At 32.4% G+C, this 72,089-nt stretch overlaps 7 non-coding genes across 7 annotated transcripts; 4 read left to right on the top strand and 3 right to left on the bottom strand.

The window, feature by feature from the left end:
* Window positions 1–28,848: 28,848 nt before the first annotated feature.
* LOC149418364 (5S ribosomal RNA) lies at window positions 28,849–28,967 on the bottom strand. The gene has a single exon (XR_016303067.1). It is a non-coding gene; the product is annotated as a 5S ribosomal RNA (ribosomal RNA).
* A 323-nt stretch (window positions 28,968–29,290) lies between these two features.
* On the bottom strand, window positions 29,291–29,409 carry LOC149418363 (5S ribosomal RNA). Its single transcript, XR_016303066.1, has one exon. It is a non-coding gene; the product is annotated as a 5S ribosomal RNA (ribosomal RNA).
* Window positions 29,410–29,733: 324 nt separating this feature from the next.
* On the bottom strand, window positions 29,734–29,852 carry LOC149418362 (5S ribosomal RNA). Its single transcript, XR_016303065.1, has one exon. It is a non-coding gene; the product is annotated as a 5S ribosomal RNA (ribosomal RNA).
* Window positions 29,853–33,247: 3,395 nt separating this feature from the next.
* Window positions 33,248–33,366, top strand: LOC149418361 (5S ribosomal RNA). The gene has a single exon (XR_016303064.1). It is a non-coding gene; the product is annotated as a 5S ribosomal RNA (ribosomal RNA).
* A 320-nt stretch (window positions 33,367–33,686) lies between these two features.
* Window positions 33,687–33,805, top strand: LOC149418360 (5S ribosomal RNA). Its single transcript, XR_016303063.1, has one exon. It is a non-coding gene; the product is annotated as a 5S ribosomal RNA (ribosomal RNA).
* A 323-nt stretch (window positions 33,806–34,128) lies between these two features.
* Window positions 34,129–34,247, top strand: LOC149418359 (5S ribosomal RNA). Its single transcript, XR_016303062.1, has one exon. It is a non-coding gene; the product is annotated as a 5S ribosomal RNA (ribosomal RNA).
* A 36,838-nt stretch (window positions 34,248–71,085) lies between these two features.
* Window positions 71,086–71,159, top strand: TRNAY-GUA (transfer RNA tyrosine (anticodon GUA)). Its single transcript has one exon. It is a non-coding gene; the product is annotated as a tRNA-Tyr (tRNA).
* The last annotated feature ends 930 nt before the right edge of the window (window positions 71,160–72,089 follow it).

Raw genomic sequence — 72,089 nt, 5'->3', positions numbered from 1 at the left:
ACAAATTACAGACTTTATTTTGAGTAACTAACAAACCATTACACCGTTTCTCCGCAGGGATAGGCAGAGAGGATGGACCGCCAAACAACTCTTGGTAAAAACGCCTTGCCTCATTCACATTCATACATCGTCTCATACACACTCTGTAGCAGTGCTTACTCTGGGCGGCGTAGTTCCTACCCCATTAGAATAATCATTGGTTAATTTTCTCCGGTTGGCACTACTGGTTCGAGTTCATGTTGCGGAGCGGACTTCGTTGGAGTCAGTTGCTGGCCGGACTCGGGAGACTGTGGTGTGTTTCGTGCGACACTGGAACATGGGGGTCTATTTTGCAAGTCACGAAAGGTCTTTTTCTATTTTAACTTTTATTTTAAATATGTAACTTTACATTCAATATGGATTACTGATTTAACTTCATGCATAGTTAATTTATACTATGCTGGCGCCCACTCAGACATTCTTTACAAGATTCTTAAAGTTTTAAATTAATAATGTTACCTGCTCTTTGGTCATATTTTTATCAAGATGTCGTTTTATTACGTGCATTCTTGACACGCCCGGAGATAAGATGTTTTTAGAGTCTCATGTCTATTTTTATTGATCAAATATTTAATAATTAATATCTTAATAAATTAGCTTCTGTTGATAATTATAACTTTCTATTATTTAACTTCCTTCTCAGATCTCAATCGCTACCTACATACACTGTTGTCAGTGCGCGTGGTTGAGATGACTAGATTATTGTATTTGGTAATTACCAATTAATGTCACAATCTTTAGATCCATCATTAATTTATTACAATAATCTTTTCATCACCCATCCATTGGCAATAGTGTTACAACTCTTCTATTATTCTGACTCTTGACGTGGCCCTACTCAAGTAACTGGCTTTATTTTTCCAGATAACGTAATTATGAATATATTTTACAGCATAAAAATAATTATGTCAACAAATTTCCACCACAGCTTTTCATTACAAATAAACATTTTTCATCGCGATGCCATTTTTAGAATAAATCATAAAAATAAAAAAATATTTTTACAATAACTTAAGTATATTTTATTATAACAAATTAATTATAATATTTAATCATCGTAAACAATATAAGTGGCTCTCAAACTATTTCAATAAATACATATTATATGTCGCACATTAATATAAAAATGGATAGATTTATAAAAGACACTACCTGGATTGCATTTCGTCCGGGAACAATCTTGCAAGCATACATAAAGCAGCCGAAGAAAATCAAGATGATATTGGTAATTCATATTCGATGTATGACAAAGTTAAAAATGACCGAAGGGAATAGGGTGGGATTAACTCAGTGGTAGAGTAAAGCCCCATATATAACCATTGGATTCATATATTAACTAATATTATTTTTATCATTAACCAGTTGACTGTGGTGATGTACGTGACCATCAGGAAAAATGACACACCAAAAAATTGTAGATAATTTATTCCAAAACGTCTGAGAAGCTACATACATCAAATAAAAATAATTTTCTAGAGCAATACTTATCGCAAGCGATTATAAACTTGTTCTTCATACAGTTTCTTTGTACATAAGGGTTAAAACCGCTTTAAAAAGATTTTTGTATGGAGGACACAGGTGTCCCATTAACAGTAAAAAAAAATGTTATAAATTTTCAAAAAAATTTTATAAATATAAATTATCATTTTTCGTTTAAAATGCCTACCAACAACATCAAACAATTCACTACATGCTATTTTCTGTTTATTATCCACTATTGTGCAAAGAAAACCAGCGGAGCAGTTAATAGAATGCTAGAATGTAACTGGATTAAATTAGTTTGCATACAACACGTCACGTTCACCGCGCAAAAGAGGCATATGGATCTATGTAAAGTAATCATTTCCCATGACGAAAAATCTCCACCGCCTTCTTTTTCTTCATCTAACTGCAGCTTATTATACGATGCAGTTTCTGCACATAATTTCATGCAATTATTAATGTAAAAGCGGTTGGATTAAATTTTATCTGCCTATTTGACGTACATCTTGAATCTTGAGTAATATACAATTAGATGAATGTCATTTCATATCGAGAATTTTCCTGAGATTGCAAAAATTATACAATTACTATATATGGGTAAGTATAGTCATAATATACGGCCATCGACGCTAAAAACTTTTCTCCAAGTTGATGTACTAACACAGATCTGTGAAAAATCACGAGATAATATAATTGCAGATTATGAAACTAATAGTGTTTATAAACAAATATTTGCCTCAGGATCATTGCATTTGCCTTGATTGCAAACGATCGAGCGAAGAACGTAATTAAACATAAATTACGATATCTGTCAAAAATTTTAACAACTATATAAATTAATTAATTTAATCAATAATTTTAACCACTTTCTCTATTCTGAATGGTTCCCACAATCAGTTACAATTTTGAAAGTAAAATGTATATTCAAAGCAAATCTTGGTTCTAGAGTTCAATGTATCGGAGTAACATACAGAATCACAACCGAAATTAGTATTTTAATGTAATTTTATTTGCCGTTCAGTAGATAAGTTATTTTGCTTGAGGCATGGTAGAGGTCACCTGTTCAAATGCGCAGATACCTTTATTAAATATACAGGTGGTCTTAGTATCACTTTGGTGAAACGAATATGTTTTTGTGACATCTCAAGACATGAAACCTCTTTATTAGTAAGTTAATGTGGCACAAAATTTTGAACTTCTCAGAGTCAAAGCAGTCAAATTGTTTGTTAAATATTTTTATTTGACAAAAAGATTTTTTTTATAAAATTTAATTGAAGTCTAACCGAAACTAAGTAGTAATTACATCAATTTTAGTGTATTTCGTTAAAAAAAACTGAGGCTTTGACGACAAAACTTTATAGAGAAGTCTCCAAGATACCAATAGAAGACAAATAAATGTATTGATTCAGCCATAACTTGCTAGATTCACAATCCTGTTACATAAGTGTATCGAAGCGCGAAGAAGAACAAATAATCTACTTTCCCAATAAGCTGGCCAAATCAGTAGATATATTATGATAAAACATAAAAAGTTGAACACGAACAAGATGTTAGGGGAAGCGAAAAGGATCCGGTGCCACAATGAAAAAGTTGTGTAATCTCCTAAGAAGTCCGAAGAAGATTTTGTATCCGACATATCATATCAGGGCTAGGGAAGAGGGCCCGAATTTATTCCCTTCCCTTCACACAAAGGCCTAATCCTGACCCGACCTCTCATTGAAAGGGACTGTTTCTTTGCCCTTCTTCAATGTTTACGAGATCGTAAATCTCTAGATTTATTTGAAAAGAAGCGCGCGAGTTGAAGAGAATATATTTAAAGCTCCTTTACGCTTGTAAATCTTCCGCGAAATTGAGACTTTGCCGGGAGGTGTGTGTTCTGTGAACAATATTGGAAACAATGTACATATAATGTATTGTGCATACATACTCTTATCTTGTTTAAGAATTATTTTGAGACCTAAATAAAATCTGAACACTTATAGTCACGTGGGGTAACAGTACGAAAAGAAATATTTTTGTTAATAAATATGATTGAATAGTAAGGTATCTAAAAAAAGACACAAAAACTCGTTCATACAGTTCATAAGTCAAAAAGTTGTATTAAAAAGTTGCAAATCGATTGCGTTCACTGGACCCGTTGGCGGGGTAATTAAACGCATACTGTAGTGTAAGTATTCAGTCTAATAATATAAAAAAATAATATTTATAAAATAAGAATAGAAAAAAAATTCGATAATACAACATCAAGCAAGTTGTAATGTAAGGTTTGGTATAGTAATTTTATATTGTTGTGAAGAAGTGACATAAAGTTTTATTTTATTTTATTTTTTATTTATATATTCTTTTTTAATTTTTATAAATACAATAACAAAAAGTTATACTAAAAATATTAATTTTGTAGTTAAGGTAATTCTTTGATGAAAAATGAAACATGAAGGTTTTCTAAGAATTTATATGTGCAGTGAACATTTTTTTTAATCTGCTCTTGGGTGCAAAATGACCTGTCCATCATCATATTCACCATACACCAAATAAGGGATGCCATAATCCCACTGGGTTCCAGACGGTTAGGGCTCTTATGCGGTATTCACACTACAATATAATTACAATTCTGTTTACGTAAACTCATTAAATGATAACTATGTCTAAAAAATATGAAAGTTATCTTGCAAACATTTACATTTCCTTGCTTATCATCTAAAAAGTCCTAGGAGTACATAAGCCTTTGAAGGCTACACTAGTTTAAAACGTCACGTACTGTGTTACAACTCTACCTCGGTAATAATTTATGAAGACTGCTCGTGTATGAAGGATCTAGGTGCTCGTGTATAAAGGAAGGTTAAATTATTTTTATCATATATTATAATAAAACAAATAAAAAACTTTATTCCACTTAATTTTATTTTGACCGTAACCGGTTTCAGCTCGTCAAAGCCATCTTCAGACTGGTACACAAAATTCTTAGTCTACGGTTTATATACACAACATATGGGGGAGGGGGGAGAGGGGTAGTTCATAGGGTTATAATCAATTTTATTTGTTACTAAGTCGTTTAAGATTGTGGTATTTCTAAATATTTGGTAATTCCAGTAAGCTAATTACCTTGGGTTTGTAGCTCATTTCAATATTTATAAGGGGAAAAAACCTCACAGGTAATATGCATTATTAATGACCTAATTTCATTGTCAAATCATTATTTATGATGGGATTATATTTGCTTTTTGAAAAGATACATGTTTACATTTGAGAAATTATTATAGGAATTAAGAAAGTAGGGACTTAGCAACTGATACTAATAGCTTATTAATTACAAAGTTACTTATTGAAGGGGTACATGTTTACATTGAAGTAGGGATGGTCTAACCTAATTACATATTTTAATGTCGAAATTATTATGAAAATTACAATGGATACAAGAGCGGAGACTTGGCAAATGATTCTAATTGTTTATTCATTACAAAGTTAGGGTCTATTTTATTAATTAAGCGAGTAATTTCTAAAGATTCTAGTCTATCAAGCTTGTGGCCTTTATTGCAAGTATGGAGGACTTTAACATCTCTGTCTTTATCAAACGAGTGTTTGTTTTCTAATAAATGTGATGCTACATTTGACAATTCGCCTTTATTATTTACCCAATTTGTAAAATGTTCTTTAATACGGGTTTTGAAAGATCTCCCTGTTTGACCAACGTAATATGCAGGGCAGTTAGCTCAGTTCACTTGGTAAACGCCCGAGTTCTCGAGTTTTTCTCTTTTATCTTTGTTGTTAATTAAAATTCTACCTAGAGAGTTCTACTCTCTAGGTAGAATTTAAATTAACTAGGTAGAATTCTTCTATTCTTAAAACATCCGTTGTTCATGTCGGAAATAGTTGAAAAAAATCCGCACATGATAATTGAGCTATAATTATAGAGCTAACCACCTGTGAGGATTTATTGTTTCAGACCTAAAGATTTCTGATTGTCTGATAAAAAAATATTGTTTCTCCTGCTCTTCTTTGAAAAGAGAGCAGTTTTTAGAATCATTGCTCTCCATTGAGAATAATCTGTTGCAGCTTGTTCTCAGATAAAACAATCTAACTGCTGTTAGCTGTAAGTGCAGCGTTCTATCTTCAAATCTTGAGGAATATCTAGTAAATAACACCTGCAACGATATGCAGACTCACGATAGTTATAGTCCTCATCAGTTACAATCATTTTCCCGCTAGACTTTCATTTCGCTGGCGCTAAGATAAATAATATCACTCGTTAAGCGAAAATCAGCCATTGAATTGGATATGCAAGATTAACCCCGTATTTATTTTTATAACAATACTAACTGAACCCTGCCATGCATTGCTGTGGCTCAGTCTTTCGATGCAGACATAGAAAAAATGGCGCGTATTGATTTTAGGTACAGAAGGCGCTGTTTGAAAAAAAAACATTTTTTACCTGTCACAGGTGACATCTTTATAATATAAGAATATAAAAAGCACACGCGTACTTGAATATAACGTTATGTGAAAATTTCAAAGCAATCATTGAAAAACTTTCGGAGATTTAAGATTTTGAACAAACGGACATTTACGTCTTTATTTATGCAGATAGATAATATCATTTGAATTTTTTCAGTGCTTGTTTTTATAAGAAAGAAAAACACCGATTCAAATTATCTAGTTTAGTCTATTTTCGTTTTATTTATGATATTTGAATAATACAGAACGAAAAATATATTGGCGTGTAATCAAATTTTAATGTTGATTTCATATTTATGGCTTCGTGAATCAAAATCTAAATGACGTTTTGAGCAGAAAAATTCTTCGTTTTACAAAACATTCGGGCTGTAGCACAAAAGCTGTCAAATTGATTATAATTTTCAAATAAAGCACAGATAGTTATGTAGGTGCCAATTAAATATAGATTGATGAACATATTATTAAGTTTTTGGGGATCTGGTTAGGTGGGACCAAATGAAAGGCGGTCGTGAAGGTCACAGTGTTTATTTGTGAGTCAGGTAGCCGTGATGAAAGTTGACGTAGGATAGATGTTGTATTCTCCGGATGCAGGCGGTTATGTGCTGGTCAAGCGCGGGTCAGTGAGTCGACGCCGGACGCTGGTGACCGGACTCGATGACGGTCAGGCACTGGCGAAGAACGTGGGTGTTCAGGTACTCCAGTGCTGACGGGAAGGCCGAAGATACGTTAGACCGGGAGGTGCGTAGACCAATGAGGATGCTGCGTGTCTTCGTGATGGTCATGGTGCATGGATGTAGCGCTGGTCAGATGCACTGGAACCAGGGCGCTGAGATCCGAAGTAGCGCTGGCCAAGGACGGCGGCCGGGGCCAAGGCTCTATGATGATGTCTCGATGGAGTCCATGAGCAGATCCGGGAATATTATCCCTCGCGCGATGAAGGCGCGCGGATGATCACTCTTTCAGCCTTGTTAACTGACGGCTGATTGGTGAATGACTGACTGCTCGCTGCGTCGGGCTTATTTATACGGTACAGCCTACGGCGACAGTACTGGAACTTTTGTTAGCGCTGCTATTACGCATAGGCGATAGGCTAGAACCTTCTAGCAAGTTGGCGTAATGTGCCAGACCAACTCGCAACGTATTGTCGTAGGTAGAAAAAAGGTAAAAGGTAAATAAAAAAAGGCCGCATTTTAGTAAGAAAGTTCCTATTAAATTTTTTTTTATTTTTTTTTTTATAGTGAATACCTCACAAGAGTCCCAACTGCTCCCGTCTGGAGCCAGTGAGACTATGGCATCCCCAATTGGGGGATGTTGTGAGGCTGAAGGTAAGTGGGGAAGGGAAAGAGGAAGGTGGGGAAGTACCTGGCTATTCAGATCTAGTCACTAAACACGGCTAAAGCCATTTGGAGCAACGTTTCAATTCTGAATGGTGGTCTTACACCAGGGCGATACTGGTAGTATCTTCCACTCTGGAACGTGCCGCAAATATACTATATATTATTTTAATTAATTAATTGTGAAATAACACAAATTAATCAAATAAAATTTATTTGCGCACGCCGGGTTCGAACCCGCGACCTTCGGAATGGCAGTCCAATGTGTTACCACTGGACTATGCCGGCCGTCTACGTGTATTAAACAGTATTTTATCAGATCGGTGTTTACTGCAATATTTTTTCCATGAAAACTTATTTTAAATGCCCATACCCTGGACGTGTTTTTATTTTTATTTTAAGGAAATCAACAGTTACAATATGGTTGGTTTATACATGTGCAATTTAATAAACTGAGAAAACTATTACAGATTTCCTCAATGTACTTGTAAGCTATATCAAACGTTTTATAAACTGCGGGCATGTTAACAATGCAGTGTTATTTATTTGTCAAAATCCTACCTAGAAAATTTTCTATCAATGCTGTCCGCAGACAAAACTTGCTCTGCGAATTAATCACTCGTATGAAAACTTTCTTCATGGTCCAGAGATGCTGTTTCTCTCAAATATTGGCGTGATCAACGCAACACCTGTTCGGGAGTGCATCTCATTAGAGCCCCTCGGGCCATTAGATATTGCATTAGACATTCTCTTTCCTCTGCTCGCTCGCTGACAATTAAAATAAGTAATTTTGTGCGAGCGGAGCTCCCTTCTGCGATAGTGGATGCGCTTTTGTGAGATACGCCTCGTTAGAAAATATAGTTTGTTATAAAGATGTACTTAAATTTGATGTAAATTAATGATAGTTATTTATCCACAAGTGGCTACAAGACTATCATAATTACGAATATATTAGTAAAATTAATTATATGTATTATATATATATATATATATATATATATATATATATATATATATATATATATATATATATAATTAATTATATACCCACAAGAAGACGTGAGGAAAATATTTTGCCTCAGGACTTGACATCTTTTGGGACGCTGTATGCAGGGACTTTTTAAAGGAAATGAAGGAGAAGGAGTTTTTGGAAGGTAAAAGGTATGAGGGTTGGGTAGGAATCTAGGGATCACTGTGTCCAGGAGTGAGTGACACATATCCTTCGCACTGCGGCGCAAGGCGATGGGTTGAGAGACCAGATGGAGAGGTCAAATGGTTTCCCCAATCCAGCCTCTCCTGATCTGGCACGCCACGCAGCTGGTGGGTAGGCGCATCCTGAACACACCTCATTCCATAAACCCGGGCACCCTTGCTAAATCACCAAACGTAGCGAAACACTTGGGGTGACCTATGGCAAGAGTGTTGGTTATCTAATAAATGGTTCCCGGGGCAGCAGTACCCAAACCCACCTCCCAAATTGCAGCCAGTAATTGACTTTAATCTTGAAAAAGTGCTCTCACTTTAGAAGGTTATGGTTTTGAAATAAGCTTACATATTTCATAGTACCTACTTTCACACAAGTGTAAACATGAACTTAAGGGTGCACAACTTACACCCGTGCTGTGCAATCGGGTTATATTATCAATTAATCGATGAGATCCTTCAAGTAACTAGCGTCATCGATCCCTTCGGCACTAGTGCATAGTTGGGAAACGCGCAAAACGCGCACCTACAATATATGTACATAATAAATGCTGCTCAGCTGTGGAATGATTTGGTGGCCTCTGTGTTTCCTCCCTCCTACAATATGAGTATCTTCCAAACCCATATTCACACCTTCATCTCCTCAAAAAGACTCTTCACACATATACGCATAGATAACATAACATCAAGCATCTTGTGTGGAGTTGTAAAATCAGAGAGAATGTAAAAAATCATTAATCGTGCCTCTTTTTCTTTTTGATTTTTGTCTTATTTTTCACTCAGAATATTTCATGAAGATTGCAAAAGAACATGCACACTAAATTCTAACGCGATTCGCCAATAAAAGCATATTTCTTTCCATTAAAAAACAACGATAAATTTACCTCGGGAAGTACAATGAGGCCATTATTCATCAATAGATAATAAATAATGGTAACTGTATTTTCCTTCCCAAGAAAACAATCTAGAAGGAGACAAATGGACAGCACCATGCAATACAAGTGCATATTGTTAGATACAGGTAGGCACCTAGAGATATATGGAATAAGCCAGACTAAGGAAAATACTCGTAAATCTCTCGGAACAAACAAATTGTCAACAACTGAACCCGCTTGAAATGACGCAAAGTATTTATCACTCTTTTGACAGAACACAAATATTTTTAAAATTTAAAATATATTTATGACGAGCTGTTTCACAGAATTTGAACAATACAACGAATTTCGATGCTAATTTTCAATTTATTATTTATTTTTATTATTTGTACCCATATTTTATTTATCTCTAAATAGTAAAAAACAAAGTCACTGTCTGCTATCTCTCTTTGTGTGCTTAGTTTTTCTAAACTATACAAAGGAGTTTGATAGGGTTTTCACTATCATTTAGAGAATTTATTCCGGAAGGTTTATATTTATATTTAATACATGGATTTTTACTTATTGAAAGTAAAGAAAACACGTCAGCAAGTAAAAAAATAATATAAGATTTCACATTATATTAATATATAAATATTTTTTCCTAATTATTCTACCACTCCATATGGTGTACTCCAAGAACTCGTGTTTATGGGAGGAATAAGTATACACACAAAGGAAATAATGCTTAAAAGGCTGTGTGTAAGCAATATTCAAAGACTTCTTGAATAATTTCAAAATGAATTCAACATGCAAATGAACATAATTCAATATTTAAAAGAACTAGAAAACATAATTCAACATACACAATTTTAGAGAAATAGTATTATAACAATAACCAAAGCTTTTTAAATTTTATTTTAAACTAGCTGACATATACCCGGTGTTGCTTGACTTTTCTAAATTTTCAATAAACATCAATCCGGAAGGTATATCTATAATAATCTATGTATTACAGATACAAACCTTTCAGAAAAAAATCTCTAAGTGATAGTGAAAAACATCAAACTTCTTTGCATAGTTTAAAAGAAGTAAACGCACCAACAGACAGACGCAGATAGTGACTTTATTTTATACTATTTAGAGATACTGGATACTGTACATTAATTTCTTCTTAACTCTATTCAAGTTCTGTTATTATTTCAGTTTCAAGAAGCAACTGGCTCATAGTGATTTAAAAACGGAATTTGAAAATTCACTTTGATATTTGATGAATTGTTAAAATTTAGTCAAACAACCATCCTCAAAAAATATTAAGCTCACTTGGCATATAAACACATACTAATTTCGGTTGTGGGTTTGTCTGCTATGGTGAATCTGGTTCAATGAACTTGGATTAGTTTTGAATTTAGGTGACATCAGTACCTTCGTAAACTATAATATTTTAACAGAAAATTATTTTGTTTGTTATATTTCAAAATTCTAAGTACCAATCTAATTTTTTTTTTTCTAGAAAATTATTTTAATTCCGGTTTCAAAGTGTGTATTTATTTAACTTAAGTTTCAGAACTAATGTCAGATTTTATGATTTTTCAAGAGCCTGTGATTTTTTCGATAGTCAATTTTTAAAATTTACTAAATTGGTTATTTTGGTGATTATACTAGGCTCATGCCCGTATTATGGTAGTAGTACATGATTTACGTAAGTATAACAACAATAAAACATAAGGGAAAAGGATATTTTTATGGCTAAACGAAAATTTAAAGAATGCTTATTATCATAGAAACCATATTATAAATAAAAATAAAGATAAAAAAGATTGATTTAAAGATATATTAAAGAATATAAAAATAAAAATATTAATTAAGTTAGAAGTTCTACCGAGCCGAACCCTCTGATATGAAAATATCTGGAGTCGGTGAATTATTTTAACACTCGATCTCTGGTGAGTTGACGTGTTGTTCATGTATTGTTTTGTATTTATTAAGCTTATATACACTTGCATAATGTGGATTGACTAGATGATCATTTGTTGAAGGGTTTAGTTTTCCTGTTGGGAAGATTTAACCCGGACATAAAGTCGAAAAAAAGATTAAATTACATTCAAAATAATATATTTATTGTTTTTGTGTTTGGTCCGTAGAACTCCATTTAATTTTTTCAAAAATTTAATTAAAATCAAATTTAATAATATAATTATTAAGTTCTGCAAGTATTTTTTGGTTTTTGTTATTGTTACAGCTGTTTCGGCTTTCAAGGCCATTTTCAAACTGTTGTTTAGCCACGTTTAGACGACTTATTAATATGATTCTATTTTACCCCCTCCCAATTTAAAATGATTTATTACCAGTTAAACCAATTTACTGATAAAAATAATTGTGACAATAGATTTTATATTCTGTGGGGGTGTTTTAAAGTCTGTTTTCCCCACATTAATATTATTTTAATTGTTTAATAATGATGTAGCAGTTATTAATTTATTTAAATGTGTCATATTTTTTAGGTTTTGTGAACATACTTAGAAGCGGGGAATAAATAGTTTTCCTTACGTTATTAATTAATGTTATATTAGGGTCATTGGTTCTTTTATTGATTTCTAATTGTTCAAGTAAATTTAATCTAAGGCCCTTTCTTTCTATGTGCAAGGGTTTAAGTTCATTTTTGTCAAGCGGGACGTGATTATTTACTAAGAGATGTTCTGCGAATTTTGAAAAGGTGCTTTTATTATTATAACATCTTATATGTTCTTTGAATCTAGTTGAGAAAGCCCTTCCCGTCTATCCTATATAAGTAGCGTTGCAGTCGGCGTGGTCACATTTTAATTCATATAGGTATGCCACTATCATTAAGTTTATGATTTCTACTTTTAGAGTTTTTAAGGTTTATTCCATGTTATTATTGGTTTTGAAAGCTATATTTAGACTACATTTTTTATTTCTTTTGCTATTTTTATGGATATTGGACATTATGGATATTGGACATTATGGATATTGGACATTATGGATATTGGACATTATGGATATTGGACATAATTAACATTAATGTGGGGAAAACAGACTTCAAAATACCGCCACAGAATATGAAATCTTTTGTCACAATTATTTTTATCGGTAAATTGGTTAAACCGGTAGTAAATCATTTTAAATTGGGAGGGGGTAAAATAGAATCATACTAATAGTCGTCTAAACGTGACTAAACCACAGCCGAAACAGCTGTAACAAAAACCAAAAAATACTTGCAGAACTTTATAATTGTATTATTAAATTTGATTAAAATTAAATAAAAAAAAAATGCAAAATAATACCAAATTATTTTTTACCAATTTTTTTTTTTCTATAAAACTAATAAAATATTTTGGTAAACTTGTAAAATTCCGCTACACGCAAATGATCTTTCAAAAAACAATACTTGATTTCATCTTAAATGGAGACAAGTCGGGTGTTTAAGTAAACATGCACAAAATAGGTTTTTAGGTTGTTAGTTCGGATTTTAATAATTTATGTGTATTTTCTAAACTTCAGACATAAATTTTATTTTGATAAAATGGAACTTAAATGCATCTTTTACCATTTCACACGACTTTAATAGTTGTTTTTTTGTAATAATTTAGTTGAAACCAGGTGATGAAAAATCAGTAGCTTTTCTTTTGTTCTAAGCACCCTTTAAAATATCGAGTCAGTAATTATCGCATTCTATGGATACGTATACTTAATGATAAAGTACGGAATAGTTTTTTGGGGAAACTCAGTAAATGCCAAAGATGTTTTTATCATCCAAAATAGGTGCCTACGAAAAATTACACACTCTGATCACCGGGATTCATATAGACCAATTTTTGAAAATCTCAATCTTCTGACAGTGACGGACATATATATAATGGAGTTATGCCTGTTAGTTCATCCCTAGAAAAGTTACCACAAAAAAAAAACTCAACACATAAACACGCTACAAGGTACACAGAAAACTTATTAATCCCAAAAGCAAACAAAACTATATTTCAAAAAGGACAACACTACATGGCCATTAAAGTATAAAACAACCTTCCATGTAGCATCAAACAAATAACTGACAAACTTAAATTTAAATCATCACTAAAAACATTTCTTTTAAACAAATGCCACTACACTTTAAATGAATACCTTACATAAATTAAATACCTCTGTTTTTTTATTTTTTATTAAAACACATTTGTTAAAATGTAATTGTTGGTTTATGTAATATAATGTGTGTTTGTTGGGTTAGCTGGAAGAAATAGGATGTTTGTACTCTGTATTTTTGTGCAGTAAATATTTTTTTGAATTTTTAATTTTGAATTTGAATTTGATATTTATAATGTTTTTGTCTATAAAGCATGCAGTGGAATTCTAAAAGTTTATCGATAGTTATTTATCGTTAAATTTAAAAACGAATTGTGCATTATTTATTCTTTTAAAGTGACACTAAATAATTCTCGCATAAGCCCCATTCGCATAGGATTAAAATGTTTGGCGCCGAGACATTAATGGCGTGGGAATTGGCGCTCGACCATTCGCACCGAGCGTTGTCGCTACTGGGCGCTTTTTACTATAAGCTAGCTGTCAGTTTGACGTTTACACGTTGGAATATATTAATAAATATCTTCGAAATATTACACTTTTCGAGCAGAAAATGTTTTGGAGTAAGCTAATAGAATTTCGTATTCATGATTTTATTATATTTAAAATTTTACACGATTATAAAAAAGTTATATATTTATATTCTCGTGATAAATAAATGTGTTGTAATTTCAGAAATGTTTTCTATTCATTAATTAAAATATATTTTTAAAAAAGACAAAATATTGAATTTTTTTTTTTGTAAGTATCGCTGAGTCCCACATACCCTATCAGGCATAACTAGTGGTATAAATTCACCAGGCGTGTGGAGGGTTAAAAATGTGAATCAAATTTTCTGTCAATCTTTTATTGTAATTATGAAGTCGTCGCTATTGATGGTGTGACGGTAGTACAATTTCGAAATTCTTTCCATTATCTCATTTCCAGTGAATATACAAACCGATACGTAAGGTAAAATTACTCTTACTTTTTTTCTTAGTTTTTTTTTTTTTTTTTGTGAAACCGTACAAGAGTCTCAACAGCTCCCAACCGTCTAGTGCCAGTGAGACTATGGCAACCACAATCGGGGTATATTATGAGGCTGAAGATAGCGGGGAAGGGAAGTAACTGGGGGAGAGGAAGGTGAGGATGTACCTGGCTATTCAGATCTGGTCACCAAATGCTTCAAGCAATGCGTCAATTCTGAATGGTGGTCTTACGCCAGGGCGATACTGAGAGTATCTTTCAATCTGGAACGTTCCACAAATATAGTAAATATATATGTTACCGAAAATGTATGATATCTAGGAATTGTATACAACTACTAGGAAAAGTATTCAATTCCGAAGCTATTTAGGAAATGTATAAAATATTGTTTTAAAAATTATTTAATACATACACATCCTGGGAAATGAATAAATTTCCTAGGAATTATACATAATTCCAATATCGTATTAGGAAATGCATAAAAAGAATGCTTTCTGTAACTAAACACGTTGTTTTATTTGTTATATTCTTATAAAGTTAAACTTTCATTTGATAAGTAATCAGTCTGTTATTTAAGTAATTACAAATGTCATACTATTAAAGTGAAAGTCTTTTGGATTGGGTTGGGTTAGGTTAGGTTAGGTTAGGTATGGTTGGGTTAGGTTAGATTGGGTTAGGTTAAGTTAGGTTGGACGTGCGTAATAATGTAATAATACATTACACTAACTGTTTACGCAGCCAGACGATGCAATACCCTCCCCTTTCCCCGCTATCCCCGCGTAACCATTGATATCTTAAATGTTTTACATTTCCGATTGCTATTTAGGAAATGTATAGATTTCTTAGGAAATGTGTATAATTTTTTTCACACATTTCCGGGCGATTTTAGGAACTAAATACATTTCCTAGGAAGTGAATACAATGATGGATTACATACATTTCCGTTAACTTATACATAACACAACGTGTTGTAACACAAATTACTCTTACAAACTAGTATATATGATTTATTTGTGTTGCAACACAAATTAATCGAATATAATTTATTTGCGCACGCTGGGATTGAACCCGCGACCTCCAGCCTACCAATCAAAAGTGGAAGTCAAAAGGCTTTTTAATTTGTAGTGACTGAATTCATTTATCTTTAAATCGACATAAGCCGTTTCTTGCTTGATTAACATTTATTCACATAATATTGTGATGCTTTGGGGAGTTGTGTTTCTAGTATAAAGGGCAGATAAACAGAAACAAGCACGATGTATATCACTTAGATCCACTCATCCCGAAAGTCTGTAATAATAATATGCCATTCTGATATAATTTGGAGTTGATTAATCACGGAAGTTAAACTGCATCCATTATTCATGGAAATGAAGCTGACAGTTGACTGGGGTGTGTTCGTAGAGGGTTGTTAGAGTAGGCACGGAAGGGTAGGATTTACTCCACTACCGCTACCACCCCTCAAGACGCCGATGCTATGGCTTTATTTAATAATATAATATCGACATTTTTCAATCAGTTTCATTTCGTTTTTTGATCCGCTTCTATTGAAGTTGATAAATCGACCGTTTAATTTTGTATCGATTGAATCATACAAGAGTTATGTTTTTATTGTTTGAAGTTTCTTCCCGTTAAACCACAAATAAGCAGTTTGTCAACAGGATGTACATGTAAAATTACAATGTAAATATGTATACATAATATTATTATTAATTATAAATATATATTGTTGCTACTTTTAGATTTTCAGATTATTATTGTTGGCAAACAGTATAAAATAACAAATAATTATAAGCAATAATTAGTCATCCAAAATACTAGTACAAATTGAAAATATCTCTAGAATAAAAATAAATATTATTTAAATAGTATTTCGGATGACTTTTGCTTATAATTATTTGTTATCCTTTATGCTATGTATAAAACCTTGTCTTATAAACGTTAGTTTATCATAAAAAAATAATAGTATAAAATAACACTAAATCTACATGCATATATATATATATATATATATATATATATATATAACAACTAATGATTGATTGATTGACAATTTTTTATGTTACTTTGCAACATGATAAACATTTTGGGCACGTTATACGAGTATTCTAGGATTCGCTGTCCGTTTTTATTGTTGTATTTCGGAAAAAACAGGACTTCATTCTTTGTGAACCTAGTTTCGTGTTCATGTTCCAATTTATTTTTTATTAAGACAGAAATATGCTGAATCAATATGTTGTCCATAGTAAGGCCTGCACAGGCAAGATATTTAAGTTTCAATACAACAATGAAATGTTACTTCTTCAAAGAATATTTTTTGAAACTAGTAATTTTACCATAGAATTTTGAACTAACTAGTTTGAATACATTTTGATAGCCTGCGTGGTAGTGATGTAAAGCTCCCAACTACAAATCCGGAGATCGCGGACTCAAATTCCGGTATACACAAGTAAATTTTATTTAAATAGCTTTTATTTTATTTCAAAAGTAATGTAATCAAAATAATAAATACTATATTTGCGACACGTTCTAGAGTGGTTCATAGACAGAGTTGTTTCAATCAATCCTCTCTGCCTAACACTACGGGAAAACGGCGTTATCAATAGTTAGTTTAGTATCAACTTATTTTGTTACCTTCTTAGACATAAGAAATTTATTTTTTGACTTGACTATTTTTCTGAGAAACACTTATTATTTTTCTTAATGTATTGGTCGATTATTAAAATACATCAACTACAAGTAAAGAAGGAGTGTTATTATTTTATACGAATTTTAATATTTTGTGTGATATTAATAGAAAAAGTTTTAAAAAATTAAGGCATGTAGCCAATTGGCTCGGTATAATATCTTCTTCCTTCCCATAAACAATGCATATAAATATACTAGCCACAGCGAGAGGTCATTGTTATAGTGTCTTCTTTCTTTTTCGTTTTCATGTAAAACGTGCGAGAAGGAAGAGGACGGTACCTATGTACCTACAGGCCCTCGTTGGGACTTGTTTTACACCTAACAGAAAGAGGAAAAGCGCAGAACTAAAAAATAAACGTGATAACACATTAGGCGCACGTTCCCATGCCAACGTGCACACTTGCCCTATACTCGCAACTACACAAGATGCGCTGCGTACATAGCGTACGTGGATCGAGTGTGTTCTTACTTTAAATGTATGGAAGTCAACGTAAACAGATGTACTTCTGGATATTTCATATTATAACTTTTTTTTAAATAATCTTTATAGTAATAATATTTTCATTTGAAAAGCGAGTTGACTAAAATCTGCTCTCGGGAATAATAAAAAATTTTATTTACAGTGCGTCCTCTTATATATTTTGTTTTAGTTTTAATGTTCTTGTTTTGTCTTATCCTATGATAGCACTGATATTTTTATTCTTTATTTTGTCCTCGCTTTGTATAAACTGTAAATTTAGTAGTATATTATTACAATCGGGTAAGGAGCACTGTAGGAATAGTTTTAAGAATATTACCATTTTTAAGTTAAATATATTATTTCTTCCGATTTTATGTCCTGGTTAAACCTTCCCCACAGGAAAAACTAAACCCTTCCACACACTTTTCCACAAATGATCATCTTGTCAATCCACATTATGCAAGCGCATTATATAAATATAATAAATTCAAAACAATACAAGAACAACACGTCAACTCACCAGAGATAAAATGGGAAAATAATTCACCGACTCCAGGTATTTTCATATCAGAGGGTTCGGCTCGGTAGAACTCGGCATGGGCCTATAAATCCTACTGATCCCTCAACATAAATATTTAAAAAATCTTTCGTAATCATACATGTATTTAAAATGAATGATTTTTGCATTTTTATAGATAAATTTTTTGATAGATCTAATACGCCTAAATTTTTAATGAGAGAGCTAGGTATAATGCCAGTAGCAGAAATAAAAAATGGTAATATTTTTATAGTCTGAAAATGCCAAATCCATTTTATCTTATTTCCTTAATCTGTGTATTTTTTTATTAACAGATTTTTGAATATTACAGAAATTTGACATAAGTTATTTTTTAAATTTTGTCATGTAAAACTATATCGGGTCTATTATGACTAATCTTTCGGTTTGTTAGTATAGTTTATCATAATATATTTTATAAAATTCGTTTTCTTAAAATGAATTTGGTTCGTATTCATAATATGGTTTTATATTACGGCAGTCAATCAAGTAACGTTTAATTACCAAACTTTGGTGAATTATTTTTAAAACTTTGATTGTGCCTAAATGTATACTCGGACGGTGCTAATACAGAACAACCCGATATAATATGTTCTATAGTTTTCGGAAAAACCAAACATTTTCTACATAAATCATCAATTTGATTTGTATTTTTGATTATATGCTTCATATAATTTAAGTATTAATGACTCTATCCTGAATGGCAAGCATAAATCATTCAATTTCTGTGCTCAACTCTCCATTACTCAACCATTTGTTTGACGAAAATTTGTCAACATATGTTAATGTTATATTATTATTATTATTCGATCATGAAAAAGTGTTGGTCTTTCAAACCAATAAATTCTTTTCAGCGGTTCAAAGAGAGTAGATACCTACGCAAGGCCGGAGTGAATTTAAAAAAAATAATAATTTCAAAATTCCTATTTGACTAATCATTGACCCTTTTCTATATCTTCAGGTGGTGCAGTTTACCTTAAATTTACGAACAATTAATTTTTTTTTAATATTACTGGAGCTCTTCCCAAAATTCAATATTCCAGTAATTTTTGTCACTATTATTTATTGCAGCGCATTTTGGACCATTTTTTCTCACTATTGCAATTCTTTCTAGTGATTTCCATTAAAACAAACAGTCGCAAATTGTTGTAGACGCGAACCGCGTGAAACCCAAAATCACTTCCACGCATTGATTTCTTGATGCCACACTTATTTATTAAAAAATTTCCAATAAAATGAAACAAAAAAAATTAAAAAATTTAAGCAACGCAAATATCTATCTATGTATGGATGCATCAAGGTTCTCAATTTTTGTTTTTAATGTAACAACAACAAAAATAACAAAATCCATAAATGCGTATGTAGGTACAATTGAAAACGAATCATAATAGACGTGATTTCCAAAAAAGGAAAAAAATAACACTGTTTTTGCATAACGCATGAACAGTGGTTGTTTGAAATAATAATTGGTCGCATGGCGGCACAATCGTGACGCGGAAGTTATGCTGCGCAGCGCTCTATTTTAGGTAGTTGAATTAATAGGTAATACTCGTACAAGGCAGTACGCTATTTCTGTAACCTAAACGGGCAGGCTTCACTGGTAATACGATGTAGTTCAATTTTGTTTTACATACAAGAACATTCTGCTTACTAAAAATATACAATGAATTTGTTTAATTTTTGTGAATATTTTCATAGCAGTTTTGGGATACTTCTGAGAGGAGGGAAGACTACGAAGAAGTTTTCAGATCTTTTCACTAATATAGTTTTCACAGTATTGGGTTTATGAATGGCATTTCTCTGCAGATAAACGATACTTCTACGATCTGAAATGTATCGCAAATACACTAAATTTTATTTTAAATTTATTTATTAACTTTCGGGAAATCGACACTTTACATTTATTTCAGTTTGTATTATATAGCCAAAATAAAACCAATTATCAATTTCCTCCTTTTGATTTTACCTCTACTGAGACAGCATAATGAGTAATGACTAAATTAATGAGTTATTTGTGAAATAACACAAATCAATCAAATAAAATTTACTTGCGCACGCCCGGTTTTGAACCCGCGATCTCCGGCGTGCTAGTCAGAAGCTTTACCTTTCAATCACGGAGGCCGTCAATAATTGTTGTTGAATTATATTGAAGAAAATAATATTAACGAATGACATTTTTCATATATTTTAATTTTTTTTTAAAAAGTACTAAGTCAATCAACAAATGATTTGTAAACGGTCAACAGAATTATTAGGGTTTGAAATTCACGGAGGACACGTCATTACACAATGTTTTCTTACACTCGAATTGTTTTTTTATTTATTGATAATACGCTAGTAAGAAATTACATTACATTTATGTACATCTATTTGAATTTTAATTTTGTTTTTGGGAATTTAAAAATTAATGCAAGTCTTAGAAGCGGATATTTACCATCTTTCCGACATTCGATCGAGCTGAAAATCGGTAGATAAGACTCGTTATCGATGACAATGCATTCTACCAACTTTTAGTGGCAATCAAATGCACATACGTGGATACATACACATTTCTCTGAAATCGGATGACATTAGAACAAGGTACTCTACTGGGTCCAATATTATTTATCTCATATGTAAACGGCATATTTTCTCAATGACTTCATGGTAGTATAACCTTTTATACTGACGATTAAATAATCATTGAAAGTGACAATACATGGGAATTAGTAAAACTAAAAGCAACAAAAGACATTAATACTTTAAAATACTGGTTTAACATAAACTTACTATCTCTAAATAGCGAAAAAACTCGTGTTATACCATTTTCAATAAAATCAAATGACGTTCCACAAAATTTTGATATTTTTTATTAAAATCAAATCTTATTGAATTATACATGAAAATTAAAAAAAATAACTGTACAATAAACTGTTCAACATTGAAAAGTTCAAATAAAATTAAATACTGAGAAAAATAATACACAAAAACCTAAACTGGAAAGATCAAAACAACCATATTACAACAAAATATTTTTGGACATTCTAAATTTTCTCTCTTTGGAAAATAATTGGTCTACCACGCTATAGTACAATCAAATCTCCAATACGCTGTAGTTAGCTGGTAAGAGATTATCCAAACCACCTAATTTTTGAAGAATTTTTAGGTTTTAAAATTTAACGATCCTGCCCAAAAAAACATAATAATTCAAATAATAAAAGAAAACCAAAATTACAGCTTTTTAACTGAAAGTCTCATCAAAAACATATATTTCCAAAAAAAAACACCACTTTTACTCAACATCATAACATACCTATATCTAGGGAAAAATACTTCAACAGCCTACCCGAAAAAATCAGAACAATCAAAAACGATAAACACCTACTTAAAGCGATTGAAGGGAAGTTCATTGTAAAAATACCAAAATGATGAAATTATCTTCCTAATTAATTATAAACTTTAATTTGTTTTTTTACATATATTTTTTTGGTGTTCATATTTTCTTAAATTACAAATACTAAACATTCTTCATCTTGATACACACCACTCTTTTAAACACAAAACTAATTTTAATAATTATTTTAGTTCACATAAATGATAATACTCTGTAAATTGATTAATTATTCAATGAAAAAAGTGCAGTTACCAAATAGAGTTACAGCATACGAAAAAAAAGAGTTGTATTGAAGAGAGTGAAAAAGTCGACTCAATTTCCTGGTAGGAAGATTGAATACTCATTAAAATTAAAAAAAAAAAAATTATGTGTTAATTTTTTTACCAACCTTTCTCGAAAACAAAGTGTTTCATAACTTCACGAGTGAACGACATTTTTAAAATAACCTGAACAATATATTCATTTCTCAATGAAAATGTTAGTCCTAGTAAAATTACCGTAACTCACAATTTTTATTTAAAGCTTAAATATCTCAGATCTCAGCGCATTTGTTCTTGAATGAACCTCTTAACACTTATAACCAAACCATACCACAGGTACAAATACTAATGCTGAGAAATAGCCTACTAAAACATTACCCGAAGGCAGTAGATTTCAGTTTAACATGTTCACGTTTACAGTGGGTTGCCATATTAATAGGGACAGTTCCAATATTTCCTGATTTTTATGTTTACGTTGTCTCTACTTCTAAATAACTTGGATATGATGGCCATTACTTCGTTATTTTTATTACTGGTTTCATCACTGACACTTTCAAGAAGTGGCAAAACTCTCAAAGTGCCACATCCCTCGAAAATTTAAGGTTTTTTGCACGTGGCCAGCATTTTTGTGAAAATGCGTGATTGAAGTTCTGGTAAATAAATATACATTATAATTATATTTACGAGTTTTAACAGTTTAGCTATACAAAAATGTAAGTAATTATTAATTGTCTATTAATTTCTGTAATTTTTTTTTTCATATTTTATTTCAGTGAATAGTTTTGCCATATTGAGTCCAATGTTCTGTTTTTTCAGTATGGCTAGGTCTTCAGACACGTCCCCAAGAAAATTTCCGGAAGTGAAGACACTATTGTTTAACACCCAACATTCCCAAAGGGATAAAGCAGCCATTACAGGTGTTTTAAAGTCTGTGGTTAACAGGATAAATTAGAAAATCAATCAAAACCTGCCCCTGGAATTGGATCATATTGGGAAATGTGGCAGAAAACGAATCACTACACCTCTTACTGGCCGCAAAATCAAAGACGTCTGTCTCCAAAACTGCAAAAAGAGTGTGGCTCGTCTGACCTTGATAATCAACGAAGAAGTTATCGAATTCTCCCAAAGGAGAATCCAGAGGATATTGGCTGAGGAGAACCTCATTGGTCATCGGCCAGCTAAAAAACCTAGCCTCACAGTAGATATTAGGAAAAAACTACTGGAATAGGCCAAACTCACCAAAACATGACTAAAGAGAACTGTAATATGGTAATTAACATTTTTGTGGTTTTCAAGCTTTCAAAAAATTCCATTAGTTTGATTATGGCCCTTTTTTAAGGTGTGCTTCTCTGACGAGTCCATATTCAAAATTTTGTTGGATTAATCATCCTTCGTCCGACGACGCCCAGGAGAGAAATTTCATCCGGACTGCCTTGTAGAGACGATCAAACACCCTACCAGTATTATGGTGTGCTCCACATCGTGCAAGGGACTATGAGGCAGGATCAGTACAGACAAATACTGGAAAATCGATTACTGCCTCAAGTCGGAGAATGGTTCCCTGATGGCCAGGAATACGTCTGTATGCACAACTCCGTACCCTGTCATAAAACCAGGACTGTCACTGCATTCCTGGCTGAAAAAAATGTGCAGGTTTTACTTTGGCCGAGGACTTCCCCTAACATGAACCCTATTAAAAACCTGTAGGAACTCAACAAGAGGGAGATTGCCAAGGAGGTGATCACAACGAAGCAGCAGCTCATCGAAACCCTCATCCGGGTGTGGCATCATTCTCCTGACCTAAAGGTTACTGCAAAATTGTGTATTGAGAGTATACCACGGCGTGTACAAGCTGTTATTGCGGCTAAAGGCGAAATTACGAAATATTGACTTTTTGTTCGATTATGTTTAAAAATAATAAAAATAAAAAAAAATCGTAGATTAAGGACAAATGCGGTGTTTGATTTTTCTAAATTCAATGTCCTTGTAAATAAATAATAATAACCGCACCTAAAATCATACACATCTGTGTTTTAGGAACACAAAGTGTAAAAAACACATTTTCCATAGGTGTCCCTATTAATATGGCAACCCACTGTACGTGGATAGTGCATAACTTCAGTGTAAATTCACATGGATGCATGTTATTATTTGCTTGTACATGCATTAAATTGTTACTTAGTATACATATTGTATGAGCGTGAAAGGTACCACTCCTCAGATGGTCAAAACATTAACCGCAAAGCGAAGACAGGTCTGGAATATCTTCGCATGTTGTTGGGATACCGTTTGCTCCATATACATGCTAAACAAATCATGTTTTCCCACAAATAGAGAACGCATGCATTTAAACGCGTTGTGAAAATGTAACAAATTAATGTGCTATCAGCTTTATCTCTCTTATGTCTAACTATAAACTTTCTAATAATCACATCGTTTCCCCTCCTCATTCACATTCATACATCGTCTCATAAGTACTATTCTATTATTCTGACTCTTGAAATGGCCCGACTCAGCGAGTATCTGATGAACTTGATCGTACCATGTCTTCCTCGTGTGTCTCCGACTTCTACCATTCACATTTGCGTCATACACCTCTTACTTCGGTCATTCGCTCTACATGCCCAAACTATCTAAGCGTATCTTTCTTAATCTTACTCCTTACGCTTATATCAGCCTTGCATTATTTACGGATCTCCACATTTCCATATGAGCACATATGGTTTTGCTCTGCTAGTTCTATGCCTCACTGCCATATACGAGGGTAGGTACCAGCACTCCATTGTGGACTGCTAGCATCGCTTTTTTGATCAATTTTAGTCTTCTTACGTAAGAGGAATAAAGGCGCCCAGGGGTGAGAAATTTATATTTGTTTATTTACGCAGTAATTTAGGCTTGTATATTACATGTACGTTTTATAAAAACTTGTTTGTGTAAATAATGGTGTAAACGTGCTTACATATATGTTGTACAAAAACGTGTAGGATATATTCATTTTGAAGAAAAATGGCAAGGAAATAGATTTAAATATTTTCTTACGACTTTAAAGCCACTACCTTATAAATAATATACAAAAATTAAGTTCACGCCTAGTGAACGTGGATACTTAGATTATAGAAGGATAAGAACACAATTATTTTTGCCACGAAAAATGTTTTTTTTTTCATTCTGCGTCAATGAATGGTGTAATAATTTATGCTACCAGTTAAGATTTGTGTTTAAAAGTTTGCAGCCCATTGAGTGGAGTCAACGTTTGCAAAACAATACATTATTTTGTGCGAGATATTTTGCATTAAACATATCAGCGTTATCAAACATTCATTTCTTCTATTGCGAATATTTTAACCTTTGTAAAAATAAAATTGTACTGTAAAAATCGTACATGTTAAACAGAAGACAAAATAATCGACCCGATTAACTGATTTGAGTAGTTCATCAACGGACGCACTTCAGGTTTAAAAAAAAAGTTTATTTAGAGTTAAATTATATACACTACTATACACTACTTATTACCTTACTTTTTACCTATTTTCTTAAATTTTACTAACATTTATACTGTTATTCTTCATGTTGTTGTACTATTATAAGTATGTCAATTATGTTAATGGTACGTGTTGTGCCGTATATGTGTAAATAAATAAATAAATAAATAAATAAATTGGATCCATAAATTTGTATAAGATACGATTAGTCATTCACTAACGTAAAACGAGTATTTTAAAGATTCTCCAGCCCGTTTACAAATATATGATGTTATTTGTTTTATTAAGAATAGGATGATTAGTGTGCAGAAATATAATTTCGCTCTTTCTGAAAGAATTCTGTCTTTCTGATAATTATTATAATTATAATTATTCCTTTGTTCATAACCTTAGATGGATACCTCACATCAAACAAATCACAAATAAACTTCTCAAAACAATACACATTTTCCTAAACATAAGAAACATATATAAAATAAAACAATTGAAAACAATATATTTTGCACTCTGTCAATCAATAATAGAATATGAAATTATTGCTTGGGGAGGAGCAACAAACTCGGCTATCAATTACATAGAAACCGCACAGAAAACGATCTTAAAAGTAACACTAAAAAAACATAGATTGACTGATACAGACCAAATATTCAACAGCTGTGACGTACTAGATATACGTCAATTATACGTTAAAACACTACTAAACTACATTTTTGACAAAAAAAAATTTCCATATACACAAAATAACACTAACAGACCAGTTAGACAAGCGTACGAAGAAAACATAAAAACTCCGACAGTAAATTCAAGCTTTGGACAAAGACACTACCAATACCATGCTATAAAAGCTTTCAACAGTCTAAAAATTGAAATTAAAATTGAGGAAAATAAAAATAAATTCACACACAAAATTACAAAACGGATTAAAGAAAAAAAAAGACAATATTACCAAAATGTCATTGCATAAAATAAAAATAAAACCTACACGTAACACACAAAACCAATATAAACACACATCACTCACAAACATACAAGATTATATATTAAATGTATTATTTTATCTTATATTGTAGATTGTGTTTAGATTATATTTTCATATTATAAAATGAAGGCCTCAGCACGGGCAAGCCACCCAGTGAGGCCAACATTACTGGAAAACTTTAAAATGTAAAAAAATATTGTATCAAATAATAAATAATAAAATAAACTATTGAGAACTTATACAAATTTTTTTTAAAAGAAATTCCCCTAGCTCTTATATTCCATACCTTCAAAATCAGTTAATTTATTAATCTTGAGGTTGCTTACATGTTCATGTGTGCTAATATTCATATACTTACAAGTTAAAATTATTTGGCAAACATAATAAATCTTTTATATTTAAACATACAAACAAGACGTCAATATTTGAGATTCTAATACTTTCTTAGTTCCTTATTTAAAAAAATCAAATTTTTAATCTCGATAATGTCATTAGGAAATTTATTATAAAATTGGATGGCCTGGTACATCAGAGATTTCTGGCTGCTTGATTTCTTCCTTGTGGGCAATCTAATTTGTTTGCATTTCTCGTCCCGTATCCGTGTATATAGTGAGTGTCATTTATTTTTCCTTTCATTTCCCTAGACGTCATCTCTATGTTTATTTAATGTATTAAAATATACACATTCTAACATATACTTTGCTTCACTGTTAAATTTGTTACAAATGTACATTGAAAAATAAAACTCAATAAAACAAAAAAAAATTCTTGCTACAGCACTCCCGATGAGTTACAAAACTCTAAATTCACTGAACATTAATTGTAGTGTGGGGCAGTGATTGTATTATATACTTTTGACATTTTTCTTTATTTACTTTCTTTCTTATTCTGCCATAAAAGATTTATATTATTTGTATGGTCTACATTTTTTGAGAAATTCAGCTTTGAGTTTATAACGAAAAATGGATATATAATTTCTCCTGCTTTTTTAAGGATTTTATTATCAATATAAACATTTCGGTCCTCTCGTGGGTTATTTTTCTACACATGTTTATGAATTTTGACTTAACGTTTAGTTTTAATTTATTTAATTTGAGCCATTTAAAACAGTATCCACGTCATTACTTATCTTTTTGAGTTCTTTCTCGTACTTATCTTCTAAAACATAAATCAATGCGTCGTCTTCAAACAGTCTTATTTCGCAATGTTTTAGAATTATATCAATTATATAGAGTATAAACAATATCGGACCAATATCGATCCTCGCGGTACCCCCTGCGTATGAAAAATAAATTATTCAATGTGTACATATATTTCGGAAAAAAATTCAATTCACTTTCACCTGTAAACACTGTTTTGAAAACACTTTATGTGAAAAATACAAAATCCTAGTAGAAGTTCCCGGCAATTATTACAAAAGTGCTGTGATCTTCTGCCGTAGAATGAGAGACGAGAATCTATCATCAACAAATTACCCAACGACAATTGTTCCCTTATTCCGGCTCCACGTTCTCCCCCCTCAATTCCTTTCATAAATTGAGGGAAGGGTTGTCTTCATTATAAGGGATTCAATACATTCAGTAAGTATTTTTTCGGCAGTATTTTTTTCGATTGAAATATTTGTTTTCCGGAAATAATAGTGGGTCAAAGTAGTTTGAACGACTCTTCTCCATAGATGTCGCAAAAGTTTAGTATTCCTATTTAACAAACTTGTTTGTTATTGGACGTTATTTGATTTGACTGATATTTATATTGCCAGCGACTAAAGGCTAAGGAATTTGTTTTTAACATTAACATTAATCAAGCAACTAATCGGAAACTAAAGTAATTCCAAGTTTTTTTCATCCTGGAAATGTTGTCAGTAGAGAAAGTCGGGATGAAAGGGAACATTTAAATTGATTTCTTTATATTGGTAACATTTGTGATATAGACCGAACAGTTCATAAATTGTTTCTCTGTCCCGATTCAGAAATGTCACCTGTCTTCTCAATATAAATTCCTTTTATCTAAACATTATTTTCTTACGCATCTGAAAATTTAGCCAGGTTCGGAAAGTCACTTCTCGTTTCAAGATACAAAAGTTAAAAGAGCTACCTTTTATAAGTATTAAATATTTTCCTGAAGGAATTTCAATCTTTTATACTGACTCAGAGAAAGAAAGATATTTGGATGAATATCAGGAAGACTTTGATGGTAACACATAAATAAGAGAATAACTTTTTGAAGTGAAACTTCTTTACCCGCGTCATGCAATTTCGAGTACCGGAGTAAAACCAACTCATGACCGAAACGAAAATGCGGGACCGATTAAAGTTCATTTGATGTAGTCAAAGTTTTGAAGTAAAATATAAATGCTTCTTAGCTCATCTCGACAACTGGCGTTGGTGGTGTAATGGTCAGCGTAGTTGCTTTCCAAGCAGTTGATCCGAGTTCGATTCTCGGCCATCGCACATAATTTTTTTGTTTTTAACGCCTTTTTTTTTTTCAATGGTTGACCATAATATCAATCCACTAAGTAATATTTTAGGCCTGTAGCATACTTGAAAAGTTAAAGAATGATATAAAATTTTTTATGATGTTAACGATAAAAAAATAAAAAAAAACATAAAATTACCATAAAAAATGGGCCAACGGCACGCGGTGTTCCCAAGCGGTCACCCATCCAAGTACTGACCGCGCCCAATGTTGCTTAACTTCGGTGATCGGACGAGAACCGGTGTGTTCAACATGGTATGGTCGTTGGCAAACGCTAAACAATATTAATTTCTATTCTACCTGCCAATAAATATATGAAAATTAGTATAAAAAAGCCCTAATAATACTGAAAACATTAGCAAGGTGTGTGCGACGTTGATAAAAATAATCATTACATACGCGCTTGAAAAAGATCGTAATTACATCCATAACTTTGCAGGAATTTTTTTTTTCAATGGTTGACCATAATATCAATCCACTAAGTAATATTTTAGGCCTGTAGCATACTTGAAAAGTTAAAGAATTTTATGATATTATTAATGATAGTAACGATAAAAAAATAAAAAAAAACATGAAATTACCATAAAAAATGGGCCAACGGCACGCGGTGTTCCCAAGCGGTCACCCATCCAAGTACTGACCGCGCCCAATGTTGCTTAACTTCGGTGATCGGACGAGAACCGGTGTGTTCAACATGGTATGGTCGTTGGCAAACGCTAAACAATATTAATTTCTACTCTACCTGCCAATAAATATATGAAAATTAGTATAAAAAAGCCCTAATAATACTGAAAACATTAGCAAGGTGTGTGCGACGTTGATAAAAATAATCATTACATACGCGCTTGAAAAAGATCGTAATTACATCCATAACTTTGCAGGAATTTTTTTTTTCAATGGTTGACCATAATATCAATCCACTAAGTAATATTTTAGGCCTGTAGCATACTTGAAAAGTTAAAGAATTTTATGATATTATTAATGATAGTAACGATAAAAAAATAAAAAAAAAACATGAAATTACCATAAAAAATGGGCCAACGGCACGCGGTGTTCCCAAGCGGTCACCCATCCAAGTACTGACCGCGCCCAATGTTGCTTAACTTCGGTGATCGGACGAGAACCGGTGTGTTCAACATGGTATGGTCGTTGGCAAACGCTAAACAATATTAATTTCTACTCTACCTGCCAATAAATATATGAAAATTAGTATAAAAAAGCCCTAATAATAAGAGAGAAGAATACTAGAAGTTTCACTTCTGTCTTGCGTAGGCTTGACACACCCACTTTTTATTTTTATATTATGTCGGAAAAAAAAATTATGACATTTAAATTTAAATTTGTTGTGAAATAATACTTTTTATTTGTTATTAATAAAGCAAAATAATAATATTTTCAATAAATAACCAATTCAGTGGCAGCTAGTGACTTGTGAGTGATAGTGTGCTAAGTTTGACCAATTGGACATTATTTTTGCTGCATCCGAAAATGATGTTTAGTTTTTGTTGAAAATTCGGTTTTTTTTTGTGAATATTTTCAAAAAATCCATGTGGCTCATGGTCAAACTGAAATTTCCTGAAAATCTTCATACAAAAAACCGAATTTAAAAAAAAAATAATATCATTTTCGGATACAACAACATCATTACTGCTATTGTTTGTAATATTAGCACCATAGTACACCCAAAAGTAACGAGCCGCCACTGAACCAATCTCCAAAGGATGTCCGTAAGATTGACAATCCGTTCTTATAATATATTTATATAATTACCATCTCTAATGGACAGACACAATATTGGCATGCTGAGTGTGTTCTACGGGTATTTTAATGAAGCCTGCTCTAATGAGCTAACAGCATTGATCCCCGGTGTACCGATGCACGTGCGTGAAACTCGACGGACACGAGCGGAAAACGTGTTCACAGTTGACGTTGGCTTCATGAGAACGGGTTGTTTCTTCGACTCGTTTTTTGGTAAAGTCGGCTCGTATGTGGAACGAGCTACCGGCATCTGTTTTTCCTCATTCATATAATCCGGACCCCTACCTCATCTCGCCTCACAGCGCTGCCCAGCCTGGTTGTGACATAGTTTTCCTGTTTTAACACTGACAGGGGCGCTCTTGTGAGGTGTCACATAACAAATTGTTATTAATACCTAACTAAAAACTGCAATACCAATATTTTATGTATTAATATTGCATATTTTTTTTCTGAAATTTATTGGTTTATAACTGTTTTATGAAGGCTACAAAATATAAATAAATTAATTTACCAACCCGGAGCTTATACTTGCTCTCAAAGTTGTTTATCTTTACATTTTTCGTGTCTCTGAAATGAAAGTTTCTCATCGAGATCAGCGATCTTAAGCAATCGTAGAAATGTTTATTATTTGACAACACAACTACTAACCAACCATAGATATATGAGTTGGTGGTTACAAACGCAATATTCATAATTCTGAATTAAGTTTCAGCTGACACTTAGTTCAGTTTATTTCGCCATAAATTTCAACGCGGAATTTCACATCTCGTCTGCCGCGGCTAGTTGCTAGCGCGTTACTCTAAGCAATCTCCCAGTGCGGGCGTGGGAAAAGCCAATCTGGCCGTTTAGCCAGCTTCTCGGTCCAGCGGTATCTAATCAAAACTTTCCTTGGTTCCCTAGATTTATTTTTCTGGGAGAGGCAGTCACCTACATTGGAAATATGTGTTTTACCGTTTTGTTTGTTGGGAGACCTATTTGTTCCAATATAATGAGGGAGTTTCGTTCGAGGGAAAGTTTTTAAAATTGTTTTCGTTCTGCCTTCCTGCCTTGTATGTTTTTGCTATGTTGGATTGCCTTTACCCGATCCCGAATTCGATTTGGCGAAAACGTTTGTCTCTAATGAAAAATAAATGAAAAGAAGTTAAAAGTAATTATTTAAAAAAAAACTTTATTTACCAAACAAAGGATAAGGCCGCTCGATTCCAGAGGATGTAAACAGATTGTAATTTCTTACACTATCCAATAACCAATACGGTATCAAATAAAATGAAATTGCTTTATTTAATAATATTAACAGTCGTGTAAATAAAATAATTAAAAAACAAAATGGTTTTGAAAATTTGCTATCAATGTTTTTTTTTTTCAAATTTTGTGAGAAAATTTTCTTCAAAATAATACAGTTTAGTGTTAATGACGGCCTCTGTGGTCGAGGAGTAAGGCTCTCGACTAGCAACCCGGAGTTTGCTGGTTCAAATAAAAAATTAAAATAAATTTGACTAAAACAATAAATATTATTTGTTTATTTTGTGTTATTTCACGATTTAATAATTTTAAATAATATAAAGTAAATTTGCGGTACGTTCCAGAGTAGAATTTACTATCAGTATCGTTCTGGTAAAATACCACCAGTTAGAATTGAAAAGTTGATTGAAATGGCTTTAGCTGTGTTTGGTGGCCGGATCTAAATAGCCAGTAACTTTCCCACCCCTCTTCCTATCTTTTTCCCCTCCCCACCATATTCAAGAACTCAGAAAATATCCCAATTGGGTAAGCCATAGTCTCACTGACTTCGAACGGTAAGGATCGGTTGGGACTCTTGTGCGATGTTCACGAAAAAACATAAAAGTATTGTTTAGTTATAAAATCAGAGCCAAACTACTCGTATTACGTTTTCAATTTTGTTTTTTTTTAAGTATTTGTCCAAGTGCATAGATATATTTTGTACACACACATAGATACAAATTCTTTTTGGTTGATGTAAACCACATCACCTATAATCTGATATGGATGTACATATCTCGCTTATTCGAATATCTAGTCATTTAAGTATTATTCATATTGTCTATATATCTTTAAAACATTGATATCTCATATACGAGACATTATAAAAATTGATAATATAAAAGTTTATTATTCTGCAAGTTGCTTTGCATTATGTACCTCCAGCGTTTTAGAGTCATAAATGACCGGGCGTTCATATTTTGTAAAAAAAAATTATCATTTCTTTTTTCTTTTTTTTTTTAAATAAAGACAAACATCACTTTTTCATTAATAATATAATCCTATTATATTATATTATTAATGAAATCCTAAAAATCGCCAAAATTAATAATTCATATTTCACGCCGCTGTCGTAACAATCGGTTAAACTTAAAGAATTATTTTTTTATTATGTGAACGAGATAAAAGTGAAGCTGTTTCCAATTGTTTGTAGCAAATTCCCAAACAAAATAAGTCGAAATCTTCAAAAATCGATTTCTCTCAATTTTATTACGATTGGATAAAAATTTTTTAGTTTACATTTGGTGAGTGTTTTTCACGTTTGATATTAAAAATTTATTATTTATTAATAGTAATGTTTATTTCAAATGGGTACACCAGAAAGATAAATTTATGTAATTTCTAAGACAGATTTAAGGAAAAATAAAAAAAAAAAAAGTGGGTGTGTCAAGCCTACGCAAGACAGAAGTGAAACTTCTAGTATTCTTCTCTCTTATTATTAGGGCTTTTTTATACTAATTTTCATATATTTATTGGCAGGTAGAGTAGAAATTAATATTGTTTAGCGTTTGCCAACGACCATACCATGTTGAACACACCGGTTCTCGTCCGATCACCGAAGTTAAGCAACATTGGGCGCGGTCAGTACTTGGATGGGTGACCGCTTGGGAACACCGCGTGCCGTTGGCCCATTTTTTATGGTAATTTCATGTTTTTTTTTATTTTTTTATCGTTACTATCATTAATAATATCATAAAATTCTTTAACTTTTCAAGTATGCTACAGGCCTAAAATATTACTTAGTGGATTGATATTATGGTCAACCATTGAAAAAAAAAATTCCTGCAAAGTTATGGATGTAATTACGATCTTTTTCAAGCGCGTATGTAATGATTATTTTTATCAACGTCGCACACACCTTGCTAATGTTTTCAGTATTATTAGGGCTTTTTTATACTAATTTTCATATATTTATTGGCAGGTAGAGTAGAAATTAATATTGTTAGTTTGCCAACGACCATACCATGTTGAACACACCGGTTCTCGTCCGATCACCGAAGTTAAGCAACATTGGGCGCGGTCAGTACTTGGATGGGTGACCGCTTGGGAACACCGCGTGCCGTTGGCCCATTTTTTATGGTAATTTCATGTTTTTTTTTATTTTTTTATCGTTACTATCATTAATAATATCATAAAATTCTTTAACTTTTCAAGTATGCTACAGGCCTAAAATATTACTTAGTGGATTGATATTATGGTCAACCATTGAAAAAAAAAATTCCTGCAAAGTTATGGATGTAATTACGATCTTTTTCAAGCGCGTATGTAATGATTATTTTTATCAACGTCGCACACACCTTGCTAATGTTTTCAGTATTATTAGGGCTTTTTTATACTAATTTTCATATATTTATTGGCAGGTAGAATAGAAATTAATATTGTTTAGCGTTTGCCAACGACCATACCATGTTGAACACACCGGTTCTCGTCCGATCACCGAAGTTAAGCAACATTGGGCGCGGTCAGTACTTGGATGGGTGACCGCTTGGGAACACCGCGTGCCGTTGGCCCATTTTTTATGGTAATTTTATGTTTTTTTTTATTTTTTTATCGTTAACATCATAAAAAATTTTATATCATTCTTTAACTTTTCAAGTATGCTACAGGCCTAAAATATTACTTAGTGGATTGATATTATGGTCAACCATTGAAAAAAAAAAAGGCGTTAAAAACAAAAAAATTATGTGCGATGGCCGAGAATCGAACTCGGATCAACTGCTTGGAAAGCAACTACGCTGACCATTACACCACCAACGCCAGTTGTCGAGATGAGCTAAGAAGCATTTATATTTTACTTCAAAACTTTGACTAGATCAAATGAACTTTAATCGGTCCCGCATTTTCGTTTCGGTCATGAGTTGGTTTTACTCCGGTACTCGAAATTGCATGACGCGGGTAAAGAAGTTTCACTTCAATAATATCTATATTGCTCATTTAAAATACACAGAAAACATTGCAAACTGAACGAAAATGATGAAAGTGCTGAAGGGTTAAATTTAAATTACACACCAAAATTTTGGTAGAAATGAGCCGACTACACATCTACAGTAGGTTCTAAAAAATCTTCTTTTGGATGATTTTAACAGTTTTGAAAAAATGTAATTACAAAACTCAGTAATCCTTGAGAGCGCTTTAATATGATAAACCCTTTTATAAAGTTAGGTTGGGTTTTATTCTCCTAATGCGTATGGAATTTCAGGCAAATGCAATGTTTGGGGTTCAGGCCACTTGTTTGCTACCCTGTTTTCAACTTTTTAGCTGAGCTTGTTAAAAATCATTTAGACTTTTTCACGGCAAAATTAACCAGAATTCTAGACAAATACGGGCATAATTTGAAACATTTTTGCACACAAACATCAACAAATTTTTAAAATACTTCTGCAGTTAATTATGTTCACATTAAATCATTTTATTTCAGGTTTATTCGTGAATTTAATGGGATCGCTATCAATTCTTTATAGGAATGAAAACCATTTATTTGGAAAATAGTAGTGAAATTTATGAAACTTGTATTATTTTATGTGAAACAATGAAAAATAAAACTCACATCTTCCTGATAAGTAATTTTTTTCTATAAATTCATTTAACTTTTATTTACCGAATTTATTAGCTATAATAGTATTTACATTTTTGGTAACCGGATAAATCATCACAATGATAATTCATCACATCTTTAAAAAGTTATATAAAGTCATGGAAAGTGATGAAACCTAAACTTTACTAACTTGTTTATGCAGGTAAGGTTAGGTTAGGTTAAGTTAGATTAGAAAAAAAATGTTCATCGTTTCTAATGCCTTTATATCAATTTTTAAAAGTGTGTTGAATTGTTACTGTGTTGAGTTATCGTGGAGCCACATTTTTAACAAATTATGATTTTCAATATCAACAATCAAAAAAACAGTTTTGTTATTTGATTTCATTTTTTTTAATAAACAGCAGTATTTAGCAGTTGTGTGAAATCGTAGCATTGCGAAAAAAATAGCTCAATTCAATTTGAGAGGCGAGTTTTGGGTACCGCCGCCCCTGGAACCATTTATTGGATAACTAGCATCTCTGCCATAAGTCACCCCAAGTGGTTCGCTACATTTGATGATTCAGCAGGGGTACCTGGGTTCGTTCAGGATTCGCATGCCCACCAGCTGCGTGGCGTGCCAGATCGGGAAAGGCTGGTTTAAGGAGACCGTTTGGCCTATCCAACTAGTCTTTCTTGACCCATCGCCTTGCGCCTTAGCAGGAGGGATAGATCTCCTTCCTTTCCTTCAAAAAACACCCTTAAAACTGTTTTCCTTCAGGGATTACTGTGTGGGGTTAGTGGAAAAAAATAAACTTAAATATAAACATTTTTTTATATTTTCTATTGTTAAAAAAAATTAATTAATAGTTTTTTTTCAATTAAAAGGTATGTTATATTAGACTCTTGCACAAAGTTCAAGGAACTTGGATCAGAAAGAAGTTTAGGTCACTTCTTCAAACACAGCGAACTTATTTTGTGGCATCATTTTAATAAAAAAAAAGAATGGACACGGTTTTAGCCATTTTTTTCGTGTTTAATTAATTAAATTTGGTCATTTGAATTATAGTAATGGTTTAAGACAAAGTACCACCAATCACGTTATGAAAAGTCAACGACATTAGAAAAAAATGCAAATTTATGGGAAATAAGCAATTATTATAAATATTTCAAAATCTTGTTCTCAAAGCATTAAAAAAAATCACGTACCATAAGTTATCTCGTACCAATTATTTCTTGACCACGTTTAATCAATCGCTGATGTAAATGAAGTGCTTGAGAAGAATCGATTGTCTCTTATGAATAGATTCCATCATAATAGTAACTATGTATATATTAATTATGTATAATAGTATATATATATTAACTGTTTATAATTGTAACTATGTATATATTAATTATGTATTTTTTAAAGTAGGATATTTATTTGAATCTGCTGACACACTGCTTTGGCAGTGTAGGGGGTGTTTAAATATGAGGGTGGTTTTGGTTTCAGTTTTTATTTTTGGTGTCAGAATATTTTCTATTTATTATCTCCATTTATTAAACAAAAATTAAAAAATTCGTTTTAGAAATTGGGATTAAATATCCCGTGATTCTTTACAGATCTGCGGTATAATTATAATATTTTTAGGATATTATTTTAATGAAAAATTATGCTGTAGTTATTCATTTATTTGGTGATGTAAAATGGCCAGAATAGTTGCCTTCCAAGTTTCAAGTCGATTGGTGTTCGATTCTCGACGGAGGCAATTTTTATTTTAATTTAAATATATTTTTCGCTTTTATTTAAAAGAACACATTTTTATAAATTTATGAAGCATTACGATTTAAATTCTTTCAGCACACGTTTCTCTCACAGAAAAGGTGCAGAGTAATTTATTAAAATTGAATATTGCCAGTATTGTTTTCAATCAATCGAATTAATTGAAAAGCACTTTTCTTTTGTGGGTAAAAGTGTTTCGTGTTTACTTTTAATGCTGCGCTCTTCGCGTGTTTTCTTTCATATCAGCATCAACATTCACACTGCATATAAATTCAATTTGTCTCTTAAATTCCATCTCAAAAAGCGTGTTTAATCAAATTTAAAATTCCCTGGCAAAAACAGTCGTTTCATTGCAACCCCCCCCTGCCCCCCTCTCGTCCGGGCGAAACGGGAAATAATACGGGAACGGGGGTAAATGGTTCCGAGTTAACATCACTCGGGACATAAACTGTAAGGAGAGTGTCATGTGTTCTGTGTCAAGTCGTGGAATTGCCACACTATTTTATTTGTTAGCCAAAGTAACACCAGCGCCAGTTTATATTCCTACTTAAATAATTCCCGCACTGAATTCAGGAACGAAATAAGATATGTTGTGTGGAATTGTGTAGCTGCGAGGGTAGGTGCCGGGAATTGTGAATGTGGATGTAAATGTTGGCTCTGTTACTGAATGTTTAATCATAATAAGGGACGCGTCGCGAAGAGAGAGTTAAAAATCGCATTTCGTGCGAATGCTTAATTTGTTTTGTTTATTGGCGACATCTACGGGAAAGAACTCAGATCCTTGGCAGAGGTCAAACAAAAAAGCATTTAAAAAATAATGTATTAAATTCAACATGTTCTCGTATTTTTTTTTTCGTGACTTAAATTTTATATTTTCGTCCCTCTATACTGAGCCAAAGATACTCACATCCCGAAAAATTACTACTACCAATCTAACTAAATGGCGGTAGATATTGTATTTATTTTAATCAAATTTGAACAATCAAACACCACTTTTCCCATTGATCTCGGTGTCTCACTGATACCAGTCAGTTGAGATAACAAGGTATTGAATAAATCGTGTAAGAAATTTTTAGTATTCTTTTTTTAGTGTATGTATTTTATGAAATTGTAAAATGGAACCTCAGCACTGTTAAATTGTACACACAGAGTTCATATATTATTATGCCTACTATTATTGAATAAATATGCCCTTAAACTCTAGACTAGACATCAGTAGTAACTTTCCTGTTGTTATTTATTTGACTATGTCCATGTTTATGTTATGTCCTGTCTTTTTATTATATTATTTTTTTATTTTATATAATTCTGTTAATTTCTAACACAGCGAGAAAATTTACAATTGGTTGTATTTTAGGTATAATGTAAAAAAAGAAAAAATTAGATTATTAGGTATATAAATCAAATGTGTGTTTCATCAATAATCTGCTGGTGTCACATTTCTCGTCCCCCACATTTGTTCATATTCTACTCAACCTGAAATATACTTTTAATGTAAGTATGCACACCTATGCTCATCTGAAAATATTATCTCTTATAGTATACACACATAAATTTTGTTTTTGCCACTTTATTTTAATTACACTCAACCGGTTTCAGAAGTACCCTTCCTACATCAGGAGAATATTAAAATTTATTAGACATACATCTTTACGGAGAATATTAAAACTAACTTATGAGGAATACATCCTTACGGAGAGTATTATAACTAACTTATAAGACATACATCCTTACGGAAAATATTAAAACTAACTTATAAGACATACATCAATTTATAATTGACATAAGACATACATCAATGAATTATTTAAGTTCTAACTAACAACAACATTTATGTACACTCCCCTTCCATACATAAGCAAATGCTTTCAATGGAAGAGTAGTAAAAAGACCCAAGATGTAAAATGAATTATGTACCATGTAAACATATTATTAAATAAAAAATAAATACGAAAGAAAAAAAAAACATCCTTACGGAGAAAATTAAAACTAACTTTCAAAATAAACATCCTAATGAAGGAAGGCTACTTTTGAAACCGGTCCAGTGTAATCAAAATAAAGTAGTCAAAAACAAATTTATGTTTGCATATTGTAAATTATGTTGAGCCACAAAGTAAATGTTTTTTAAAATATCTTTTCTTTATTATGTTGTTCTAAAGCAAAATTTGTAGAATCCGGTTGTATCACCGCCTTTTCAATTTTTGATGATTTCATCCGATCAATTATTTGTTACATTATGAGTACAGGGGTATAAATTTCAAATAAACAAATGTAATTTCTCGTTCCATGCGAATATAGACTTAATTTTATCGGGCTCCCTTTACCGGTTCCATTTTGACAAATGTATGCATATTTTATTCTTTACATTCAAAGAAACCTGTAGCCTGAAAACATGAAGCACTTTTAGTGCAATAGGGCCACAATATTTTTTTGTCAAATAAAATCAGTGGCAGCTCGTGGCTTTTGGTTGTACTAGAGTGCTTATATTAATTACATTTTGATATTGTTGTAACTGAAGACGATTTTTTATCTTTTTTCGAAAAATCGATTTTTTGTATGAATATTTTCAGAAAATTTATGAAGCGCTTGGCCAAACTGAAATATCCTGAAATTCTTCATACAAAAAACTTTTTTGAAAAAAAAAATGTTTTTAGCTACAACAACACCAATAATGCCATTTTTGTAATATTAGCACTCTATTACACCCAAAATACGAGTCGCCACTGGTTAAAATATACAAATACTATAACCTTCGCGCCTCTATCTTGGGGACAGGCAAAGGAAAACGAAGTCTATAAATAATATTTTTAAAATCTTTTTTCACTCTTGATTTTTAACGTTTATACCAATTTGTGGGGATAATAATATAAGCGTTCAGATTTTCCAGATTTTTTAAATTTCGTCAATTTAACCAAATATTGAATAAAGTGCTTTTTTGTTTACTGCTATTATTGAATTCGATATATTCTTAGAAAAAATGTGGAATAATAATTAATTTAGAGTTATGACCGTATTGCTGTAAGGGTGCCATTTGTCCTTATTCAATACGGCAGGAGGTGGTACAGATATAAATCACTAGTGGATTTATTGCGGTGGTGTACTTATTGTCAGGCGGGCCCGGACCCTGTATGTAAAGCGGGTCCCATTGACAACACCTGGCTACCCTAATACTGACGTACAAACAAGTGCTGTAATAAATTGTTCTGAGAGCTTTTCATTCGCTGTGTAATGATATGTTTATCAGTAGGTATTAATTTATATTGATCTTTGGAATGTGTTTTCCTTAGCTTTTTTATATTAAAGAACTTAGATTGTTACTTAATTTTTTAATGCGATTTCAAAAATAAGATAACATAACCAATTTTATTGATAGTTGACCGTTACAACTTAAATATGTACTTTTATTTAATTGTTTACCTTTGAGTGAAAACAATCTAATGGAACTTCGTTAATGTCGAGTTTACAACCTTACCACTTCGGTTCACTGAAAGGTGACGACGGCCACTGCTATGACTAAAAATCATGTCAATTTTATTCTGGCTGTTAGGGGAGATTATTTTGATAAACCACTAAAGTGTTCATTATTATTAGCACTGTCAAATTTAACGATCTTAACATCAACTAAACGACTCTATTTTAAAACAATACTTATTTTACTCAAGGAATAACAACTAACACGTAAGATACACTAGATCACAGGGTAAAAAACATTTCTAACAAGAAACTACAATTACAATATTTGTGAAACAAGCTTTCCACACTATATTACTAAACTCTACACCAAAATCTTACTCTCATTCAAAACTGACAACCATAATTTAAATCTCAAATAAAAAACTGAATACAAAACAAAGTAATAGAAAATATACTGACACCAAATACAGACTGAAACCAGAAGCACTCAGCTACTCTAAAAACAGCATGTAATATATTTATCATTATTTCAGAAAAACACACTACATATTGCATTTATAATTACAATTAATCCGCTTTATTAATCAAACTACTAAATTTAATAATAATATGAAAACGAAATCGTCAGCAAGGGACATCCCATTGAGAATATCATTATTTTTTTTCTTTCCTTTATTCGTAAAATTTATTTTAATATAGTTTTTTACATGGTTTTTTTACTAGACACATGTCCGTATTATGGTAGTCGAATTACCTGTATATCTATTTGTTACAAAAATTGATTTTAATAAAACATTTATTACTATTAAAAACTTATATTTATTATTTTTTATTAACGATTAAATTAATAAATTCATTAAAGAAGTAACGAGAGTGAAGTGTAAATACAATTTCATGTTTAATTTTGAATAATGTATATTGTAATTTTAATGTCTAAGTAAGAGGGAATTCTCTTCACACCAAAAAATCACTTATTATTAATTATTCACATGTTTAAACACTTCAGACACAAGAATACATAGTTTTTATAATTTTAAAAAATCATTTATTAAAGTTATAATGACTTTAAAAACAGGCGCGAACGAAATATTTCAATGCAGCTAAAAACGCCCGGTGATTGATCAAGCGTTCAAGGGCGAACGATGACGTCACTGTTGACCGGCCCGAAATAGCACGCAATTTTTAAAACAACTACAAAAAATTGAAAATTGAAAATTCATTTAAAAAAAAAGAAACAAAAGAGGCACATAATAAAATAATTATCTTTATTGAAATAAATTATTTACAAAATGCACGAGAATTCCCTATTGTTTTCTTATTTATGAACGTAAATAATATTTTTAGCTTTTATTGGAAACAGAAAACTTTTTTTTTGCTAACCGTAGAAGTTTTTTATCAGACTATTAATGTCTGCAAATTCACTCATTTTAATATAATTGATAAAGGTGTGTCAACAATATACTAAAATAATTATTTTTACATAAATGGTTTCTTTAATTTATTAATGGTTTAATAATTTCTAATAACACTACATAGATTAATTTTATTAAATTTCAACTTTTTCATTGGAATTTTTTTTTATAAAGTTGAAATTCGTTACATTACATTACTGTATGTACTAATTTTTTTATTAAAAATGTATATCATAATATTTTACGGAAAATTATCAATATGTGTTTCCGCTCCCATTTATTACAAAATATAAAAATATAACCTTTTCCAAAGTCCTGCTTTTATGTAAGTCTTTTCACGTGAAATCGATAGCGCCAACCGCTAGTGCTTACGTATGATTCATTGCCATTCTTATCTAAAATCGTTCGATGGAAACTGCAGCAGTTTCTCTAATAAAAACATACGAGATTTACGGGGTAAAAAGCTTATTACTAAAATAATTACACAGTAAAGGTTGAACGGGTGAATTAATCTGGAAAATTCATGACTTTTTTTTTTTATTGGTGAAAATTTTAAAGATTTTGAATAAATGATCAATTATCACACACATACATTCACTTTATTTTGAAAACGAATTATAAAAATTTAAACATTACATTATGTAACTAGTTTTAGTTATATCCTATAACTGTAGTTTATTCAGTAAATCGTGCAATAATTAATAATTCCGAGACGATAGGTATAATTTTTATAAAGTACAACTGGTAAGACAATCAAAATGGGAAGAGTACGATGAGACCCCTACCTACGTTCATTACACTAACTTTCTTCAGGATAGCATTATAATGTATAATATACATGTCAGGATATCAGTTTATAATGTCATCTTAGGAACAACAATCTCGCTGCTGAACAAAATCAGTTCGGATATCGACTTATTTATCATCAAAGAAGCTGACTTTAAAAGGCAATCTCTGCTACTATTATTACAGTTGATAGGTACCCACTGTTTATATTTATGTAATTTTATTTTACAAGTGTAAATAAAAACGTACTTAAATGAACAATTTTGTAACATTTTTAAAATAGTGAATTGAAATTAATGTGAATTCAAAAATTTGTACTAGAAGAGTGAAGTATATTTATTCATGGTATTTGTTGATAGTCCTTTAAAACTCTTGGAAAAAATATAGAAAATCTAAGATGTTTTCTATTTTAAAAAAATATTTCAAGAAATCATGAATTAAGTTATAATTAAATCAATAAAATCATTTTTTTATAAATTTAAAACTTTAAAAAAATTCAAATTCAAATATTTCTACGGATTAAACATGAAATCAATAAATTATAATCGTTTCCAGCTATTCCATTAATATAGAACTTAATAACGTTTTCATTCGAGAAGTTATTCGTTTGAATCACGGGAAAGCCGCTGACTTTACGATTATACCCCATACTGATTTTCTATAAAGAAAGCCAGGTTTAATTACATGTATTCGCACGCCTACTGCAAGCCCCCATTAGTTTTGATGCGTATTAATCACGAAACCATAAATCAAACACCATTAGCATTACACAACGCATTAGAGTGTGCTTCTCCGAAATTCACTGGAATAGATGGGTCCTTCTTTGGAAAGCAATTGATTTTATTTGGGCATATTTTATCAATATTAAAATTTAGGCTAATGGCCTATGACATGTAGCAATATATCCACATAATGAAAATGTGGTATCATGAGCTTGACTTTGGCCAAAAAGGATAGTTGTAATATGTTTTGGAATTACAATTTGTTGACTAAATATCAGCCAGTCAGTGGTTAAGTTAACTTAGGCTATGAGGAAAATAATTTCCCTCAAGGTTCATGTTGTCTTTGAGAATACCGTGTGCAGTGTCTATTTGAGGAGAGGAAGAAAGAAATATGCGTCTTGTTCTCACACAGTCGTCGTAAATTATTCGACCGGCTAAGTCCTCCATCACGATACAAGCAACAATTTCCGCTTTCTGTGATGGTAGTAAGAGATTTTCAAATATATTGTCAGGTTATTCATAATCCGGAATTGTCTTATTATACATGTAAATATATAAATACCAAAAGCACAACATGTGCCATTAGCATAAGTTAAAAGTTTTAAATGTAGAATAAAGGGATAAAGTGTGAAAGCGTTTTAAATATAGGATAATTTAAAAGATATATAATGATTATTAGTGATATTATAATTGCGTACGTTCCCAGGTGTCACGGGTTCAATCCTTTGCTAACCACGTTCTACATCATTGAACAAGCAACAATTTCAGTATTTTATGATGGAACTAGTGAGAATTCACAAATCGTGAAATTATTCGTAATTTATTAATTTAGTTTTAAAAAAAACTTGTATATTATAATACTCATTGTACATATGTATATGCGTATTACTGCTAGTAAAAAGGGAGTTCGTCAGAGATTGTACCTAGTTTTTCGATCTCTATAATATTTTCAGGCCGTTAGTTTCTGAAATTGAGAAAAATTAAAACATTTTTAAAAATAAAACTTAAAATTTATTTTATGTTAACTGTTCAATCTTTTAGCCTTGGAAAATTATGCTCTTAATTTCAACATCTCGCCCTTCACCATAGCATCTTAAGGTCAAACAAAGCATTTATTGATGTAAGAACTTTTTTTATTGCTTCCCATTTTGTCTTATCCCCACTAATTATCTGAGGGAGCTATTCGCGGAAACTAAACATAACGATTTTGAGTAATTTTTTGTCGCATCTAGTGTGTTCTATAACGATGGAGTTGTTACATACAATACCGCTTTGGTAATGTGGTTTCAGGTGCGGTGCTGAGGAAATAGGCACCCATCGAGTTGCAGAATTAATGCGTTTTAAGAAATTAAATGAGTTTTAAACTCGGTTACAATAGGTAATACACAACACACATATATACTTGTATATTAATTGATTTTGCAAAACTCGATAGATGAGATAAACCAAGAATGGTTGTATATCTATTGTGTTATTGGGAGGCTGTTCCTGGAAGCAAACAAAGTAATTTAATTATCATTACATTATTGTGGTAGATATATTGACGACATTTTAGTAATTAGTATACACAACTGCTGACCTTGTGCAAGTGTGCCCCACTGTTGAATTTGGCAGCCACCTCTAGTCTGGAGCCCCAAAAAAAAAACAGAAAACCTTTGACTATGTAGAAACCGGTGATCCCTTTGTTTTCCATATCTTAACAAACGGATTACAATATTAAGACCACAGGCGTTAGGTAGATATGCTGTCCTTGTTTTACCGGTATTAAAATGGAAGATGATCTGAGGAACAAGCGTCATTGATTCCTTCAGCACCTAGCACATAGTCGGGAAATACGCCAAACGAGCGCCTAACATGTGTACACGGTTGATAATTGTCTCATCTGAATGGGTCGCTTTTGCGACTCGTTCTTGAGTTCAACGGCTCGGCTTCTGATTCGCCGGCCTCTGGGTTTCTTCCCTTTTACAACTTAGGTCTATTCATGTTCACTACTTCCTCAACTAAAAAATACTCTCCACGCAGCATCCCCTAAGATAACAAATATGTTAAATAATACTATAGTCCTGATTGCTCCCAACCATCTGGAGCCAGACTATGGCGATTCCAATTAGGGTATCTTGTTGGGCTGAAAATAGCGGTGATAGGAAGGATATGGGAAATAGGAAGGTGGGTAAGTGCCTGACTATTTTGATCTGGTCATCAAACATGGCTAAAGTCACTTCAACCAAAGTGTTAATTCTGATTTGTGGTATTACACCTTTATGATACTGCGAGAATCTTCTACCCTTGAAAGTGCCGCAAATATATAACATATTATTTTTAATTAAAAAAAATGTTAAACATCACAAATAAATCAAATTAAATGTACTTGCGCCCCGGTTCATGTACGTATACATATACATTATTACGTATTTTACAAACTTTATTTTCTTTCGTAATACTTTTTTTTCGTAATTGAATTTAATTACTTTCGGTTTCTACTTACTACATTTTAAAATGAATTTTTTTGTTGGTTTACAGATTTGATAGAAATTAAAAAAAATAATTTGATTCAATTCAAACTCCTTGCACAGTTAACATATTTGATGTAAAGATACACTGACTTGTAAATTTAATTTATATTTCTTATACAACAAGAAACAGAAACAGGTCGAACAAATGCATTAGATTAGATTATAGAGTACTGAGTGAACCGAAGTATCCAAGTAGATAAGGACTTTTCTCAAATAAGTCCTTCAGCAAGTAAAATAAATATAATGATATTGCACTAGTGAAGGCCCGTGAAAAATCACGGTAAAATATATGATTTGTGTAACATTTATAAAAAAATATTGGCTTAAGGATTGTTGCCTTTCAAAAAACGTTCAAAAATTTGCCTTTGACATGAGCACCGTTAGTAAGCTTAAAAATAAAATCTGTCAAAAATTTAAACAAAAAAATGCAAATTTCAAATATTTCAATAAATGTTGTATTTATGTACGTTATGGCATGTATACATCGTTCTTGCATCAGTTAAAATTTTAAAAAATAAAACCAGTTTTACAGTTCATTCAACCCGAGTTACACAAACCTCCGAACATATTATTTTAATAATTTATGATGATCTTTTTTTTAGTATTAACAAAATAGTAATAATAATAGTTGGAAGATATACAAGGTGTTAAAGGGTGTAATTGACTTATTTTTACCAGTAATTCCTGACATTATTTGGAGTAAGACATGTAATTGAAATTCAGTTTACTGTGACTTTTTTTTGTTCAAAACTCATTGAAATTGGTCCAGGTGGGTAACTGCTCAACCCCTTAACCAGACTCTAACTGTGCTATACATACTGGTTTTTCTAATGTTTTTAGTTAAAACAAAAACAAAAACAAAAATATCAATAGAGACCAAAAAAATGTCAGAAGTAACAGCTAATAATAATAATAATTAGTCAAGTACGTCCCTTGGCACACATTATATAGCGCCGTTTTTGTGAAAAATCGCTTCGAAGGACATAAATAAATAACCGACACTTTTGGCAATTCATTAAAAATGACAACTTATAAAAATCATTAACGCTGCAAAACCTGAAAAAAATAACGATGTTCATGTATAATCATTTCCACACTCAAAATAGACATTTTACTTTCGCCTTTATCAACTCCTTTCCTTCTAAACTTCACATAATTTTAATTTTTATTATATTTAAAATAAATATTTGAGAACGTATACCATCTTTAACTGACCTTTTTTCTCCATAATATGCAATACGCAAATTTTGCGGGTAATCATGAACCATGTAAAATCTTTTTGGATTTCCAATATATTTTTTTCAACTGAAACGCGTTCATCAAAGAACATATTGTATCATTGAATATTTTGCGGAAATTTTCCGAAAATATTCCTCCCTTTCTCCTTCTCTTAATACCAATCTTTACGCTGCAGGAATCTTCATCCTGTTGAACATCATGTTTGTTTCGAAGCCACAAAGTACGTCGTCTTCTTGTACATGTCTTTTAAAATGATTTAAAAAAAAAATCATTTTAGGATTAAAGTTTTCTCACCACCCAGTAGGTGTGCATTGAAGAGAGCCTCCTCTCAAATTGGATTCGAAGTGCAATTTATTGTTTCACTCCACTCCGAGTGCATTTACACACACACACACACACACACTCACACTCGTTGCAAGTAATCTTTGGTTTTACGTGCGTGCATGCAAAGTACATAATAGGTAGACCACACGATAATCATCTTATTAACTTTTGTCAATTTGTATTAAATATTGATAAACTCATTTTACACGGGTATATTTTAAATGTTGATGTATTTCCGTGCCATCGGATCTAAAGTCTATTGTGGGTTTGTATATCTGTGCAGTCTATGCTAATAAAAGTGTTTAAAAATTTACGAAACCGTTACCCATACAATACATACTCGTACATAGTTGTTCATCAGTTCCGTAAAATTTAAAATAAGTTTATTAGTAATGGGGTAAGTATTAAACGAATCTAAAAAATACTGAAAAAAACGTACGTATATTTGTTCTAAGACAAAAGGTTGATGATATACCGGATAATTGTATATATTTTTTTGTGTGTTACTTGTTTCGTTTTACAAACTGCGATTATTTTTAAAAAATTTAATTGCGATGTTTTGCTTTATTAAGTAATATATGTCATAAGAAATGCAAGTAAGTATTACAAATTATTCGCAACATAGACTTATTTTTTATCTTATACTTGTGTATATCAACTTGTAGCACTTATTATTGATCTGTTTTCTTCATTCACATTTATAAGTTATAAAAAGAAAAGAACATGTAAAAAATTTATGAAATTTATTGGAAAAAATGAAGCTAACAGTTTTAAAGAATCATCATTTTGATTGTAGATTAAATGTGAAGATAAGACCCGAAGAGTTCTCATCAGATAAAAAAAACTTTTAATTTACTTGTGTGATTATTACAATAAACTTGTCGTTTGGTAAATTAATACATCTTTAAATATGAATACTTTTCTGTGGTGCCATTTCATTTCTAAACATAATGACAAACTTATTGATTTGTCTGGATGTTCCGTTAGGGTCGTGTTTCCGTAAACTCTCGGAAAATCCGATCGCTAACCTTCTTTTGAGAGACCATACCATGATCGCACGTTCAAGACTGAGATCATGGGTAATGTCCCACTCTCATCAATACTGACAGCTATAGTATCGATATTTAGTTTGTATTGATGTTATGTTCTTTATTATGTTCCAATACCTTAAAAAGCGCTATTTCAATAAAAATAAAGTCATACAGGGGAGTCATAATCATATGTTCTGGAAGTTGTGATGTTGATTTCTTCGAAAATCGAAAAAAATAGCACAAGTAAAAAAGAAACTCGCCTTTTTCGAAATTTCAACGTTTTAATATTTAAATTCACCTTCCCTCTATCAATAAATTGAAATTATTGTTTGAACAAATGTTTTTGGCTTTCACCTTGAAGGGTGAAAGCCAGAAACATTTGGAAAAGGGTAATTTTCAGGCACATAAGTAGAATTATTTATATGGAGATAATAATATTCTTATATGCAAAATATGTTTGAATGAATAAAAAAGTTTCAATTTTTTTTTACTTCTGCCATCATATATCATCTCTAGATCCAGAATCATCTCCTGAAATTTGTGCATTTTACCCTCGGACACCTTTTACTTTAAAATCAATATCACAACTCCCAGACCATACGATTATGACTACAATAAATCATGATTTTTATTTTTTAATGAAGGAGACACTGTTAAATGCTGCCGTTACTACAAATCATCATATATTTATGTAATGTTTTTTCCCACTCTTTCCCTCTCAACAGATATGTACAATATCGAGTAAATTAGGCGCTACACATGGCTTTCCACATCCGCGGGTTCCCACGGAGGGACATCTGCATCGTTCAGTGTGAGTGCAGTGTGTGCAGCGTTGTTCAGTGCGGGTACAGTGTATATGCAGCTCTGCATGCGGGAACTGGGACGGTGCGGTGCCTGGAATTATCGTCGCTGCGTGGTTGACGTTTACGGCAAAACACGGTTCACGGTAGTCGCCCGCACCGTTCAGTCGGAGCGATTCACTTAATTGAGTGGGAATCGGACTTATCTCATAGCGGTGAAGACCCCGAGTAGGAACGTGTGATGGCCTCGCTGAAATAATAATATGCTTACGTTGTTTCGTATATGGTATGGCTGTTTTAAGAATGTACCGCTGGACATATTCGTATGGCGGTAGCTAGTTTGTAGAGCTGAACCTTCACCGCCAGAGTATTTTTATAGGCTACGACACTGTCAGTTAAATTAACTGCCGAACAGTGAATTTATTTTCTGGTCGTTTTGTCCATAATTACATAGCTTTCATGTAATAATGACGGCCGGCATAGTCCAGTGGTAACGCATTGGACTCCCATTCCGAAGGTCGCGGGTTCGAACCCGGCGTGCGCAAATAAATTTTATTTGATTAATTTGTGTTATTTCACAATTAATTAATTAAAATAATGTATAGTATATTTGCGGCACGTTCCAGAGTGGAAGATACTACCAGTATCGCCCTGGTGTAAGACCACCATTCAGAATTGAAACGTTGCTCCAAATGGCTTTAGCCGTGTTTAGTGACTAGATCTGAATAGCCAGGTACTTCCCCACCTTCCTCTTTCCCTTCCCCACTTACCTTCAGCCTCACAACATCCCCCAATTGGGGATGCCATAGTCTCACTGGCTCCAGACGGGAGCAGTTGGGATTCTTGTGAGGTATTCACTATAAAAAAAAAAAAAAAAAAATAGTTTGATGGAAAAAAATAAACAATTTTGGAATAACTCAATAAGTAAAACCTCGAATTGTAATATTTGATCTTTGAAATATTTCATTTGAGAATTAATGATTTAATGATAGAAAAAAGTTGAACGTATGCTACTTTTCTGATAAAATATTAGTCATTCAGAATAAATCGAGAACACGTGTTCTTTTCCTAATAATTATCATGGTAGGTAAATAAGTAACAAGGAATGGGTTTCACGAAGCGTCATCTTGCAAGGCTTTGAAAAGAATGTAAAGAGGAAATCAATATAATAGGTGTGGTGTTTAGTGTAGTTCTGCAACCACCCTAACTACCGTCAACTACCAGGAAGCAGTAGAATTATGCCACCCCCAATCAAGGATATGTTTTTAGGTTAAAAAAAGCGAAAAATTTAATAAATTGGCAAACTTATTGGTAATTCCGGTTAAAAACTAGATGAAACGCATTTTCAAATGCAAGGCGATGTGACTTACTAATATATTATGAGAGTAAAAATAATTTTCGTTGTAATGCATTTTGATGAACACTTATTCTAATATCATGATGATATATTCGTTGTTTACAAAAGTTTAACAGCTAACCTGTTAATTCATTCGTATGGCCTACAATCCCGTTTTAACCGGAATTGAAGAGATTTTTGATAAATTACGAATTGTCATTTTTCTCCCTCACTTTTTATAAAACTCATGAAGTACACGTAAATATACAATGAACTTGCGGAAACTGTAAAAACTACACCTATAATAGAATGTTAGAATCAAATAAGGTAATATAAAATGATGTAATAGTATTACAATAAATTTAGTAATTTGTCTACTTAAATGTTGAAATAATTATATGAATAGAATAAATGACATTCATGAACAAAAATTATATTTCTATCCAGTTCCCTCTTTGGTTTCAAAGTCTACTAATTTCGGAAAAACTCATCCAAATATCGAAGAAAAAAAAATGTTAGAAGTGTGTAAATACCATTTTCTTCTGAAATTCGCCGCGTCGTAACTTTCCAGCCTTCTACTGCGTCGCATTGTGATGAATGAAAAGGGAAGAATGAGTTATTCCATGAAAGATGACCCGATATACGTTACGTCATGCTAATGGGAGATCCCGCGGCAAGAAGGGATGGAGCCGACTCTTTCCACCCCCTCCCTACATGTATCACGCGGCGAAAGGAGCAACGGCTATGTTGACAAGACAAATTGCGGCAAAAATATCAGTAGTCATTAATTGCGCACAAGTAATATTATGTAGTTATATAAATACATGTTTTTTATGGATAAATTTGAAAGATCAAAATCTTGAAACCACCACCATGCAAATGCTAAGCTCAGTTAAGTACGGTGATAAATGAGAATATTTTTCTTAGAACTCTTGTGCCTTCTTCTATCGGAGGTTCGCTAGCATTGCAATCCTACTTAATTAAGTAAAAGTGACACGTATGTCACCCATTTCACTAAGGGATGACATATGTGTCACCCATTTCAATAAATTCACGCCAGTACTGTGTTGAGCAACTTACAGTAAAAATTTATTACGAAACCTTCAAAAAAAATTTAAAACGACAAAATTTTAATTTTATTCTGAAACGTAAATTTAGTAAAATCGTAGAGCTTTAATTATTATTTTTTGTAATATTTATTATGACAGCTCCTGTACACCTGTCTGTACAGTCTAAAGAAAGAGCAGCTTTGTGAGACGACGTAAGGTAGGGGCTTTAGGAAGGGCTTTATTAATGCGGGTCTTGACAAAACCCGGATTATATGAAGGAGGAAAAACAGATGCCGGAAGCTCGTTCCGCATACGAGCCGTTGTACGCAAAAACGAGTTCTCATGAAGCCAACGTCAACTGTGAACGGGTGCGTAAAGTTTCACGCACGTGCACCGGTTCACCGGAGATCAATGCAGCTATCTCCTCTGAGCATTAAAATACCTGTATAACAGACTCAGCAATCCCACATTGCTTTTGGGCATTAGAGATGGCTATCGAGCTGTAAACAATGGATTGTCAATCAGACGGACCGCCCTCCTTTGCACAGAATCCATTAGGTTTATCAAGTATTTTGGGGTTCCAGCCCATAGATGGCTCCCAAATTAAATTGTTGGGCGTACTTGGGATTCGTATAGGATTTGTAGAAGATTACTATTGAAGAATCTGGTAGCCATATACAAAACACCCAGTTTCTTAGAAGATAAATTTTCTCGGGCTTCAATTATAAGAGTCGATGAATACAAACAAAATTTAGTAAAAGCTTACAAGATGTGAGCCTGGAAAATGTGAAAAATTAATTTTATTTACAATTCTAAAATCAGAGAGAGGTTTTCCGTGACGTCGTCATTCTAACATCTTTGGTCATAATAACACATGTGGAATGAAGATATCATTATTCTCTTTTGGTTAAAGATGTGAAAAATTAATTTTAAAGAAAGACAAACATTCTCAAGTCGCGAATAACCTGAAAATATTTTAAAACCTCAGAAAGCGAAAAATGTTGCTTGTGTCATAATAGAGGTCTGATTAGCTAGTGAAAGGATGAAACACATGATCCATGGATGCGAATCAAACGTAATTCCAACCTAGACTACGAAAACTGGGTACAGATGCAAGAAACATACCGCTGTTCCACAAAGATCACCGTACTTATCTAATTTTAACTGATAAGCCAATATGCACCCTATTTCTAGCCAAACCTACAGACATACATCAAATATCAGCCTCCGAATTTAATGCCCCTATTATTGCTTTGTATCCTTCTTCGTTTAGGGGACCATTCCTCATCCCCTCGTAATTACAAAATGGTGTACTTGGGAGGAAGATGGATCGACCCTACTGACACAAGTCGTAATAACGTTTCCATTTTATTAATATTCCGCAAATACGTGGAGAAATAGTATCTCTCGATGTTATGCGAAAAATATTTTTGATTAAAAAACATCTGTTAACATTCTGGTCGAATAAAAATAAAATGAAATTTCTTTAATCTATAGCTTGTCAACATGTTTCTAAGCTTATATTATGCAAGGGTAGTATGTGCAATAAAAACGAACCGTAATTGATAGTAAAAAATAACATGCAGAGTGAATGGCTTATTCTTTCGAAAAATCAAGGCTTTTAAAAAAAAAAAAGAATGACAAACATTCCCGGGTTACAAATAACCTAACCATATTTGAAAATCTACTACTACCACCACAGTAAGCTGAAAATGTTGCTTGTGTTGTGATGGAGGACTTAGCCAGCCGAGAAATTGAACACACTACGCCTGAGTGGGACCCAAGCTCGATGTCAACTCGGCCACCGACCGGTAAATCCGGCTTTATCCGACGATTTTTTTATATAGCTCCCAATTCAATCACTAGGCACTTTAGACTTCTAGAGAGCTTTGGAAATAGTCATGCTAAGTGATTACCTTTTGAGATAAATGAACAAATATCCAGAAACAACTATTTCTTTAACTTATTTTAAAGGTTCTACCCATCAATTGTGTTTTTAGTAGTATGTCATTGAAGTAGAAGATACTACTAAAAATTTAAAAGAAACATTAAACAGAACAAGACACAGAAAATGCAAATATTATGGTCACAACTAGGAATCGAACCCAGGATATATTGTCTTACAGAGACAGGGTCGTAAACCAGTCGACTATTGGGATCCTATTAATTAATTATTAAATATCTTAACAATTAATAATAATGTTAAATTTCTACTTACATCTTGTTTGTAATTATACATTTATGTTAATACCATAAAAGTAGTTGCATTTAACGTAATAATTACAAAAAAAAAACACTTTACTTACTATTTTTTATTAACGGTAAACATATGTTTACAAGACAAGGTTTTATGCAAAGTACAAAGGGTAACAAATTATTATAAGCTTTAAACACAAATATAAATTGAATAAATCTACCGAGAAAAACCTTCTGATTAACCGACCGGCAATCAGAAGGTGCGGGTTTTATTCTGTCGACGGCATTTATTATTTCTCTGAAGATTTATTCAATTTATATTTATGTTTTGGGATAATAATTATTGCTTATAATAATTTAACTTAATAAAAAGAAAAAGTGCGCTTAACTTAATTATAATTATATTCAGATCAATTTTTAATTTTGGTTAGTACATTAAGAAACAGAAAAAGATTATTTAATATTATAATTTACGCATCCATGGGATTTTGGGAGTCTACCTACGAACTACATGTTTGAGGTTCGTTTACAAGAACACATGCCTTTACGGGATCGTGACTCGAATCAGTAGAGCCTTAGTTGTAAATTATTTCCATAAAATATGTAAGTTGACATTCCGTGCATACCTTCATCCGGGTTATAATAACCGCTTCGGAAAAGCTCCAGAAACCTTGCATTATTTTATACAGGCACTAAACATGTAAACATAAATTCTAAAAATGTTTATTGTAGGATTGTGGGCCGGCCCGTAAAACGTAGATTAGCAACAGCGGAAGGTTTACGTTGATACGTGACGGATACCGGATAACAACAGTGCAAGCAGTGACGGAACGTGGAACCTTCAGCCCTCCTGAAAAGGAAAAAGCAGAACCTAAATCTTGTTTTTAAAAAATTGTGTTTAAAGCTAATATGAAATAACAAACTTTAACTATGTTATTATTTTTAACCGGTACCACGAGAAACCGCGGGATAGTTGGATTTCTTGATCCTTGACAAATCATTTCCTATTTTTAATTAATAAAATTATTATTATGCCATATGTAATTACGTAATAGCTTTGTTTGAATTCTTCACATAACTGAATTCAATTTTGAAAATAACACTTTTATTCAAATAGATCAAATTTCATCCAGGACTAAGTGGCGCATGTACACACAATCAAAATTAGTATATTAAATTTGATTAAATCAACAAAAAGTCCAAATTATATCCACTACCTTACTCTAAAAGGACGAATCAATAATGCCAAGTTGAGATGCCTATTCATCTATTCCAAGTACAATTAAATTTGTGGGTAACAATAAACTCACTACTGACTATTATCATAGTCACCTCACACTTCGACTTATGACAGGTCTTATACAAGCCTAGTATAAATTAGTTCAACCAGTTTTAATTACTTTTTATCTTTATTTTAATTTAATTATTTTTACACTGGTATATATTTCTTTTGGATTATGCATTGTCTTACTGCACTTGTATTAACAACCAAATCACTTGCAATAGTGTTTTTGTGTATGCATTAATTATTCTTTAATTTATTGCTATTATTATCCCGTTTATCACCGTAAGTCTATAATTTGATTTTCACTCTATTGTAAAAGCCATTTTATGGTTTGAATAAATAAATAAACAAATACGTTTCAGAAGAGCGGAAATTTCTTGTTAATATCCGTTACCAACAGGGTTGAAAAAATCTCTAAAATTACTATAAATTTAATATGTTCTTCATTAAAAATTTTTTTTTATATGTAGGTATCATGACATGACATTGTCAAGAGTTTGAATAACTGAAGTATATGTATAAGTGTGAATAAAGCATGTAGTGCACATCTTGATAGAGTCTAGTGGCGGTCCATTCTCTCATCCTAAACTATCGGCAAATGGCGTAATGGTTAGTTATTGTAAACACAAAGTACCTTAAGGCATTATTATCATAATATCCAAAAAATATAATTATAAATAACCAGTTAAAGTGTTCATAAAAATATTATAGTAGCACCATAAACGGTTTGTCCATAATTTCAAGTCGTAACCTCAAGTGTTTTAAGTTTTAAGCCATGAGATGCTCGTAAACTTATATTAATACCACTCTAATATTAAAATTCATGACATAGTTACGCCACTGATTGCGGAAGGTTTGGAAATTCGGGCAAGGGCGTCAGAACAAGATGCAACACGCCACTGGCCATCGGTTGGAAAGGGATAGAGGTCCATCTTAGTGGAACGCTGAAATTGTCTTTGATTAGAGATGAAAATCATAAATCCGTACCCTGCAGTTACACGGAACAAAATAATTTCTAGATCTCATTATGTTTCCCTGGTATTATTATTTTGGTCCCTGGTCTGTGTCTGTCATCAAATAATCTGGCTGACGGATAAAATATAACAAGTAGAAGCATTCTAGAAAATTCCCGGATATGATTAATTTTTATTGATAACTTCTCGGTTGTTTTCGTTGCGACGAAAGTCATCAATACTGGTGACGTGTTTGCTTGATTTGATATTTTTTTAAATAAGGGATGACCTACTTTTGAAATACTGATATTTTGTTACTTAAGTTGGACAGGGTTCTAACTTCACTTTACCCTGTTCTGAGATTTGAGGTGTCAAAGTTTGCAAATACCATTTCCAAGAAACTATTTATCGATATCTGATTTTGAGGTTGAACCTTCTGTAAAGTATTTAAGTTTGGCATATTTAAATATCACGTATACTTACCATTTTAGACGTGCAGAAACATACCAAAACATGGTAAAGCGAAGTTAGAACCCTGTTCTACTAAACTGACGAACTACACTAAACTACACTACACTACACAAAACGAGTAACTGTCAGATACAAACAAAATGGCAAAAGCAAAATATTTAAAGTGAAAGATTCAACAATTAAAAAAAGCTTTACAAAAGGCACCTGGTCGACCGAAAAATCAAAAACCATTAAATTTATTTTGGTGATAGAAATGAGCAAAAGAAATGATTTTGAAATCAAAGATCCTTTTTGAAAAAAAAATCAGTTAGAACCATGCCCAACTAAGGTAGCTTTACATCCCGAGAGTAAAGACAAATTTTATACAAAAAGCATAACATTAGTATATTCATTAAATGGTACTTGTCTATCCTATAATAATTATAAAAAAGACAAAAAAATGTTGCAATGGGAATTTAGGAATCTTCCAAATCGTTATTACTTTTTCTTCATCTGTTTGTATAAATAAAGAAAAAATTAATTAAAACGGATTTTTAGTTTAAAATATTATGAAGAATGGCGCAAAAGCACTCAGTTGATATCCGAATACTGTTCAATTTGTTTGCGATTAAAAATAATTGGTTTGACCCCACAATACCACGTTTTTGAGTAGTCTAGCGATCCACGGTTGGTCAATGTATATTCTGCATATATTTAATTCACAACAAAATGTTAAAGTCGCGATTTCCAGACCTCATTTCTCAGTGGCGGCTCGATTTAGCGACTTCTTCGATTGTGGGGACCGGATTTTATGTGTACTGAAATCTCACCACCCCAAAAATTCGTAAAATTTCTCAAACAAAAATGGATAAGTAATGCTAGGATATTCCTAAGGAACTAATCCAAATGCACTGAATTCGAATTTCAAGCGAAAAATCCCGGTGAAACCTTCCCTGACTGCGCTGTGCACACTGCGCATAACCATTGCTCAGCACCTTGATCCTCAAATATTGTGACGCGTATTATTATGTATGTATGTATATATACTTTAGGTGAATGGTTTATCTACGTGTTTTACTAAACTACAAGAAAACAGTGGAGCGGGCGTCAGTTCTTTTATTTCTATGGTTCTTCAGTAGAAACTATTCTTATTTCAAAATTGAAAAAAATCAAATTAATTTTTTGTATTATATTCTGCGAACAATGTTAATTGCTTTTATGTTTAATTTTGGTATAATAATAACTTTTGAATGATTTGTATAGCGCCGTTTTTGTGCAAAATTACCTCAAGTGCTCTGTACAAATATATATTACAATTCTACAATGATCTATGTTATTACTAACTATATATGAAGATAATATACAGTGCAATACATACTTTAGTCAATGTTTAAACTATTTATCTCTTTAAGTAGGTTTTGGAATATCGGGTGGGGACAAACCCCATCACCCCCCTGTGAAGAACCGCCACGGCCGTTTCTGATGGCCTCCATGGAAATGCTCTCGAATAGCAATTCGAAGGTCGCCGGTTCAAATCTCTTCGTGCGCAGCTAAACTTCATGTGATGAATATGTGTTCTTTTATTTTATTCATTAAATATAATATAAAGTTTAATTGCGGCACGTTCCAGAGTGGAAGGTGTTCTCAGTATCGTCCTAGCATTAGACCACCATTCAGGGTTGAAACGTTACTTGAAATGGCTTTAGCCGTGTTTGGTGACCAGTTCTGAATAGCCAGGTACCCCTCCACTCTTACCTATTTCTTTCCCCTCCCAATTTTTTTTTTTTTTTTTTTTTTTTTTTATTTGCAAAAACAGTACAAAAACCAATACATTGCAAAAGCGGTAAACAAATTATTGAAGAAAATTTTATACATAAGTATACAGTTAAAACATATGCAAAAGCGGTAAACAAAATATGGAAAAAAAATTATACATAAGTATACAGTTAAAACAAATACAATATTTCGCGCTTAAAGTCGTTGTAGGACATATGGAAAATATCCAAGTTAGCTGGAAGGGAGTTAATTAACCTAGTGAGTCTTCCCAGGGGCATCACCATTGGTAAGTTAGTTCTGGACCTGGGAAGAATTAAAAGCCTGTGTTGGCGGCCTCTCGTGAAATTATCCGGGACATAAAGTCCTATTTTTGACAGAATGTCTGGAATTGATACTAAACCATTCAGAAGCTTGTAAGCCATCATCAATAATGCGACGTCCCGTCTGGAACTAAGGCTGCAGATATTCAGCATTCCCGAGATAAATGCTGTTGGAAACAGCCATGGGTAAAAACCAAACTCTCTCATATAGAGGTATCGTAAAAATTTCTTTTGAATTTTCTCGACCATTAGTACATAGACAGTGTCCTCTGGCCCCCATACCTGAGATCCACTCTCGAGAATGCTACGCACTAAGCTAAAGTAAAGCAGCCTAATGACTGCAAGGTTTGTCAGTTCCTTTGAATTGTGTATGACAAAACCTAACATTCTTGTAGCTGATTTACAGATCTTTTCAATGTGAGCGTGAAATGTTAAGCGAGCGTCATACACAATTCCTAAGTCCTTATAAGTCACCGTATGCTTTAGTGATGTATCTTTCATTTTGTAATTAAAATATACGATCTTTTGTGACCTCGTAAAACACATAACTGAGCATTTTTGGAAGTTGAAACCGAGTTTGCTGTCAATACTCCAGTCAATAATTGCATTTATATCTTCCTGGAGCTTTTTACAGTCTTCTAATGATCTTATTCTTAAGAACAGTTTAATATCATCTGCAAAAAGTAAAAAACGGACGAATTTGATTTTTCCCCGAATATTATTTATAAAAATTAGAAACAATAAGGGTCCTAAATTGGAACCCTGCGGCACACCAGAGTTTGTAGGATACGCGTTAGAGTTAATTATCTTTAAATTATCTCAATTATCTTCATCCTCACAACAAGCCATAGTCTCACTGGCTCCAGACGGTTGACAACAGTAGGGACTCTTGCGCGGTATTAACAATAAAAAATGCAAAAATTAGGGCATCTTTCGATGGAGTGATTACTTTTACGCCATCCTTTACTAGGGCCGAGTTGAAAAATCTTGTTTTGATCATTAGGTGAAGATTCTCAAAGGAAATAGATCTTTGGCTTTTGTTAAAACATTAAACAATAAATTGAAAACTAGAATCACATATTATTCGCCGTTAACTCAACAAGTGCTACTAATCTTTTCATTCCGGCCAAAGTCACCAGCAATAATTATTATCCCATTAATGCGGCACATTTTTGTCATTCGTCACCAGGCCCGCCTACCAGATGAGTGGCGGATAGACCGCCCTACAACCCCACCCCACACAACCCTCCCCCCGCCCGGACAGGGGTTAATGACACCGTGTGGGGGGGGGACACAAGGGGACGGAGAGAATGCGGGAAGTGGGAAAACGAGGAATAACAAAAGGGCAGTTACCGGAGACACGACTGGGAATACGGTACCAAATAAATCCGATGTTATTAAAGTTACCTGATATTTGGGACTGATTAAGCCGGATTGTTAATTATTTTGCCGTGCAAAAAAGCAATTAAGAAATATTAATGATTGGATCTTAAAATTCCAAGAGTGTTTGTTATAATAATGGGGTGGTTTTACTTGGAAACGTTATGGGAAACTGTCACAGGAGGCGAGAGTTTTGTCATCTGCTGATGACATTATTGTAAAAATATTTGTAAATCTATGTGTAAATAATTGGATGGAATATCTCAGACACTTTTTTGTTGTTTGTTTTTGGGGTGTTATGCCGTGTTGCGCTAACTCCTTCTTTAGCCGACGTTTCGGACAGCGTTGCAGTGTCCATCATCAGGGCAGATCCGGTAGATCCGAATATGTAAAAACTTACCTATCTCAGACACGTTTGTTTTTCTCTGCTAAAAAATACTCCAGAATGGTGAGCTACAAACAAAAAACTAACTGATGTGAAATATATGGTCAAACTATTTGTTTTCCTGTTAAATACGGGACAGGAGACCTTTTAACGAATGATTTGATAAATTTCATAACAAACTATCAGTAAAGCACTAATATGTTACGGGTGTAATATTTCCATTTTTTTGTTTTTCGCCATTCTTTTATTTGTTTAAAACAATATAAAATTTTCTTCTCTCTTGGCTATGACCGATATTTAATTTTTTTTCTAAGGCTTTGCATATGTGTTCGCAGGGATGGAAAATTCCTCCCCTACAACACATAAGCCTCCATGAAAATTGGACCCTTTTCTTTGATATCTACAGAAAGCTACTTAAAGCTCTCTTGTACTATATATCTTTATAGACATATGTACTTAACTAATTAATACGTTATTTACGAACTTGAACGCAAATATTTCCGTATTTATATTGTAATTAAATTCCATCAAACGTTGTGTAATTTTTTGATTTATGATATAGGATTTTAATTACCTTCATTTTTGTGGTAACCCCCCTTGGTTCTGATCGAGGCGTTGAGTTTCAAAATTTAATTGGTCTTTCCATTGCAAACCTAGACTTAAATGAATTCTCTGAATGAGCTAACTTTCCTCTTGTAATTATTCTGATTCCCTGCACCCTAACAAAGTCGTAGTTAAACGCTGATAAAAGATATTATACATGTTTATTTGGGCAGGTAATTAAATATAACTCAAATGGTTAATTGTTAGTAAATTTGATTTTGGTAAACTCTTGTGTCTGTTTGGCGCCACTCCTTTATGATTCTGCTGCTATAAGGTACATGTAAAGATTGATTTAGTAGGTTAATGTAATTAGTTAATTGCGTATTTGACGAACTCGGAATAGCCCATTTGCTGGCATAATTTGGCTCCTTCCTCCTGCAAGTAAACGAGATGATCGTGGGTCAACCAGAAATTCGCACAATCTTTTGACACGGTTCTTTGATTGATACCTCAGTTATCGCGTCCCAAAGAACCTTCCACGTCATCATTCACTGCCTTCAAGTTTCCCCTCGGGTCCCGATACCCCCAAATTCCGACCCCTCCTTGGACTACAATTTACTTAGGGCGAACCGGTTTCGTCCTATATACAATCATATACTCACGGTTGGTGTGGACTTACGGGTCGTGAATCCTCATTCCACGTTTAAGAGAAAATGCGAGAATGGTCCAGAGGACCTAAAATGCAAGCTGTATGCAGGTCCGCATTCTCCAGTAAACAGTACATACGAATAAATATATGTATACATACAGTTTGGGAAAGGTTTATAACTTGCAATACAAGGCTATTTACCTCGCATCCCAAGCTCGGATCTCGTGCCAAGAACTCTGCGAAGTCCTAGGTTTGGTAACCGAATAAATACGTACTAATAGGGTGATACTAATAAATACTAGTAGAATAAGATCTTATTTGATAGTTTGTTTTGGAGAGCTATCGAACTCCAGGCTTTTGTTTGTTTGGTTTTGACGTTTTTATTTAAGAGAATCGCCATCTCTATTTGGTTTGGTTAATGGTCTTGTTATAGGAGCGACCACTGCCTCCTATTGATGAACTGTATTAAATTTTACCTCCAGGGTTCAACATTAATTTTTGTTCATCCTATCCCGTGATTTTCCAATTGTTTCAAGTAGTTGGTTGCCACATTAGAGAGTACTCGACTCTCAAATGTCTCAGGCATCTGATGGGGTTCTGTATGAGCACCCAATCAATAACATTCAAATGTTTTGTATAATTATTCGATATAAATCTTACTAACCCGTGATTTTTCAATTGTCGTTTGTGATTGATAGGCATTTGAGAGCACGCAGCTTCCAGCTGGTTCAGGTAACTAATAAAAATCTATGTGACTATCTAATCAATGGTATTCAAATGTTTCATGTAATTTTTCGATATAAATCTGGCTAACCCGTGATTTTTCAATTGTCGTTTGTGATTGATAGGTATTTGAGAGCACGCATCTTCCAGCTGTTTCGGGTAATTAATAAAATCCTATGTGACTAACTAATTATGGCCAAGGTCGTTTCCAAACTATGCGGTTGACCCAATTCTCCAGTTATCCCTTGTTTTATCAACAAATTGAACAATGTAAACATCCCATCTGACCCACTAACCCAGATGTGAGATTGTTTATTTTAAAAATATCTCGCGCTCTCCTTGTGATTCAGTTATGATACCGTTTATTGTGCATAGTTAATTTAAATATTTTTAATTCCTTTATTGAAGTTAAACTATTTATTTCATTTCCCGAAGTTAGTAAATTTACTAGAAGTTAGGTGAAAAATAAATATAAATATATATATATATATATAAGTACACATATCTCGATTGTCAAAATACGTTAAATAAGATTACATATATTAATAAATAAATATAAGATATATGATTCTACATAGTCTTGAATATTAATAAATACATATTTTCTTTTTCAATAAAGAAGATATGTCCATAGGTAGGTATCTAAGATCGCTACCATTTCGATGTTCTGATTAAATGATAAATATATATATACATATACATGGTACATACATTACTCATATATACTATTTATATACAATATTTTACTTTACTTTTATATAGATAAATACACAATATATATATATATATCAATGTGTAATTCCTTTTTGTTGTTTTACTTTAATATTCAATTGGCATACTTCCACTTCACAGCCCTTCTGTGTCTCCTGGGACCTGAAAATTATTTATAAAAGGAAAACTTACCCCAATCAAGGTATTTCCGGTTGGGTAGTACACAACAACCTTGATGAAGAAATCCTACCTAATTAATTGTATTTTTCAACTAATTTCAAAATAAATCTTTTCGACTATTTATTCCTATATAATATTTTATTCTCGCTTGAATCATATAAATTAGCTGATATTTAATTTTTCTTCCGAACGAAATCCTAATCCAGGAAACCCGTTGATTTAATAACACTTTTCTAGTTTAGGCTTTTGAATGATAGCTGTTTCAAATTCTTTTTTCGAAATGGTAGACTGATGTTTAGAATTCCGGTTAAAACGACAAACACTTTTAACACTGTCGCTATACGCACGATGGATTTTAATTGATCAATTTATTGATTCTAAATTTCTTTTTATTTATAAATTTATAAGAAAATTTTTTCCGAATTGCGCAGACTTTTAATTATCTCGGTTCTTAATAAATTAAATTTTTTCGAACTTTTACTTTTAGAACAAAGGTTTGAGCATTTGTTGTTATTTCTCTTTCGAACTGTTTAAATTGTGTTTATTTTAAACTAAGATGTAAATGTTTATTACTATTATTATTTTTTTTTTTTTTTCAAATTGATGTTAAATTATAATCTATTTTTAAATTTCAATTCACGAGCACATCCACTCTAGATGAACGACAAAACACTCAATCGAATTTTAATTTTCACTTTGAATGAAATAATTATTTTTAAATTTTGATTTAATTTTTAATTCAGTAATCACTTTTTGCACTTCACTTAACACTTTTTAAGCACTGAGTTTAAATTATATTTATTTTTCACTGTTTAACCAAATTAAACTGACTCAACAAAACTTCACTGATGGGATTTTCAAAGGAATTTAAACTGAATTTAAAATTTCTAACTTTTCACAAAACTTTCTAAGTCCAGGGACATGTTCAAAATTTAATACTTAGACTTGTTCAAAATTTAACACTTAGATTATTTCACTAGAATTTTACCAATAGACGTAGTACTGCGACGTAAACTCCGTTTTCAAAACTCTCGACTGACTCCCTGAAAACTGGTCTGCATCGCCATTTTATACCCTTCTCAGATTCCAAAAGACGTATCTGAATTTCCTCTGATGATCGATTCTATCTTTTACCAACTCGCAAACCCGAACATCCCTGCCATTAATATCGATTGTGCTTCCATAAGATCTTCTGTCGTCCAGCTCTGGGCGGTAGTTAGTTTTTATCTCACGACTCTAAATCGATAGGGTCCGAATCGGGTAAGTCTGCGTTTTTCGCCCAAGCTTCCTTTGTCCTCCGTTCATACAAAATGTAGTTAAAATCTCATGATTTTGCGTTCCTTTTTTTTCTCAATTCGCGATAGGTCCATCCTCAATAACATATATATAGATCTCAATTTTATGCATCTCGTGCGAAAATTGTTTAAATCCATGCTGAAATCTTTACTACGCATTTTTGAATTTCGATTTGTCTAAATTCTACTTAATTTTATTGTCACCTATATGAGCTTTTCCATTTCCACCCGTACCTTCTATCTCCATGTCGCAGATTTGAGTTTTTCCTTTATCTTTGAATTTTATTTTTATCCGCGACGTTTTCTTGCACAATTTCTTCTTTATTCTTATGTCATTTCTCATAACTCTTATAATTACTCATTTTCCAAGTCGTATTTATTAATTTCACGGATAAATTCGAATTGTATCGCTTTTCTCCACATGGATCATTTCCTATCTCCGTTCTTTACCCTTTCTTTTATCTTTTCTTCACTTTTCCCGATGTGTGTGGTCTCCTGGAAAATTTCATACTTCATTTATTATTAATTAATATATAGTTTTCCACACTTCTATGGGAGATATACCTAATTAGACTCTGAGATATCTGTCATTTTTATTGCCTGACCCAATCTCCGCCCCATTCTCTATCTTTGTCATACAAGATTTCACATAAATTATATGTCTGGACACCTGTTTACGTCTTGAATTTATGTACTATGGTCGTAAATTTAATTTAATTTCAAACCTATTAATTTTAATATCTTTTGCTTTATCTAAATACCTCATAAGCTCCACGTTAAAGTTAATCGCTTTTCTAATGGCTTATCACCTTAACGTAAATAAAAATCATGTTCGGATTTCGATTGTTTATCTCCTAAAATACACATGAGACTGTCAACCTTTTATCTCATGTCATTTCTTCAGCCGTCTTGTGTAACTCTAATATCTATCTACCCTGATAATTATGTAAAATGTCTACTTTTCCTGAATCTAATCTATCGCTATATGTTTAGTTTTACTGTCTTCTTCTGATACTCAATTTTCATGTCCCTAGGACATTTGTAGCAGCTCAAAAATCTCTGTATTATCCTTCCATTCGGTCGCCGCACTTTTCTAAAATGTCTATTTTTTTTGCGAGATTTTCATTCAAAATTGATTTACCAATATGTCCGTTTCATCTTAAATTGATAACGATTAATTTCCATTGTTTCCAAAACTCTCACCTCTCTTTAGTACGATTTTTATCGAACATGACACCCTCCTTCTATCATAAATAATTGTACTACAGTTGAAAATTCTGCCAGTAATTTCCCTAAGTTTCTCCGCCCTCTCTTACACTATCACGTTTATAATTTTTTTCATTGCAATTTTGTGTGTGTGCTTTACAACTTGTAAAACTTCCAAAGCCCTCGATTTCAATGGTTCGATACCTCATAAATGTCTCAGTTATTGTAAACATTCCCAGGATCCGTTCCCTTGAACGTCGATGTTTATTCTACAGTGCGTTCACCTCTAATTTCTGTGGGAATGGAAATGTCGTTAATTATCTATTTTATTGCCCGATCCAAAGTTCATTCCTTTGTCTGTTGTTGATGCACGCCTCTCCGTTCACTGATTGGTTATTCAAATTTTTTATCGTTCTCGACCAGATCTAATTGGTCGACAACCTTCAATATTTATTTTTAGGCCTAGAAAGGGGGTTTCTTTCTCGTCTTAGACGATTTTACGACCTCTCTGCTTTCGTCCCGGAACCTCGATATAATTCCAACTACTACAGGTGTCTACTGCAAGCAAGCTGGATCAATTCTTTCTCCGCCAGATGTCGTTAGCATGTCCGTTTTCATAAATACTTCGTATATTTTTAATCCGCGAGGTGGGAACTATGGTTTATCTGGTTTCACTGTGATTTACGCCTTTCATCACACGGGGCAGGATAAAAATATTGTTTCATCTCGTCCATTGTATTTATTCGGACAAAGTCACCTGCGTTGAACACGTGATCAAATATATTCTGAATGACTAATATTATCTTAGAAAATGGTCTTGCAATAACATTTTTAAGAGTATGTTAAAATTAAGAAAATTATATGAATATAATATATGTCTTCTTATTTACAAAATAAATAATAAACTCATACATACAAATACAGAACTCATTAAAACGTCCCAAGTACACACACACTTTACACGGCAACACGATAAAATACATTTAAACACCATACATACTCATTATGGCAAGCAATCCATTGGTTACGAGGGAAGCAACATATACAATTGCCTCCCAGACGAAATTAAAAATGAAAAAAGTATAGGTACATTTAAAAAAAAATTGCTCAGTTTTATGCTCAATCAACAAAACAATGAAAGTGAATAATATCAGTGTGTAATATATTTATGTGTAATATATATGTTATTTCTAGTTAAATAAGTGAAAAATGTAATTTTCTTTTATCTAGAATAAAAATAAATAAATAAAAATAAAAATAAAAATAAAATGTTGATAAAAAAAGCGGTTCTCATCACATTTACAGTGTTTTCGGTTTAATATTTCCATGGGAACGCATCTATTTTAAGCTGTCAATTTAATTTATTTAGATATAATATCATGGGGCATGAATATTTGAATTAGCCTAGTGGGTAAATAATATACAAATCGTATGTACTTACGTATCATAATACACAAATCGTATGTAAGATGTAAGTGCATATCATAATATACAAATCAAGTATTAAAATGTTTCGGTTTTCCTCCTTGTATATTTTGAAAAGTGATGTTAAAAATTTTAAATAAGTCACTTTGCGAATGCGAGTACGTTACGACAGACTTTCATTCTATCTACCACAGTGGAGATACAATATGATCGTTATCAAATAAGTTTCTATCTGTATACGGAAAACATGCCTAGCGTGAACAAAAAAAATCCGTGCATATGTTTATGTAAAAAGTATAGTATTTTTTTTATGTACACTACGATCTTCCTGACCTTGCCAAAGGTATTGATTCCCTCTCCGTAGGTGACTATAGACGGTTTTAATAACACGTGAGACCTCCCGTGGGACTTGTCAGGTGAGCCGATTGAATAAATCTATATTCGATATAAGTCCACGTGGCAGCGTTCTGTTTCCAGGAACAGTAACTATCGAAATTATTGTAATAAAAAATTTGATTGTGATTTTCTTTGAGGAAAAATCAATTTTAAAGGGAGTATGGTGGTTAATTATTAAACCTTTCCTATAAGTATAAATGGTAAAATATGCCAAATTTTACAATAAGAGTAATTATTTAAAGAATTTATTGTTTTAACAAATAATAATTATTAAATTTAACACAAAATACCTACGACGATAGCGTATCAAAATAACACAATTTTTTTTTTTGTATTTTAAACTAAAACAGAAAACCTGTTTGAATGATTTCTTTTTCATTCAATGTTTTTCGGGGCTTTTATGTATAATTAAACATTACACGTAGTTAATACTTACACAGAGTTAAATCTTAATAATAGTTAATATTTATACATAATTAATACTTACACATAGTTAATACTTACACATAGTTAAATCTTAATAATAGTTAATATTTACACATAGTTAATACTTACACATCGTTGATACTTACACATCATTAATACTTATACATAATTAATACTTACACATAGTTAATACTTATACATACAGGGTTTTCCAATAAGAGGTGTAATAGCCCGTTATTTCGGTAGATGTTACTTTTGAAGACACGCTTCAACAACGCATTAAAATTATTAAAATTCACTTGATTGAATCAAATGAAAATCATCTTGAGTAATGAGGCCTATTTCCACCTCGTTGGCTTAGTCAACAAGGAAAATTGTCGCATCTGGGGCTAGGAAAACCCAAGACTTATTGTTGAAAAGCCTCTCCATTCTCAACGTGTGACTGTTTTGTGCGGTTCATGGTCCGGCGGAGTCATTAGATCTTACTTTTGAAAATGAGGCTGGAGCAACAGTTACGGTGAATAGATTGTAATCACGTGTGTATGTGATTGCCATTTAGTTGATAGAATGGGTGACCGAAAACTGAACACTGCGACAATTCAACACAACTTTACAAAGTTATGTAAAGTCATGTAAAGTGATCAAACAAAATCTGGCTTAAATAAGTAACGTAGTTTAGGTTAGTATTTTTTTATCGCTTTTAATGATTTCATGTAACTTTTTAAAGATGTTTTGGATTGCCATTGTGTTGAGTTATCATTGAATCAACAGAATGTCTTAAAGTGGGTTCATTTCCACATCCAAGATTTGCAATCATTTATTTATTCATTACCGAAAACAAAAGTAAAATTTAAATATCTGTTTTTCAAACTGCAAGGAGATATATAAAATTTACTTTAACAAATAAAAATAAACCCGCAAAATCTAAACCTGTTTATTCGGATTTTATATTTTTTATCACATTTATAGGATTCAATGATTTCAACCTTAATGATCTTTTTAAATAAAACATCAAATTAAGGCAATCGTTTTCTTTTCAAAGAATAACTTATACACATGGAAGTTATGAGTGAAATAAAAATATAAAAAATGACACTAAACAAAACTTACTGATACTAACCCATACATATACTCTTTGGAACGTTTTTTCGATATCATCAAATGAAACAAGACAAGATGTTATATGTTTTACTCCGAATATTTCATTTGTACTGAAAGAAAAAATTGGTATTGACATAAAAAATATTTTTCAGTAATGTAAAGTCGTATATTTTATAGTGCACAAAGGAACATGTTACATTATAATCGATAAAATATAAAATACACAACTTTCATCACGGATTTTCCATATTACGTTAACGTTTTCGCAATGAAACCCACTCAGTACTATATCCATACAATATACCTTACGTGACTTTCTAAAATGATTACTTCATGGCAAAAAAATATATGTGCCGGATGCCTAACAATGTGTTTTTTTCTGATTGAAATCAACTTATAATATCGTAATTTTAGCACAAAGCTTTTCATACCCTTAATATTTGTTTTCGCAGCCTTAACCACGGAGAAAATTAACATTTTCGACGTTTACCGTCAGGACTGGTAGCTAAATAAAATTTAATTAATGTACAGGATCCGGGGATGAAAAATATACAGGTTATTTATGCCGACAGAAGGTTGTAAATATCGAAGTTATAAGGCTGCCATCATAGATGACAGAATACAGAGCTGTTTCTTCGGGGTTACAAGCTATAGTGCTACTATTAGGCTATTGGGCTATTGGGCTGTGAGGTTTTTGGGCTGTAGGCTATAAGGGTTGTAGCTATATAAAGCCATGGAGCGAGGGCGTTCTTAAAATGCTTTTGTATAATTTGTGTTGATTCCGCAAACTAATTGGAAAATTTAACGCAATCAGGAGTGAACGCGACAGTTTTATTTACTGCGTCATGCAACTTGGTATACTGACTGGGCATTTTGTGATTTTTATTATACGGCAGGTGTGTCCTATTACGACACGTTATTTTTTGGAGGAATAACAAACAAAATTTGAAATTTTCAAAGCAATTTTACAACCACTTCTTATCTGCATAAAAGGTTGGTAGCTTTACAAAATGTATTAAGGTGTAAGATAATTCAATATTTTCTAAACACAGTTGTTATATTATAATATTAAATGATAACAACGCGTTCACGTAAACATAACACATTTAACAGAAGCAACGCACTGATTTACTTTTTGTTTATTTTTATATTTGAGGATTAAATCACCATAGACCAATAAAACCCTTAACCCCTCTGTGTTAAAACAATTATAATTTTAATATTATGTAGACCTCAGAACAAGTACTCGTATAATAACTAGTGAGGTGTGCATTAGAAAAATACATAATTTGTAACTTGTTTTTACTTCAACTCCACACAGAAGGCCTCAAGGAAAATAATTTCCCTCAGGGCCTTTGTCATGTCTGGGTATGTTGTATGGAGGGTTTTGAGGAGACGAAGGAGTGAACATGGTCTTGAAGATACCCATGTTGTAGGAGGGAGGAAAGACATATGCCGGCAAATCATTCCACAACCGAGCTGTTGTACCTAAAAACGAGTCGTAGACCGGTTTTCATATGGAAAATGTCAACCGTGTGCATATGTTAGGTGCGTGTTTGGCGTGTTTTCCAATTATGCACCGGTGCCGAAGGGATAAAATACGCTAAGTCTACAGAGCATTTTCCATTGTAATACTGGTAGGATAAGAACAGCATACCTACCTGACGCCTGTGCTCTAAAGATTTCAACCCGTTTGTTAAGATAAGGGAATCTATCAAAAGGACCGCCCGTTTTCGCACAGAGTCGACGGTTTTTTGAGGTATTTTAAGACCAGAGGTCGCTGCCAGATTCAATAATGGGGCGCACTTGCGATTTGTAGAGGGTCAGCAGTTGTGTACTATTAAAGTATCTGCGGGCCCTGTACAGTACGCCCAGCTTCTGTGAGGCTGACCCGATGGAACCCCCGTGCCTGAGCTGGTCAATTACATTATTATTTAATGATAAACTAATGTTTATAAGACAAGGTTTTATGCAAAGCATAAAGAATAACAAATAATTAGTCGCCTGAAATATCAATACAAATTGAAAAATTCGGGTTGGAAATAAGTCGACATAGCTCAGTGGTTTAAGAGCACCTGACCGTACATCAGAAGGCACGGGTTCAATTCCCGTTGGCGGCATTTATTTTTATTTGAGAGATATTTTTAATTTGTATTGATAATTCGGGCGACTAATTATTGCTTATAATTATTGGTCAATAAAAGTTACACCAAGCACATTTATAATATACATGTTGGGAAGATAATTTTCGTTGAAGGAGACTAGTTTGTCTTTTCAATCCGGTTTAACTCTTGACAAGCCAAGATGCCAAACAAAACGTCTGCAACCAAGTGAATCTTCCTTCGATCCCATACTTTTTTATGGGCTTTTAAAATAAAGAAATTCCAATTATTCAATCGATTATCAATGGTAACTTATTTATTTGCTTAGAAATACCTAAAATATTAAAATGATATGTCAAGTATTTAAGCAAATAATAATAATATTTGGCTTATTTATATAAGGCCGTTTTCGTGAGAAATCACCTGAAGGGCGCTGTATATAAGGAGAACAGTAATTTTGGGTACTACCTATTCACCAACTTGGCTGCGGGATAGTTAAAAGTTATCAGAAAATATTGACTGTTTTAAAACTAAACAAAAAAAATAACGTTTATTAGATTTACTGTAAATTTTAGTAATGATTTGTATTTTACTCTGTTATTAATATTTTTCAAAAATTGAAATAATTGGCGTTGATTTCAGTAATCATTTTTTAAATATCACAGTTTAGCCGGATTTAAGGTTTTTGTAGAAAATTCGTTATTTTTTAAACTAACAATTTTCTTAGACCTTAGATTTATACAAATCATCAGTATTTTTGAGTGCAGTCATTAAGGAAATAAAAGTGCACATTCAGAAGCAAGTTCCTAGAGACGAAAATAAAAGAAAACTGAGACAAGATAAGCAATATTTGGTTTCATTTTAAATGGAAAAATTTGGGAGTGGATTCTACAGAAAATGCTCGGGAGCATTAGGGCACTAGATGGACTAGGATTACTTGGAGTTACG

The sequence above is a fragment of the Hesperophylax consimilis genome, chromosome 13 (assembly GCF_061612785.1).
Source record: "Hesperophylax consimilis isolate HC1 chromosome 13, BYU_Hcon_1.0, whole genome shotgun sequence".
In the NCBI taxonomy this organism is placed as follows: domain Eukaryota; kingdom Metazoa; phylum Arthropoda; class Insecta; order Trichoptera; family Limnephilidae; genus Hesperophylax; species Hesperophylax consimilis.
The sequence above is the reverse complement of the archived record's forward strand: the minus strand, read 5'-3'. Positions and strand labels throughout refer to the sequence as shown.